The 59,070-nt window shown below is 45.8% G+C and overlaps 1 protein-coding gene across 3 annotated transcripts; it reads left to right on the top strand.

Moving 5' to 3' along the window:
• Positions 1 to 3,796: 3,796 nt before the first annotated feature.
• CCDC186 (coiled-coil domain containing 186) lies at positions 3,797 to 36,548 on the top strand. 3 transcript variants are annotated; one of them, XM_084290511.1, is made up of 18 exons: positions 3,797 to 3,861; positions 11,083 to 11,236; positions 12,887 to 12,937; positions 15,060 to 15,749; positions 18,095 to 18,221; positions 20,150 to 20,278; positions 21,020 to 21,232; positions 22,475 to 22,594; positions 23,116 to 23,220; positions 23,566 to 23,664; positions 24,454 to 24,540; positions 25,305 to 25,447; positions 27,435 to 27,690; positions 28,291 to 28,480; positions 29,570 to 29,650; positions 30,698 to 30,908; positions 31,890 to 32,109; positions 32,839 to 36,548. In XM_084290511.1, exons 4-18 carry the CDS (start codon positions 15,064 to 15,066, stop codon positions 32,920 to 32,922), a joined length of 2,751 nt encoding a protein of 916 aa, XP_084146637.1. In that variant the 5' UTR covers positions 3,797 to 3,861; positions 11,083 to 11,236; positions 12,887 to 12,937; positions 15,060 to 15,063; the 3' UTR covers positions 32,923 to 36,548. The 3 variants fall into 3 exon arrangements, 2 of the variants coding, with proteins under 2 accessions (XP_084146637.1, XP_084146638.1); XR_014618628.1 differs by lacking the exon at positions 32,839 to 36,548 and having other exon boundaries at positions 30,720 to 30,908; positions 31,890 to 32,030; XM_084290512.1 differs by lacking the exons at positions 11,083 to 11,236; positions 12,887 to 12,937 and having other exon boundaries at positions 3,800 to 3,861.
• The last annotated feature ends 22,522 nt before the right edge of the window (positions 36,549 to 59,070 follow it).

The following is a 59,070-nucleotide window of genomic DNA, read 5'->3' as shown; positions in this document are numbered from 1 at the left end:
GAGCCCTGAGGAGTGCCAGCTTCTGGACCAGCACCATCAGGCTACAGGATGTTGCCAAAAGGAATTTCTAACATCTGCTTCCCAAACATTAACACACCATACACCTATTTTAGCTATAAAGAGATCCTCCTACTACATTATACTGAGGAAATTAAGTTACAATGTACTTGCAAATAAAGCAGAGCTGCCTTTGTGCATACCCATTTACATGGCAATCAAGCAAACCACTAACTCTCATAACTGAAGCCACATGGAACCAGCAGGCGCTACTTTAACTAACTGGGGACAGAATTTAACCTTTTTAGCCCCAGGACACCCGTCTGGGGCCGGGCGAGGACACCGGCTCTCACCCCGACCCCCGGAGCGCTGCGAGGGGCCGGGGCTGCCCTGCGCCCCCCGGGCTGTGCCACGCAGCTGCTGGGCCTCGCTCGATGGCCACGGGCAAACGAGGACGCCCCGGCTGCTTCTCCCTCCTCTTCCTCTTTCTCCTCCTCTTCCTTCTCCTCCTCCTCCTCAGATCCGGCGCTCCTCCCCCGGAAGGGTCCGGCCCGGCCCTACAGGACACATGGCTGTAGGGGGGGCTGAAGCTGGTGATGACTGGGGAAGCCCTGTGGGGGCGGGCGCCCTCCCTCTGAGAGCTGTGAAGCTCAATAATCAATAAACTTCTGGTTTAAAGTGTTGGGATTTTCCCCTGTGGCCTAGAAGATGTGGTGCTTCATCCATCTCCCCTTTCCTCGTGTCCCAGACGAGGTGCTCCCTGATGTCCTGACCCTGCAGAGCACGCCAGTGATCCCAGTGCCGTACGGTTAAATATTCACCAAGAATAAGTGAACCGTGGCTCTGCTGGTGCTTAGGCTGCTGTGCCCACTGCTAAGATGTGTAAGATCAGGTACAGAGTTTATTCTTACAAGTTGTGTGGGCTGCGACCTACCCAAGTCAGAGAAGCAACTCTCCTGGCTCCTGTGAACTTCAGCCCACTGTGGCAAGCAGCAGAAGCTGGCTACGGTGGAGTGGCTGATGATAAATTTGGCAGGAGAATGTGATATTTCAGGAAAATGGCCAAATTGGCCACCATTTTGCAGCAGAGCATGCACAGCAGGGTTGCAGAGAGTTGGGGCAATCACAATGGGGCCTCCATTACCTCCCCACACCATGTTCCTCTGTCCCTAAGGTTAGCCCAGAAATTAGTGCCTAAGAAGCACTAATAACTGAGGCATTAAGAAATGCTTCCTTGGCATTCAAATCTCTCTCTCAAAAAAAGTTTATACTATCTTTGTATTTAACATATCCAGATATTTTTAGTACCTTTAGCAGGCTTACCATTTCCACCCCCAAGGATGAATCAAAGCAACGCTGCTAGTCTGAACAGTCTTTTGGAATGACACTAATTAACATTATAGACTGAGCTGGAAGAATACCAAGGGGGTGCAATGAAAAGGAGAATCAACTATCCCACTGGGGACAGAACTTTATCAGCACGTGAACTGGCATGAAGTTTTCTTGCAGTTAAAAGTGTCAAAGAATGACTGAGCCACAACGAATGTTCATTTCATTGTTTTTGTTTCTTAAATGTTACTCGGTCATTTGGGACGTTCCATGCCTTAGGATACTGCAACCAGAAAGGGCACAAAATGACAGCAGTGAAAACTAATTCTGAAAAGAAAAAGAACAGGTCTGGCTTCAACAATGGAAAAAGATAAATGCAAAGGAGTGCTAGAGGTAGCTGGGGGGAGTGCTGTTAGCACAGAGACTCAACAGGAGCAACATCGCAATAGCTGCTGGAGGTCTATGTGCTTTGCCTGCAAATATTAGTCAGAGCTTTGGGCTTGCCTGCATGCAGGTTTTGTAATACTGTACCAGTGTGTCATTAGCTCTAATTTGTAGGATCCAAGTGCTTAGGAACTAGCTGGGACACCACTGTGCTACATGCTCAACAAAGGGCAGTCTGAGCAGCATACAATGAAAATAGTCTTTTCCAGGTATGACTTACTCAGAGCGCTTGTGTAATTACAGTCATGCTTAGGATTGAACGATTCCGTGCATAAATTAGACACAACAATGGTGGGCAGGCCTTGGCACCAGGACTGCAGCTTCAGCTGCAATGCTGTACTTACCTGACGCGGGGAGAGAAGGCAGGCTTCCTGGGGCTTCATGGGTGGTGCTCCCGAAGACCCATGGCAAGCCATGCTTACTTAGAGTAAAATAGGTAGTTAATGAAAGCAATTCTTAATGAAGAAAATAATAACTCTTTAGGTCATCTTGCCATTATATGAAAGGCATGATGTGAAATTAAATCAGCTTGCAGTAATTACATTACAACAGAGCAGCCTGCTAATGACTGCAGAGGATGGGGCCCTCCTCCCGGCTCCTCCTCAATGTTGCCAGCCACGGCTCTCCAGTGCCAGTGGTCTGGAGAAGTGAGGAGGAGTACAGGGTGTTCGGCACTTCTGCTGCTTCAGCCACCTCCTTGTTTATTTACCCCTACAGTGGGGATGCTGACACTTCTACAGCTGAAGGGAAAAACGGAGGATCATAAGCCCCTGCAGTAGGCAGAGCTATAAAAAGCTATATAATTAAAAAACATGAGCTAGAAATTGAGCAGTTACATGAATATATATATTTTTTTTCTTAGAAGACAACAAAACAAGAGGCAAAAGCTCCAACTGTGACTTTCTGAAAAAAACAGGCCAAATTCTGCTTCTGCCTCTGCAATGCAGAGCTTATGTCCGCAGCAGAAGGGGAGTCTGTGCATATGACTGTCTTTTAGAAGGTAAGTTCTCTCGCTCAGAAATTGTCATCCACACCATTTGTGGTGCCGAATGAGAGCTGTTGCTGGCTACCTAAAAGCTGCAGTCATTTGGTTGTTCTTATTTAATTTGAGTGCAGACAGTTTGGGTAAGGGGCTTGACCTGTGGTCTTGACATTATCATTCACAAAGTATCTGTAGCTGCCTGCTGGGGAGAAGATGGTGTTTAGGTGAAAATTTGGCTTCAGCATTGGTATTAAAAGAGAGTCAGAAGTACCTGAGCCTATGTGCTGTGGAGAGTCCAGCTGCCTACAAAAGTCCTTTTTGCCTGCCTCCCTGGGAGAGCAGAGCCTCAATTTTCTTAACCTGATTTCATCACTGCTGGAAAAAAAAAAAAAAAAGTATGTGTAAGGTGGCAAAGTCAGCCCTGCCAAGGGGCGGGTGTTGGACCACATGCTCCTGAGGTCCCTCCTGACCCAGTTGCTCCAAGTGGCTCGTTACGTTTAAGTTCCTAGGACACAGATGCCATGGCTTGGGGCAGCCAAGCTGCTACAGTAAATGCAGCTGATATCACTTACAGTGTCTGCTAACGTACTTCTATCAATTTATTTTTTATTAGATAAAAAAAGGCATTTATATTGTCCTCTGGATTCCAAACTGTGTTCCGCGGAGCACTTGCTTCTCTCACCACTAGATGCAATCAAGGCTTTTGCTGCGGGGCAAATTTCATTTTATTTTTTATTTTTTTAACCCCCTCAGCAAAGAAGCGATGAAGTTCTGACAGACGCTCGCCGGCGCCAGACCCCGGAACACCCTAACCCGTCCTATTGCACCGCGACAGAAAAGCGAGGCACCATTCCCTTCATGATGAAGGGGTGAGGATTACTTCGTGCCACACAACCACCTTGGTAGACAGGAGAGGCATTCCCCATTGCTGTGGGAATGCCACAACACCTCAGGCTCGGCCCCTCAGGGGCCGTCCCCGCGTCCCCCCTTGCGCGTCTCCCGCCCACTGCGGGCCGGCTCCGCCATGGCTCCGCCCGCGCCGCCATCTTGGCTGATGTGTCAGGCCGCGGCCATGGGGGAGCTGCCGCCCTGCCCGCCGGCCCCGCACGGTGAGGCGGCCGGGAGCGGGGAAGGGGGAAAAGGGGAAAGGGGCGGGTGGGTGTCCGCTCGCTGCCGGCCCTTTTAGCCCTAAGGGAGCCCGAGGGGGCCGGGGCTGGGCTCGGGGGGGTGTCCCCGTGGTGGTGGGGCTCGGTGCGAGGCGACCCTAAAGCGGGGTGTGGGAGCGCCCCGTTGAGGTCTCCATGCCGTGAGGCGGCTCGTTCCCGTGTCTGGGGGTGCTGGGGGGCTCGCTACGCCCCTAAATAATCCCCTGACAAAAAATAGCGTTGTGGTGGATCAGTGCGAAGGTTGTTTTCCAGCATTAGGGTGTCCTCGTTCCTGCGGGGGGGTGGTTGAAGCCCCTGCTGGGTGGGTGAGCAGGGAGCTGCTATGGGTTGGGTTTTGGGGTGTGGGTGTGGGTTTGAGGCTCCTGGCCTGCCAAATCGGCTGCCCAGGTGGGTCTGGTGTGAGGGTGCTTCCAGCCAGACCGTGCACGCCGCGGGAGGGTCTCCTGTGGGGCTGAAAGCTGCGTGTAGGGTTAGGGGTAGGGTCCTCCAGCTTTGTTGTTGGCTTGGTTTATGGTGTAAACTTTCCAGAAGTTAAAATGTGACAGGCAGAATGTGCTAAAAAAGCCACATGTGACCGGCGTCCTGCTGTGTTTTGCTGTACAAGGAAATTGTCGAAACAGCATGGAAAACAGCTGCTCTTTCATATTGAGAAGGAAATGCAATCAGCGACTGCAATGAATGCTTGCGGTGCCATTGGCTTTAGGAGGGGGTGGCTGAGCTCTAAAAGCAGGAGAAATTAAAATTCTGAAGAGGCATCAGGAGAGAAGGCAGTCCCCTTGAAACGTCATCCAGTTTAGAGGGGGGTGAAATGTAAACTTGATCCTTATTGCCTCTGAGCCCTTCTCGTCTTTTTCTGGAATTCTTTAATCGTCCTTTCTTGCCTTGGCTTTAAAACAATATTCGCTGTTGTTTTAAAAGACTTACTTGATTTGGTATGGTTGACAGATGTTTATTAGGATTGCAAAGTTCAGTATTTCAAAGTGTTGAGAAGAGGACTGAGGAACCAAACAGAGAGAATGGTTTCTGTGGTCCTAATTAATAGGTATGTTGCTTATCGTTTCCCTAGGCTAATATTGAATTTCCTGAAGCTGGCTTTTTAAAGAGGTATGGAGAAAAGCAAGTTCTTTTCTGGCTAGGCTCTGTTGTTATTAGGTAAAAGGCAGTGTGTTAAATCAGTAGTCCTTATGGATAGCTTACCTTCAGACTATAGACTGAGACCCTGCTGCCTCCAGCTGAAACAAAAATCTCATCAGAAACAAAACAGTCTCAGAAGAGTAGAGGTGTAGAAGAAAATGATCCTGTCTTCAAGAAGCACACGGAACACTGATGTTTTTAATGTGCAAATGTTACATAATACCTCTTATTAATTAACAGAAGTCCGTCTTCTTTAGAGCTCTCAGTTGACTCATTCAGGTCTGCAAAAGATCAACTTTTTTTTTCCCTGTTTGTTTTTTTGCCCTCAGGGGTTCTGGAGAAGCTCTGTAGGAGGATCAGGTTAGAGAACAGCAGTGCCTCACCGTCCTCGTGAATGGGGTTCTTCAGTATACAGAGGTCAGGCAGACAGAAACGCCTTGGTTGGAGTTTCACAACCCTGGTGTATGTTCTGGAAAGAATATTTGAAAACAGCCTTTGATTGCCAATATGCTGGTATCTTCGATGCCAAATAAGCCAAGACCAGTAGCTTACTAATTTGATTGCATGACACTACAGCTTTGTAAGAAGGGCTGCCCGTGCTCTAATTTTTATCGTATGGATGAAACTTCTAACTGGTTAACGATGGAGACCTGTCATAGAATATATGCTTTGTCCAGGCTGTGATCTCAGTCATCAGTGGGATTTCTTCTCCTCCCTTAAAGCATTCTGCTCTGCACAGGTGAGAAAGTGAATGCAAATGAGGCGGTAGTGGTGACTAAACTGGCTGCTATTCGCCTTTTTGAGCAGAATTGAACACACGATGCTAAAATCCTGAATGGCTATGCTGGTGCTGTTGATGGTATTGCAGCAGTTGCTGAGCAGTGTAGGTGAGACCAGCTTTCCTTACTTAGAAGAGTAGGAGTTGTGTGCTGAAGAGGCTTGCCCACAGATGATTGTGGGTCTGTGCATAATCCCGTATGTCTCACTTGAAGCTCAAGGTAAAAGGGACGCTTTGCTCCTATGTGGTTTTCCCTGAGACACAGGCTTCTGACCTTGGGCCTAGAATGACAAAAAAAAGCAATACTCTGAGTACCTGATGCCTTGTGTTATGGGGAACAAGTCCAGTCCTACTTGTTAAACCTTAACTGATAAACTTTATTTTGGAGTTGTGCCGTTACTTGGCTCTGTGTGCGGAGTTAATGTGATCGTGATACTAACTGCTTGCAAGACACGGGTAGGAAACCTGGTGATGCCGTGAAGGAATTCATACGGTGTTGCTCAACTGTTTGACTTGTGACATAAGCAAAGAAAAAGCAACGTTAAAGTATGAGTAAGCCTCGTCTTCTACAGCACTTGACTCACGTTGAAGAAATTGATAGCGATGATGAGCTTTGCACCTTAGCGCTGCTCTGGGGCTATGCAATCAGTGCGTGTGTATAAAGTAAGATTAAAAAAAAGAGAAAAGCAAGCTAAAGTATTAAACCGAGACAAGCAAGGAAATCTAGAGAGGATCTGTGTATGTGCACGCTTCCACGCCCTGCTCTCCCAGCACTTGCATCAATGCAGGTCTTTGTGTGAGCTGAATCGGGAACTGTGTCGAGTTATGGCTGGGCTGGAGAGCTCGGCGTCCCAGCACGCAGCCAGCTTTACCTCTTGTGCGTGTCCTGTCTGCGCTGGTACCCCTGTAAGCCCTTTGTTTCGGCTAGCGTAGAGCTATATCCAGTCCTTGGTCTAGGGTGAAAATGAATTAATGTTGGGAGAGCTGGTGTAGGTGGTGCTCGGGTGGTTTTCTTCTGCTTCCTACATCTGCCATCTACATACAAGGCCATCATTGTACGAGGCCTCTTGGCCTTCCTCTCTGTTCTGTATGGCATGCAGGCAGTAGTTAGGAACTGAATCTCCTCTGAAGCTGTTCTTGGCTGGAATCTTTGATCTGCCCCTCTACATAACAGCGATACGGTAGAGATACTTCTCATGTCTGGTTTTGTAAACCAGAATTTATTTCAGTGAATCATCTTTTCCTTAGAATTTCCAGTTGAAAACATAATTATCTCTTGGAGTTGAATTTCCCTCTTTTGCAGTGTTACCTGGAGACGCACTGTTTAGACTGGGAAAATGATTGTAGATGGAGTTGTTGTGAAAGATGCTGTGCCCAGTACAGGTACGCTGGCTGCTAACTGGAAACAACAGGGAAGTTGGCTTTGCTAATCAGTGTGATGAGCAGTAGACAATAGCTGAAGATATTTGCTTTTGGGAAATAATTAAAACAAACAAAAAACCTCATACGTGACTTGGACAAAGATAGGTTTGGTCTGTTCAGATTAGTCTAGGTGAAAGTATTACTAGGATTACACTGCAGCTGTCTGCTAACACAAGCTGTAAAATTTTTCTTCCGTTTTATTTTTAGTCATACTGTCACATAAAACTTTTAACGAGAGTTCTTGTGATGACAGGTTGGCACTCAATTAGTGCTGACTAATTATCCAAATTAAATGATTGTTGTCTAGTAAAGATGTGAAAAGTTCTTGAAGAGCTGCATTGGAGCTTTTAAAATGAGCAGCGCTACTATATGAAGGGAAAAAATTGTCTTGCCCCAGCATCAGTTATTTCCTTAGCAGTCTGCTTGGAGATTCATTCTGTGTATGAGAGCACACGAGCTGTCCTACGGCTTCATTTCTTAACCAAGTGTAATAGATTGGAAATTAAACCAAAACTAAAAAGAAATAGCAATTTCTGGGATTCTGAGAGTTGTCTGGTTGCTCATGGTGACTTTAATGTCTTTGTTTTAGGGTTATCTGGTTAAAGGAAGTAGCACTTATTATTCTGTTGGGATACAGTAATAGGGAGGTGTCCCTGCCCACGGCAAAAGATTTTCTGTGGGTATTACTTTGGGATGGTGCCGTCTTGAAAAACAAACTAAATAATAACAGCAGCTATTCTGTAAGCTCTTGGTCCAGTGCAGAGTTTAAGGACGGATCATGAAGCAAGGATCTCTAATCCCAGGGCAGAGAGCTGCTCTGGAAGAGTTCGAAGGGGCCTGTCCTGTAGGTAGGGGTTTTCTCTCCACATCCTGTGTGGAGGTGAGCAGTGTTTCTGTATCTAGATACAGCGCAGGCTGCAGTTTCAGCGTGACTGTATGAATCCCTCTGGAATGTGGGCTGCTGGTGGTGGTGTCACCGGGTGTTTCTGCTCTCTGTTTGCCTGGTCATGGTGCTGAGGACCCCGCTGCCTGGTGGTGTCATCTGCTGATGAGCCACAGAGTGCTTCATCTTTTCTTTCCTTGTCCCACGCCTACTCCGAAACGCATCGTGCCGCTACTGCAGCTTTAGTCATTGGACTTCAGTCCACTGCTTGCAGGAAATTTGAGTGCTCTCTGTGACAGATAAGTGAGAGGGAAGAGGATGGCTTTGTAGGTTACATTGTACTTTAAAAATAAGCTTGTCTCGGATACTATAAAGCCTATCTGGATGCTTTTCACATTTCCAGAGGTGAAGAGCACGTGTGGTGGTAGCTGCTGATCTGAGAGCTGTGGTTGCCTGGGTTTGTGGATTGTATCCCTGCCTCCTTGGTGGAAAGGAGTTGCTGCTCTCTTTGCCAGAGGTGTGCCTCCAAGGTCTCATAATACAGCTATGAGGGGAGAACATCTATGCAAAGCTATTGCAAACCCCTCATTGTTGGAAGGAACAAACGTAATTGGCTGCAACTGATCTCTACGTTGTTTAACACACGGCTGAATATGTCTGGTGTTCGGTGAGCTGCATTTATGGTGTTAACTTCTTGCTAACAGGACGGTTACTTCTCTTTCACTCTGAGGCATGTATCTCAATGCTCTTCACTGCTTCTCAAAATCCCCTCTGGTTTGAGCAAGTCTTTGTTATTATGTACACACTCCTGAAGCGTTACTTCCTTTCTTCCCTTCCTTGTCCTGCTTCTCTACTGTATAGATAAGCTCTGCAGCTTAAATACATTCTTTTTCTATTACAGCAGCAATTTTTGTCTCCTGGGACTGCCCTGAACAGCCAGCCCATGTCCTGGCAGTGCCACGCTTCTGTCACTTCACTCTGTCTCTGGTAAAAGCCCAAATGTGATAGTTACTGGGTGACAAGATGCACATTTTCTTTTTTTTCCCGTATTGCCAGTGATTTTTTCTCAACAGTCCAGCTTCAGGAAATGCTTCCCGTACTTCTGTCATCTAATGAGTCGTCAGATGTGTTTTGAAATTGCCTGAAGCCTCTTTGTTCTTCTCCGCTGTTTACAGCGTACGTGAGGCATGGTTCAAACTCCCTGCTTCGTGAAATTGAATGCTGGCATTAACGGTGCATCTGCTTAGGAAGTCTTTGTAGTCCAGGGTCTAAAAGGATCGTGTTTGTGTTCCATAAGATTGAAAAGGCAGGCGGTTTGAAATGGCATGATATTGAATTAAAATGCACCAGATTCTGAAGGCATGCCTGTAATAACAGGGGAGGGGAGGGTTTTGTGGTCCTGCTGAGAGCTGTGCAGGCAGTGGGAAGCACACAGGGAATTGCTTGCATCATGAATTAACTTCTGGTGGCTGGAAAGTAGTGGTGTTGGAACGGGGCTGAAGATTCCTGAGTGGGTAACCGGATGGACAGCTAAATGTGTCAAGAGCATCTTAAAAAGTAGGGTGTACGGTCTTTTCAGCAGTTTTTTTGAAAAGGGAGGATCGAGTGTTGGAGAACCTGCTTTCCTTGTGCTCAGTGACTGGCCTCTGAAGTGAGAATTTATTGTTAAAGCACGTATGGGAATGAAGGACTGCTGCTGGTTTTCCTCCCTCTGCCTTCCCACCTGTATTGCTGCATCTTCTTGCGCTTTTGAATTGGCAATAGGCAGAAAGGCGAAAGAAAAGCAGAGAGCAGGAGGGAGAAAAGCTGCAAGTTTGAGATGAACGTGATAGGTCTTAGCTCTCTGCGCATACAGAAAAATTCCTAAATCTTCAGAGTTCTTCTAGTGAAGGTGAACAGAGGAGTTAGACTGGTGGTTCAGTGTAGCTATTGTTTGAAATACTTTTATTTGTACTCTGTTTTCTCGAGCTCTGCTTATAGAAGCAGTCCCTTGCTGGCTTGTGTTCTGACACCTGTGCGTTCATCATCATCTTGCAGTATATTTGGAAGCGTGATCCTTAAACAACAGTAATTACATTTATTTTTGTTACTGCATATGAAAATTAATTCTCAACCTAACTTTTTGGAATGTATATCAGTATGAAAATCAGAATTTGAGTTGGAAGATGTATTAAAAGAGGTGACATCTTCTAACTGCTCATTGGCTTCTTATTGCCGCAGGTGATTGCTATGGCTGTAGATCAGGAACTAAATATTAATGGCTGATTACCTGCTTCCTTAAACAGTTATTTAATGTGGACTAGTAAATCTTGGATTAATAAACAGTCAAAGTACTGTTCAGAGATGATACTGCTGGCTTTTCTGGGAATTCCTTTTTCAGTTCCCTGTAAAAATAACATAATAAACAGGTACTGTGCTACCCTAATATATCATCACAGCAAGGGTATAGTACCATAATTAGACCTTTTTATTCCAGAAATCCAGCTAACATGCTGCAGTGTGGTGTTTACTCGTCTTGCGAGAACGAGAGCAAATCTTGCGTGATAAAGAGTTGCTCGACTCGTCCACTCAGCAGCTGGATCTCATAGGACAAGTTAAGACCTTGATCTTACTGGCTGGTACTTTACAGATCAGGTCTGTACTGTTAGGGTAGCTAAATATTAAACATTATTTGACTTAATTTTTAAGTCACTTTAAACCTTGAGATAGGCAACTAGCAGACAGTAGAACATAAAGGGATGTAATCCAAATAAATTCCAGCAACCTGTAAGTTTTTTCCTTTGTAAGTTTTACCATTACAAGCCTTAATTCTGCAAGTGTTTCCTTGTGCTCTCACCTCTTATCTACAGATAGCTGCCGAGGCCAGGGCTTAACAACGTGTTAGAGTGCCTGCTGCTGAAGGTAGCTACAAGGAATATTTTTTTCTTTTTCTTTTGGTATTTTACAGGATCGTGTAGCAAGGCTTTTGATGTTCCTCCTGGATCAATACCTGTCTTGTATCAGTGCTTAGCCGAAGAGCTCGAGTGACTGTCACCTCTGTTCGTGTTTCTGCCGTTTGATTAGCAGTTTAGAGAGGATGCTTCTGTTCTGGTCCAAACACAGTGAGTGAAGAAACACTGCTGGTTTCCTGAGTCTTTGCTTTCTTTCATGTATGTGTCTGAGAGACACTCCCATAGAAAGTTGTGCTGGCCATTTGCTGTACCTGCAGGCCCCCAAAATCTTCCAGAGTTTGATTCCCATCAGCTTTGCTGCAGCAATTTGGCAGACAAGCACGTTTAAGTTACAGCAGTAGGAGAAAAGGCTGCAAACTGGCCCTGCCACAGCAGCAGAAGTCTTACGGCCTGGCTGCAGGAAGCCCTCCCTGCACTATGCCAGTGCCCAGCAGGCTCCTGAGGTACCTGGGGGTGCGAGGCAGGCACGCTGGGGCCGAGCTCCCTTCCCTGTGCTCACCTGACAGTTCCTACCCAGGAAGGTGCAGGCCTGCCCTGGTGGTTGGGCTGGGGCATAAGGAAGTGGTACCGCAACTTAATTATTTCCCTGACCTTTGGAAGAGTCGTTTAGGGTAGGTAGGGTGATAGAAGGTGTAGATGGAACCTGGAAAAAGATTGAGAAAATCCTGGAAAAACCTGAGAGCTGCTGTCAAGTATGTGTCAGGTGTATTTGGGACCTGCTGTATTCGTATGCTTGATGTGAAACAAGGGAATATTATCATATTTTGTTTCAGCTGGCTGGGGTCAGGCTGGCAGTGTCAATCTTTTTAAGCTACTTTCACACACACAGTTCTGCTTACCAAGCAGGAGCCTTTTCTTTGCTGTTGTTACTGCAGTTTTCTGTCTGTGGCCTTACAAATGAGGTATCTGCTCTATTTACTTGCCTGGGGTGGACGTGACAAACTTTGGATATGCAAGAGACACGTTTGAATATTAAGGTGAATTTGCATTGACAGCTACTCCACCTGATTTCTGTGGCTGGATATTTCTGAAGATAAAATTCTGATCCTAGGATAAGATTTTATTTCTATTTTAAAACTAGTATGGTGCAGTGGCAGCAGGAGGAAAGAAAACATCTGTTCAGGGCAGGAACAGGTTGGGATCGATTTGGGCAGAGAGATGTAGAATCCAGGATATTGGAATCGGGCTGGGAACATTCTTAATGTAGGAAATTACATTCTGGGCACCACTGAGATGTAGAGCAAGTCTGCAGGGAACACTGAATCCTCAGAATTTACTCTTCAAGCTTTAACAGATTTGTACAGACACTTCAAACTCCCTATGTGCCTCCAATATTAATTCAGTCTTATTTACAGAAGGAAGTAACGCAGCAACGTGAAAAATCAGTGTTCTTCCCAAAGAACAGCCTAACAGACCTTTATTTTTCACTTGTTGCTCTTGCGTGAGGAAAAATACCATCCACTTTGCTGACTGGCCTTGAGGTTTAGGTGTGGTGACCAATGTGGAAGCTCCCAGATCTGCTTTTACCACTTGTTCTCCTGTGGGAGTTAACTGCAGCCTCTGGGCTGCGATGGGCAGCTCTGAGGCAGCAATACATCAAACAGCTTCACATCTTGGGGGGGGTTATAACACTTTCTAAAGTACTTTAGAAAAGGCTTAAATTGAGCCAAAATTTCCCTCTGATCATTCCAGAGAAAGTCTCAGCAAGGACTTAAGCTGCAGGAACTGCTATGGAAAAAGTTGCACCTCAGCTTTATCCTAACAGCCTTTTTTTTCTTTTTTTTTTTTTTTTTTTAACAGGCGTCTGCTGAGCGTGTGGATTGTAAGCTGCCCGCGACAAGATACTAGGAGGTGAATTCCTGCCTTCCCTCTGAACAGCAGCATTGTTTGCAGATCTGACGGTTATTGACTGTGTTAAATGCACCAGTCTCAATCATTATTTTTAACAGCTTTTTAATTAAGTAGAAGCTGGCGTTCTGCTACTGTCGAGCTCAATGCTTTTTTTTTGCAGCTGTATTCATTTTCTTTGCTTGCCAATTTAGATCTTAAGTAGGGGTTGTTCCATTTATTTTTTTAGACTAACATAAGAACATCTTGAACTTTGATTACTAGCAGTTATCAAAATGTAGATAGCTACCAAAAGAGCAGTTGTTTTGGCTGGACAAACTAAGCGGATGGATTCATTGGCTCTGGTATTGACCTAAACATAAATATTTGAAGCCAAGGGGGGTCAGGAATTTTATTCATGTCAGAGAAGATTTGCTTGTAAACTGGGAATCCTTGTTAAAGTTTCACAGTGTATGTTGTGTAACAAGTCTGCCATTCACCACCTCTTTCTCATTTGTAGCTTTAGTTACCGTTTGTCTTCTGGTTCCTATTGACTTGTACTGTTTTAGAGACTGTGGTGTTTAGTTTTTTGTTTTGAAACCAAAAAGGAAAAGAGGTCTGTTTGTTACTTAAAGAGATAGAATTGTCATTGGCTGATTTGTTACTGTTGCCATAGCATGTTCTCTTTCATACACAGCCTTAGGTTTAGTTTCCCTTTCTATTTTCCTCTAGAGATTACCTGGCAGTGTTTTCAGGTGGGTCTTTTTTGATAGTATTTTCTGATAGAAACAGCTGAGCTGAGGCGACCTTTTTTTTTCCTTCTCTGTTGTTTTTTTTTAATACCTATTGGTGCGTAGTGGTAGCAATTAGTCACAGACATAATGGGATTCGTGTATCCCTCTGTTTTAACAGGGTAAGCCATGGGACTAAGTGTTGGTTAATAAGGCAGGGACTTTGGAGGAGTTGAGCCAAGTGGCACAGAGGGCTTCCTCTCAGTCTGAGTTCAAGTGCGTAGTCTGGAACGTGTAGCTGAACAACTCCAATTGTGTGAAATGGGTGAGAAAAAGCTAAACAAATGAGAAGGCTGAATGAAATGAGAAGTATGAAAACATGCCTGATATTGCAAGATGGCAGAGTTACTGCTTCCTTCGAGATAATTGTTGGAAAAGCAAAGCTGAATTCCTAAATGAAAAAATTGACTTCTGTTTATAAATAGTCTAATTTATCCAGTATGGGCGGCAGGGTTACATCCAAAAGTTATGACTGCTGTAATGAATTTCCCCTAATGGACAGGGTATGATAAGAGCTTCTTGTGCTCGATAAAAATGCCAGCAGGCTTTGCAGACACCTGACCATCTGGGAGTCCTGAAAAAGAAAATCCAACTTCATATCCAGGCTGTTCCATAAATGTTCTAGCTATTTGGATCACAGTACGGTGTCCTTCTAGAAGAACACTTTCTGCATAGCTTTTCAACTCCTCAAATGTTTGCTCTGCAAGCTACTTTGGGAGAGCAAATCTGCCTCAGACCATCTGTGCTCATCCAGCAAGAGATTTCTGCTGCTTGCTAGCAGATGGGAGAAGAGAATCTCACCCTCAGCACCCTTTTCTTTTGGGTTGCTGGGTACGGATACGTTTTGTTGTATGGGTAATGGGTGAGGACGTGACAGTAAGGAAGTATTTTCTCCCTGGCTGGGTGAGGGAGTTGCCCTGTGTTATAAAAAGGAGTGAGTGAAGGCACATTGTTACTTTCAAATCGTGTGTGGGACAATGAAAGCTAAAAAGCACATGATTCTTAGGTGTTTTTGTTATATCTGAAATGTTTTTCAGAGGTGATTACTTGAACTTTTTCTGGTTTAAAATCAGAATTTTTAATCCAAAAAAAAATCTCTTTTTTTGATTGCGTTGGCATTTACTGTCCCACTCCTTCGTGTTTGCTTTCCTTGATTTATCACCCTCCTTCAGAAAAACTCGGAGAATTGATGTAAAAGGCTGGAAAAACAACAAACTCTGCATAGCTTCTGTATCTAGATATTTTTGCCCTTTGAATTTTACTTTCCAGTAGGCTTTCTTTCCTCTTTCTTTATCTTTAATTTTGATTTTGAATATAATACGTTGTCTAATATGAATTCTTTTACCTTTCTGAAGGAAAATGATGGAGGAATATGTCCCAGAAACGCAAGGCACTCCGGAGCCAGTCAATCTGTCGGGCAATGCCTCTTCCACGTGCCCAGAAAACAGGAGGACAGATGAAACACCTGGAGCAAAGGACTGCTCGAGTGGTGCTTGTGCTGGAGCTGGCGTCCTGGACATGGAATCGAGGTTGTTGCCCTCAGCCCAGGATCCATCAGCCACTGACCTGAGCAGCGGTGGGGACCTGGCAGAAAGACGGGAGCAGCAGCCAGCGCTTGACGACAGCGGAGGGGTGGACTGCGCTGCCAGTACCTGCTCTGAAAGTAAGGTCGAGGGCTCCACGAAGCCAGGGCGTTTATCTAGCGAAGAATTTGAACAAGATCCAAAAACTAATCAGGCCGAACAATCATTAATGGAAATACTGAAGGAGCTAAGGGAGGAATCTGACTTTGTGAAAAAATCCAGTGATAAAATCTACTCGGAAAGCCCTTACGACACAGACTGCACAAAGAAGCTTATTTCCACGATGCATCAGACTTCCTCACAGGACGATTTGCTGAAGGAAATAGAGTCTGAACTCCTATCTACAGATTTTTCCAAAGAACACAAATGTCCAAACGGTGTGAGGAAAGGTGAACATGCCTTGGCTGTGTTTGAAAAATGCGTGCAAGATAAATACCTGGAGCAGGAGCAAACTATAAAAAAGTGAGTATTTTAGTATTCTCATTACGGCTATGGAGGTGTGTACTGAAAAGTTTCAGATGTGTATTACGTGAACACAACATTGTGGTATGAAACAAATAATGTCTTGTGAGTTGTTTTAAGGACAGATGAAGAACTTCCTTAAAAAAAAAAAAGGTCAGTAAATGAGGAATTATTATTACGTGTGGAATGCACTTTTAAATAAAAATGTGTGCTCAGATCTCTGAATTCTTGTGGGATTTGGCAGGAACTGAATGGCCAACTGTTCAGTCGAATAGCTTGCCAGTACCTAGAATTACTTATATCACCATCGCTTTTACAGTATTTAAAAATAGACCAAGATTCATTCTGTCCCTGTATGTCTTTGAAGAAATGAACCATTGTAATTACAAACTCTCACTAGTTGTGTTTGATTTGAGTTTGAAGTTGCTTCTTTTTCGTGCAATATCATAATTCAGTCTTTTCTCATAATCCAGAAAGTTCTAGTTGGTTGAGAGCTGTTCTTTGTGTTTGAAATGGTACAGGAGGGCTTTTGAAATGCTTAAACTTTGCTGTATTCAGCTGGGCTTAGTAGTTCTACCATCTTCTACATGAAGCATGCTTGTCAAAAGCCAGTTCATTGATTGATTTTTATTTTTTTTTTTGATTCTCCACTTGGCCTTTACTGTTCTGTTACCTCTTCAAAAAGGTTTTTTATTAACTAAACATGGTTTGTAACTTTAATTTTATTCCTGCTTGCAGAGATGGAAACGAGTGCCCTGTTCTTCAGGACATCACAGGGAGGGAGAAACTCCCAAAAAGTAGAGTAGGGAAAGCATTCTGTTGCACCTCAGTAGGTAACCTCTGACAAAATATAAACGTGAGGAAAGTGAGCTGATGACAGGAAGGCTTGGGTATGTGTGATTAGGCGTTTAGTAATGGTGGAGGAGGAATGAGAATCTGAAGGGAGCGGTGTGTAGATGGTTCTAACTCCAGAAAGTGGTAAGTGAACAAGTCAGTTGGGTTTTACATGTTTGTTTACAGTAAATTCAAAGGCAGATCAGTATTTTCAGCAGTGGACCAATTACTTAGAGACAAATGTGCGTGTAGATATATGTGTTTATTACATATACACGCAGATTTGTTTTTATATAAACATACCTTCAGTCTCTTTCTTTGCCAGCTGCACCCCTTTGAATTTTGGGTGCTCACCTCAAGAGTGCAAAGCTGCTGTGGAATACTTTGTTTAGTCCAAAGGGCGTTCTGGGTTGGGCTGATTTTTGTCCCTTTGTTTATGATCAAAAGAATTTCCTGTAACGTTGCTCTGGAAGTAATCCAGCTGTCTTCTATGAGCATATCTGTGCTAGGTAAGTGAGCAGCGATTGTGTGAATCTCAACTCCCTTTGAGCATTTGTAATCTTGGAATATTCCTTGCTTCAGAACTGTTCTTTAACCCAAGCTTGCTTTCACTGGTGGTATTGAAGTTTTTGTAATTTGGAAGCCTTGTTTATTTAGGAAATACTTTTTGAAGGAGGGAAGCTAAAGATGAAAGTACATATCTAAAAGGGTATTTAAATATCTTGTTCAGGTAAATACATACCGCATGCAAATTCGTGCGGTTGGTGGCCTAACTTGCGTAGGTGCTTTTGGAAATACCCGCTACCTAACTGTGTCTTTAACCATTTAAGTACATTTGAGACTCAGCAACTCTGACAATATGACTTCTGAGTTTCACATATTGCACTGCTAGAAGGTCAGGCTAAATCTAGTATTGTCAAGGTGTCAGCTTCAACTCAGGCTTCAAACAGCTGCAAAGGAACAGACCATAGCTAAACATTTTAACTTACAAGGGCTACGAGCACGGATGCTGTTGTAGTTACGCGGAACCCAGATTTTCTAAGTCCTATTTCTTAGCAGGTTGTGGACTTCAAAGGCTGCTGTGAGAGTTTGTGCCAATCCAGGAAATGAACACACTGTCTGTGCTTTCAGAGCTTAGACTGGGGAGCTCTGTGATTGGAAGTTTCTGTGTACAAAAGTAACTTAAAATTGTTAACCTTTACAGAGCCCGCTGCTAGTTCTGGAGTGGCTTAGAGGCATGAAATATCTCACATCATCAGGCAGAGTAGAAACCCCAAAATGCTGGAAGTAAGCAGTGTTCTCATCAGAAAGTTGCTGCTGGCTGGTTTAGAGTTAAGCTTCACAGGCACAATGTACTTTTTTTTGGTAAGGCTTTGGTGGAGTTCAGTAGTGTTCCTGGCTCTAATTGCAATAGGATTTGCAGTCAAGAAGGAAGAAACATGTATCTCAAAATAAATAAATCAAAAATACAGTACTGAAGTACCTTACAGCTTGTTTCTTTTTCTTTACAGATTGATTAAAGAAAATAAAAAACATCAAGAACTGATTTTGGACATTTGCTCAGAAAAGGACAGCTTAAAAGATGAACTGAAAAAGCGAACAGAAACAGAAAAGCAGCACCTCAACATCATCAAACAGGTACAGACAACGAAACAGAAGTGGCAGCTGGTATCTCACCTGTACATGATGTCCCTGTTTAACAGAATGTGTGGTAGCGTCGGGGAGAAGGCAGGATTGCCCATGCTTGTGTATGCTGAGTATTTTGTGAGGATAAATCCATTCTTCCATGCCAAGAAATGTTAACTGGCTGGAAGTGCTTAATGTCCATGGTTAAGTGATCTGAATTCAGAAATTCATTTTAGGTGTTCGAGCAGTTCCAGTTTGAGTTGCCTTGATAGGTGGGTTGGTTGTGTGTGCCAAGGTTGTCTTCCTGCCGGAGGCTGCGTATGTTAAAGGCCTTGTAGGCCTTTTTGCAAAATGGCAAGTTCAGTCTCTTAGGATGATTTATTTCTTGTATGTAGGTAGAAGGGGAATCTTAGGAAAGTGTTTTATCATGACTCATTTTTTAAAAGTAATATTTATCTTCTGTTAACTACTGCATCTGGCAGTGAATGGCTGTAGTTGGACTTGTAAGTGCTAATGGTTATGTGGAACACATATAAAGGTTAGAGCATGTTAACTGTGGCCTTACACGCTATTCTGGTATTAGCAGTTCCTATATGCAGGCATTTGGCCAGTGAATGGTTCAGGACCATGACAGGCCAAAGAGGAGCATGGAGTTCGCAGTTGTGCAGGCTGGCTTTAGTGTGGGAGGGAAAGGTATCGCTTCGGGTGTCACTGCTGCTCTGTTACAACATTTTGTGAGGGAGGCACACGTTGGTTTCTAGTCCCACAAGTAAGACTGCAGATAAGGATGTTTGGAGGTGGTTTCAGAAATACTGCTGTGGTGTAACACTTGCAGTTTGGTAGCAGCTGGACTTGTGGGATACAATGAAGTGTGAAACACCTGAGTTGTTGGGTTTCGTTTTCTCAGTTTTGAAGTGAGTGTTTTTAACGTGATGATTTCTGAATTAATGTGTCCTGGTAGCTTTCAAGGAAATGAAAGCTTGGTAGCACTCACAGCTGCAAGTAAAATGTTTATATGCATGCTTGCACGTTTAAAAATAAATAAAAACAAATGTTTTGCATGCTAGGCAATGATTCAGCTTGCAAAACTGAAGAGGGTGTGATCAAATTCACTGTGTGGCAACAAGTGTTTTAGCTTGTTCTTGCTTTGTGTTGTGGCTTGGATTGCACAGAAGTGAGGTACTGACACCAGCGTCTTTACACTTTTACACCCTTCTTCCCCACAAAGAAAGGCAGGCATTGGTGAAATGGCTTTGCCCTGTAATGAGAGCGTTGTCCTTAAGGCACAGTGTGAGGAGCCTTTGGGCAGCATCACAGCTTGTTGTCCTTGTGCGAGTGCTGCTTCCTCTTGGACTGCACCTGTGTGGCTGCGCAGTGAGCCTGCCCGGGGAGGTGTTCCAGCTGGTGGTTATTCTTCAGCTGGATCAGGTCTCACCTAGTTCACTGGGTGCCTAAGGAAACGTGCCAGCACGGTGACTAAGCACCACCTTTGTATTTGCTGAGTTGTTTTTCAGCGAATTAATTCCCAGTCCAGTTCAGCACGGATGCGTGACGACTTTGCCAGCGCAGTGCAGGCTGGAGGTGGTGGCACAGGGGTAGCAGCAAAGAAAAGGGTAAAAGAAGCAACTTCAGCCAGCAGCCAGCTCTGCTCTGGCATCTCAGCATTTGCTGTCAATTTAATTTTTTTCTGTAATAAACTACTGTGCCTCCTGTTCTACTCCATTTGATGCAGTTGTCTCACTGAAGATGAAAATTGACATCTTTCATGCTTGTACTTGAGTACAAAGCTAGATGTTGATATGGATAGTTGCAGCTTGACAAGTGTAAAGTACAGGTAAAGATCTGTTGAAGCATATAATTTGTGTGAAATGTTCCTGCCTGTACAAAACATGATCAAAGTCTTATTTTTCCTATAATTATATCATAATGTTGTCTTCTAGCTAGAAGCAAGAATAGAAGAGCTTATTAAAGAAGTGAAAGCTGGTAAAGACAAACTTTTAACCCAAGATGCAGCAGCCAAAAATGCTATTCAACAGTTGCATAAAGAGATGGCCTATCGAATGGAACAGGTAAGACAGAAAACCTTTAATTACAGAACATTTCATGAATTAACTTGATCCCTGTAGGAAACATGCAGCCTGGTTTTGGCTCAGAAGCAGGGTAAAAGCTAGCAGCGGCTCTTACATACCCTAATTTATCAGATGAAATATTTTTCTCAAATACAGCACAAAGCTTTTATTTTTCTCTCGTATTACTGAGAGTTGAGATTTTTTTTTTTTTCCTTCCTAATACATTATGCCAAGTATTTTCTCTATGTGAACTCTAAAGCTCAGTTTCTGATTCTTTTTATTTTCTTAGATGAAACAAAATGTATTAATGCTGGGGTGGGGGGGAAGCCCATTGGAAAAATAAGCCACCGAATGGTGCTGAGGTTGGCACGTGGACAAAGGGAAGACAGACGATTGGTACTGGGTTTTTGAAAAAGTATTTTGTGACCAAACCTTATCAAATACAACTCTTTCCTTCTGAAATAATCTGTATTCAGAATTACTTGCGGGGTGGTAATTCTCGTGAGAGGTTTAGCTGTGAAGCTGCAGCTGCATAGATGCATTTACTGTTACAAGTAATTCCAGTTCAATCAGTTGGGCTCTGGTGACACTTATGTGGGGATCTAATGCTAGGGTTTGCAGAACTGGTGCTATTGAGCCCTGCTTTGATATGCTTCTATATTGGATGTCTTTGGAGTAGTGTCTTACAAAAGCAAACCAGAATGAATCACCCTTGTATTTCATATTTAAATATTTTTCAAGGCAAATAAGAAATGTGAAGAAGCACGCCATGAAAAGGAAACAATGGTGATGAAATATGTCCGAGGGGAGAAAGAGTCACTTGACCTCCGAAAGGAAAAGGAGATACTTGAGAGAAGAGTGCGAGATGCAAACAAAGAAATTGAAAAGCATACTAATAAAATCAAACAGCTTTCTCAGGAAAAAGGAAGATTACACCAGCTCTATGAAACTAAGGTGCTCTGAGGATTGTTGTGTGACTTGAGTGAATGATGAAAAGTGCTATCAGAACAAACTTATCAACACTTGTTTGCTAATGTACTTGGGGAAAGAAGAATGTTTTTGTTTTGTTTTGATGTATATCTGTGGAAAAAACCCTTTCCTCTGAGGGAAGGGGAAGTATTAACTGAGTTCTCATTATCTTTTTCAAGTTCCGTTTAATATTTCCCTAATTTATTTTCTGTAATAAAAAAGAAAAGAGCACTTATTGCAGGTCCATGTTTTTTTGAGGGAGTTTCTAACTTTTTTTTTTTGAATTTTTAAAAGGCTGTAATGGCATTAAGTTATTGCAGTCTTTATTGCAATTTTCCTGTCTTCATTCTCTTGTACTTATGAAAATTGGTAGTATGGTAGTAGGATTTTTCAGGCCTGATTCAAATAAATAAGTAAATTGCCATTCAGTTTTAGAAGCCAGTAAAATTCCCATCAGGCTCCTAAATTACCCAGGTGTTTCTGTACTGTTTTGCAACTACTTCATGTGGAAGACCTGAAAATTGATGAAGTAGTAGGGTTCTTGCTGATTTGGGTCTCTTCTGATGAATTTTACTGTGCACAGTTGACAAAAGAAGCAGAAAAATACGATTTAAAGTCAGAAAAAATATGCTGCTGAAGCAAAAAATCACTTCAGTGTTTCTCACGTGAGCAGGAAGTGGGAACGTGGCTTCAGGTTTGCTAAACAAAAGTTAACCTACTAAAAAACCTCAGAACACCTCATGATTACACTAGAGCCTTGCAGGAACCTTACTGCCCTCACACGGTGCTTCAGTAAACCTGTATTTAGCAGTTGATTCTATCATTTCAGAAGCAGTTTGGAGGTGTGGGTTGATGCCCTATCTGTGGATGCTGGTACAGAAGTTTGGGCCAGCAGTGTCCTTTTCTTAACGTCCTGACTTGATGCTGACTTACAGGCTGGTGGTTTGACCTACGTATGTTGCTGCCAGTGCTCACCCTGCACGTTTATAGCTGGTATTACCGTTCTGTCAGTGTCAGGACTTCTCTCTGTAGCCTTGTGTAATATATAACTACTGCTTTGTGCCTGCATTTCCTCATCCTGTTGCCAAAAAAAAAAAAATAAAAAAGGGGCCTATGCAGCTTACTCAGGAGATTTTTATTGTAGACCAGAGCTCTATTTTGTGTGTTGCAAGAAGCACTGGATGATTTATATCCATAAAATAAAATTTATGATTTTTTTTTTTTTAGGATGCTGAAGCCACTCGACTCAACAAAGAAATAGAAAAACTGAAAGAAGAAATCAATTCTCATGTTATCAAAGTGAAATGGGCTCAGAACAAATTGAAAACTGAAATGGATTCGCACAGGGTTAGTAAAACGCTACCATGACATTAGACTACAGTCAGAGGAATGTAGTTGCGATACTGTTCTCTCTTTAAATAGTACTAAAATCTATTCTTAAAGTGTTCTGAATTTGAACACCTGCAGCAGAAGTTGGAATAGTGCTTTTAGATACTGTTACTGAGGTGGTAATGATGAAAGGATGCGAGGAGGGAAATGCAGAGGGTTCTGTTTAATCTGATCGTCAACTTTTATTTGGATTTTGTATGATAGATTTAACTGTCTTTTTAATTCAGTTTTTCTGTGATAGATTTAATGTGATCTATCATCTACGGCACATAACCAAGGAGTCCTTTTTTGTGATTTTGGAACAAACAAAATTACATAAAGTAATAGCTGAAGGGAAGTAAGAAAGGAAAAAATACCGGACATTTTTGTTGTTGGTTCTTTTCAAACTGAAGTAGGAAACTTCTGTCATAAGAATTGTTTTTTTTCTAAATGATGTTATGTAAGTAGGCTTAACCCGTTATTCATTCCTGTTTCTGTAGGAATCAAAAGAGCGCCTCAAAGATGCAACAACAAAATTAACTCAAGCAAAAGAAGAAACAGACCAGATAAGGAAAAACTGTCAAGAAATGATAAAAACCTATCAGGTAAACGCTTTCTCAGGAGGTGGAATTAGTGTCTAGGATCTTATTTTACACCTCTCGCCCCCCCCATTTCTATCTTAAGCCATAACAGGGAAGAATTATCCTGTGTGAGCTACAATGTTGAGATGATCAATCACTGATTGCTTTGCTTGGAAAGTTGATAATCAGAAAGGAAAAAGTTTGTCTTGATTAGCATCTGGTGTGCAACTGTGTCTTCACCTTTTCAGAATTATTGGATACATGCCTATAGGAAAGTTCTTCAGTGATGTGAAAAGCTGTATAGGTGCTCATAAAACGGGAAAGGGGGATCTAAAACTAAAACTCTCCTTGTATCTTCTATCCTTTTAGGAGTCGGAAGAAATTAAATCAAATGAATTGGATGCAAAGCTCAGAGTAACTAAAGGAGAACTAGAAAAACAAATGCAGGAGAAGTCTGATCATCTGGAGGTAAGTATTTGGTGTATGGAGGCAGCACAGTTGCCTGGCTACCAGTTAACCTGGTAGTTATGAATGCTACGAGTTTCTAACTTGAGATTTTTTTTAATCTGCTTATAGTTCTTGCCAAACATTTTTCTTCTTGCCCTAATACTCCATTCCAGGTGTCTGCCTCCAACTCTGCTTATGGGAGGATGTTTTTAGATACTACCCTGGACTGATTTCTTAAAAACAGAATTGTTCTCATTGTATCATGCTTTTCCCATAATTGCTCTTTCATTTATCAATGTGAATGTTGCCATAATTTAGAGTGCAAATTCTAAGGCAAGGCTGTCTTTCTTTGACCAGTATTTCGCTAAGCTATGAGTCGGGGATAGCTTCCATTCTCTGTAGAAATTTGCTATCCCAAAAACTAGATTCTCTGATGAGTACCTGCTCACGTGTGCATGTTTCATCTTCAGTTAAGCAAGTGTCAGAACGTAGAACTTTCCCCAGGGGCTGTTGTGATGTCAATTTGTACAACTAAAACTGAAATGTGCAATCCTATTTCTGTCCTTGCTTCTTAAAAAAAAAAAAAAAAAAAAAATCTAGCTTTTTTCCCCCTAGGCTTTTGCTTTTGTTTGTGGTGGCTGTTTACCAATCTCTATATAAGCGAAACAAACCTTTAAAGTACCTGTTTTATTTTAAGCCCAGCTCTCTCAGCTGTTGTGTTGGCCTGCATTTGCCTAGATTTTGTTTGACACTGGCATTCCCTAGGATATCAATGTAGATTTCTTAATGAACTTCTCGCTCTTTAAAAAGGTGCATCATGCAAAAATAAAAGAACTGGAAGACTTGAAGAGAACATTTAAAGAAGGCATGGATGAACTTCGAACACTGAGGACAAAGGTAACGTGTTGGATTGTAGGAGAGCACAGTGTTTAGCATTGGCTTTTTGAATAAGACTGTATTCAATTTTTTGTTTGTAATTTTAGTTCTTCGAATAAATACGGTGATTAGAGACTGGCTTGCATGAGATCAGAAGGAGCATGTAACTGACTCTGGGTAACCTTTCTTAGTGAATCAGTTGGTCCATAGTACAATGTTTTGTTTTATGGTATGCAACTCATTTGACTGAAAAGTTAGGAGAAACATTTAGTAAAGATCTCCTGAGTTTAGTAACTTTGGAAAATGAAAAATATCTGTAAACTTTTCCTATTTGTGAAGCTAGGTTTTTAGACATCACACATTTGATGTCTGTTAAGGAGGTTATGCTATCTATAACTTCTGAACTGTCTGTAAATTAGCCTGCGGTTCCTTCAACCCAGATCTCAATAGGGCCTTCGAAAAACGGATGAAGACATGACTGTATTTGGTTTTGTAATTGGAAAAAAGATGTCTTTGAAGTCTTTGAATCCTGGTGCATTAGTTTGAGTCTTTGGACAAGACTACTGTTAATCACACTTGCATAATTTGGTATTTTTTGCATGTACTATTTTATCTATTTTTTCTGACTGTGTTTTGTGTGAAAAACAGGATATTACCACTCTGAGCTAAAATCATCAAAAAGTAATAAAAATGTTTTGTACAAAACGTTAGACATCTGATCAGAAGATCAGAATAATTCATCTCCGAAGCTTGGGGAAATAAATAGTTTGATTTTTCCGATTCAGGTGAAGTGTCTAGAGGATGAGCGCTTAAGAACAGAAGATGAGTTATCCAAGTATAAAGAGATCATTAACAGACAGAAGACTGAAATTCAGAGTTTGCTGGACAAAGTCAAAACTGTCGATCGTCTGCAGGATCAACATCAGAGGTACAGCTATGCACTTTGAGGAATGATGTGACAGATTTTCTGGTATTTGGAAAGTTTTTCTTTATTGAAATTACAAAATGTTTTAAAACATCAATAACATGCAGAATCCTTGTCCTAATTTAAGTGTTTATTTCTATGGTGAATCAATCTCACTAGTAATAGAGATGACCTTAATAGCTTTTAATAAAATTAATGGATTTAGTCTCGTAAATCTAACCAAAGTGTTCACTTTTAAGTGTACCCTATAAGAAGTTATGTCTTGTAGAAGCCTGCCCGCTGTTTGCTTTATTGAAAGATCCATCACTTCAAAAGTGTGATGGATGGATTAAAGTATTTAACAGAAAAGGTTTTATATCTTTGATAGGTGCCATATGCAGATAGTTGGGAGCACTTGTATTTCTGATGGATTAGTACTCCTTCTGCTGTCCAAAGTTTCCTCATTTAAGAACGTGAGGGATATAAAATCTTGGAAAGGAGTTGGGTTCGTGGACAGTTCAGGAGTTGCTGAGCATATTTCTGTTTTTGCATGGTGCATATGAAGTAGAATACAGAAATGCCATCCACTTCACTGATTCTAAGCAAATACAATGGAGGTAGACAACTTTTGGATAAAAAGAACCACTCACATGTCCCTCCTGTGCTTCTAAAGAATTCTTATTTCTCATTGAAAAATATTGCTGTGATTACATGCTCGGGGTTTAGAGAATGAAGCGTTTTCCATTTGCTGTATGCTGGTCAGCTGCATTGGCACTGTCTCATTAGCTTTCCTAGGGAAACTGAGATCTGCTAGAGACAACTGAAGCATAGACTTCAGTCAGCAACAGCTTTTTTTTTTTTTTTTTTTCTCTTGGGATCTTGTTAAATGAATTAAAATGAACTCTGTGATCACAGTGTGAAAACTACAAATGTGTTTTTCCAGTTATCTTTTCTTCTCAGTAGTTGAGATGTCCTTAAATGTCTCAATTCTTCCTATTAAACTTGGATTGAGGTGTTTTTTTTTTTAACATCTTCTCTGCACAGCGCTCACTACCACTGCATCAATTTTCGTATAGTCTTTTATTTCTCTCTTAGAATGACTGACGTGTTTTCAGTACTCCCTAGGATGTTTGACAGAGTTGTGGAATCTCAACAAGAGATTGAAAACTTGGATCAGTAAATTCCTGTTCTCTCTGAAACAAATTCTGGAAACTTGATCTGTTTTTCATACTGTTATTTAGAGTAAATAAACTTGCTGCCTTTCTTCGCTTGCTTCCAAGAAAATAAGAATTTTGTCTTAATTCATGCAAAATCTCAGCTATTTTCTTTTTATGAGAAAAGGGTTGAGGAAGCAGGTTTCTTCCTTCTAGAAGGAACCTAGAAGATTGAGGTGTAACATCTTTAAATATGTAAAAAGGTATTATAAAGGGAATGTTCAGCTAGTCTTTGTGTGCTGGAGCAAGGACAAAAATAAATGGAATTTTGCAGGAAAGATTATTTTAGGTTGGATGCTGGATAACACTGAGTTGCATACTGATTACCTCCAGTGTTGCAGGATTTGCTTTTTGGAGAAATGTAAGGATCAGTTGGAGATGTCTTTTCAGGATGGTCTACACATTTAACTTTGCTCGGTTTGACCTTGACTGTTAAGTAGAAATGGCTTCTCTCATAATGAAACAATGTATTTGGAAAAGGGAAATACAAGAATATTGCATTTGCAGGCTGTCCTCTTAATCTACAGTCTTGTTTCTGACACCCTGTACTGAAGCACGTGAAGTTGAGTACAGACAGCTGGTCACTTCATTTCTGTGTCATGTCAGCATTGCAGCTTGTCATGAAATGGAATCTGCAAGCTCCCTTAATTTTTAAAACAATCCAGTGGTGCACGAGGGTCACTAAGTGTTCCTGGGCATTGCCTGGTCTGGACCCAAACGCTTTTATTTCAGTAAGGTTTCGTATCTGATGTCTTCAAGTTCAGGTTATTCCTAATAATATGCAATTCTTTTGGCAGAGATGAACAAGATATCAGTGCTTTAAAGGAAGAAGTAGATGGTCTCAATTCTCTTATTGCTGATCTCCAGAAGGACATTGAAGGTAGTCGGAAAAGAGAATCTGAGCTATTGATATTCACTGAAAAATTAACCAGTAAGAATGCGCAGCTTCAGTCTGAAAACAATTCCTTACAGAGCCAGGTGGATAAGCTTTCTTACAGCGAAAGAGAGCTGCAGAATCAGGTGGAATGTGTTCGACAGGCTAAAGATGACCTGGTGAGTACAGCATGCAGCTTTGTTCATGCGTTACTAAAATGTTTGGGGAACGTGAATTCCACCATGTGTTCTTCCTCGCCTAACTGCAACTTCTTGTTGAGTTTGCCAGTCTGGAACACCTCTCTTTTTAAGAAGACAGAAATCCTAAGGCACATGGCACTGAAATGTGATGGGGGTGTCCCTGCGTTGTTCTTTCTGTGGTGCAGGACAGAGTTACTCTCCATGCAACTGACATTGAAACAACCAAAAGATTGTAATTTGTGAATTGTATTACTGTTTCTTAGGTAGTCTTTATAAATGTAAGATAAACATAATTTAATTTTCAATGATTGCTGTAAAAACAAAACAAAAATTAACATACCTGTACTGCACAGCCCTACGTGCTGTACTGCATTGTGTGGATGTTTTAGAATTCAGGAATCTTACTGCAGCATCGCGTTGTGCTGTGTATTCAGTTGCAATGCTAGTTTCTAGCTTAACAAATGTAAAATGCAAGAGATTCTCATGTAGAAAGCAAAGTACAGAGATAGAACTGAGTGTACAGTGTGGTTAGGCAGGAATTCTTGTGGTACATGACTTAAAACCAAACTATAATTTCAGGCCACCAAGTTGCAGAAGGAGGAGGATCAGCGAAAGCTAGAGGTTGAGACGCTGCAGGCTCAGCTGGCTTCAGAGCAGAAAGAACTAACAGCGCTGAAGACCCACGTGGATGAGCTGAAAGATGAACTGACTACCCAGAAGCGCAAGCATGCAGCAAACCTGAAAGATCTCACGAAACAGCTTCAGCTAGGTTGAAATTAATTTCAGATATAATAATAAGTCAGCCCAGTCTGTAAGCCCCTTCACAGAGTCTGGCAGAGACGAAGGTTTCTGTCAGTGTATGCGCGCTGTTTGAGCTTAGCCCTTCTCACTCTCCCTGTCCCAAAAGAGTGAGCGAGCAAGTTAAGACTTGAGAAAACTGCAGTGGCAACGAACAGGCCCTAGTCTCAATTGTCAGCCTTAAACAAAACTCTTGAAATGGGCTTAGTTATAAACTGAAAGTTTTATTTTGAGAGCTTTGCCTTTGTTGTCCTGTATGGGACTACCTAAATGTCACTGTGAGTAGGTACGGATCCTGGTCTGAGTATAGGCAAAAGCTGCCAGAAGTTTCCTAGCTCCTGACTGTATCAGGAGTTATTGGTGAGAGCTACTGCTTAGTATGTTAAACACAGCAGTTTAGTTATTAAGGATGGATGGATGTTGAGAGACTGATGATTAATTTTGTCAACAGATAGAAATCATTAAATACTCGATAGCACATATGTTCTGAATGCAGATAGATTTGAATGTATTCAGGCTTCTTTGAAATGTCAGTAAGAGTTCTTCTTTCAAATACATTGTGCAAGAGAAGTTATTTGTCTCTTTGTACATACATGAACAGCTGTGCATTTTCCCTTTTCATCCCTACTGAATGATTGGTGCTTCTGGCACAAGTAGTGCTCTCAGCTCCCACTAGTGATAGTCATGAGATCGCAGAACGGAGCTGCTGTTCTGTCATTCAGTGGTTATTTCCCCAGCAGTCCCAATCAAAGGCAAAGTCAAATTCAAGTCTTGTTGTTCCCAGATAATCCTGTGGATGACATTACTTCAGCTGGAAATTGTTGCAGGGTCTTAGCAGATGTTGCATCCAGGTACTTCATGGCTGAGTGCAGGGAGAGAAGGGAGCTATTTTGGTTCTTGTTTTGTCTTTTCCCCATCAGATTTTAGTTGCTACCATTGTCTTTAAGTAGTCAAGCCACGTTAAATTATCGGAGGTCAGAGGATTAGAGTGTTTGTTGTATCACACTGGGTCTTGGTTTTTAATCTCCTGTTGGTAACAATCACTTTATTATACTTTTAGCACGCAGGAAATTGGATCAGATGGAAAACGGTAATTATGACAAAGAAGTCAGCAGCATGGGGAGTCGTTCCAGTTCATCAGGTAATATAGCTAATAGCAGGGCTGCCAAAACAATCCTTCGATCTTAATAAGGTTGCCATGGTGTGCTGCTCTCAGTCTTGCTCTTTCTGTGGTTTGTGCGTATGCAGTGTGTGGGCAGTTTCCCATTCAGCCTGACAAAATAGCCTTTAAACACCAAAATGCACTTGGCTGAATGCAGTTAAAGGTGCTTATCCTTATTACAAGATTAAAGCTTGATGTTTACATGCTTTGGGTCTTCTTAAATGCAAGACTTTTTTTGCTGTTGTTGTTGCTTTTATGTTTGGAGGAAGCTCAGAGGACTGCAGTTTCCAGAGAACCCTCTTAAATGCAGCTGTGGCAAAACAAAAATTAGCAGCAGCTTCCAAGATTGTTTAATTGCCTTATTGACAGTTGCAACTGTTTAACTGACAAAAATCAATTAGCATGTTTAGAGGCATCAGTGTGTTTGTGTAGAATTCATTACTTTCTATCCAGTTAGAAGTAGAACGGTTATCTTTAATGCTGAAAACAACAGCTGTTTTCTTCCTCAGTATCATTGGGTTTTAAATTGGGTTAGGTATGCTGAAGTATTTTGCAATCTTTCTGTATAAGTAAGAGGTGAACAGAAAAAAAAAAAATAATACTTCAAGCTCTAAGTGAACAGCGCTGTAGGTGGTTTACAGTGTAGGGCTCCTGTCAGCCTGTACGCAGTTCTCATGGTTGTGATTTTAGCAGACTGTAGAATAGATTTGTTTGAAAATCAGCTCAGTCTTGTACAAAGTAATATTAATGAATATGACAGTACTTCTGCAGGGCTAAGTGTTACTGAAGTACATACAGTGATGCTAATGGCATTATGCCCATGACTAGGGGACTACACACTGTTCCAGCACGCATTTAAATGGTGTAAAAACTCCTTATTGTAGAAACCCACTCACGTGTAAGGGAAACTGACGTTCTGAAGAAAATATCCTAAGCTACTAAAATGTAATGAACGCGCTGCACTGGTGGAGACGTTTTATTTGTGGCAAAAGTAAAAAGAGCTTTAAAATCTGAATGTGTTGGCAGGGTCCCTGAATGCGCGCAGCAGCAATGAGGATCGGTCACCTGAGAACACTGGGTCTTCAGTGGCTGTGGACAGCTTCCCAGAGGTGGACAAGTCTATCCTGGTTGAAAGAATCCTGAGGCTACAGAAAGCACATGCTCGAAAAAATGAAAAGATGGAGTTTATGGAGGATCACATTAAACACCTTGTGGAGGAAATCAGGAAAAAAACTAAGTATGTTCTGAGTTTGGTTGGTACAGTTTTTGATGTTGGGTTTACACATACTGAAGTATGCACGAGGCTCTATTTCTTTATAAATGCTTAGTGTAGTTCTACTGCTATTCTCAACTTAATGTTGAAATGATTTGTTGAAGTTATGACTTAAATGAACAGTGTTGCTTCAATGACCATTCAAAAACAGATGAATTCAACTGTGGGTGCTGGTTTTAAAAAGGCAGAATATTGCTCCCCAATTGTCTCACACTTGGTGTTCTCATGGGTTGATATCACTTGATCCTCAGTTGCTACTGAGAACTGTCAGCAGTGCTACAAATCGAACCCCGGGGTCTTGAGTCAGACAGATCATAAATAAAGCATGCAATGAGAGTTGCTCCTAGAAAAGCTGATTTAAACAACACTTCTTGCATGCGTGAGATCTCTGAGCAAGTTTGAGTGTAGTACCTACATGTACAGGTCATCGTCCTACTGTCTTCCAGTTTGAGCATATGCTACCACACTTCCGTAACAGATCTGTCCTGTGTGCTGAGACAGGTTCAGTGGGACACTGAGGTGATTTTAAATCTGAAGACTGCATCATACTTCATATGCCAAGCTGAGATTGCACAGTAGTTGAACTTGCCCAGTATTTCAGCTTTTGGGCTAAGTGGTATTGTCTAGTAGGTCTTTCTTTTAGCAAAGAAAAATAGAGGCATCTTTTTGTAACCTTTTTTGCTTCAGTAGCAATATTACTTTCTCAAAGTACTTTAAAGTATGTAAAACTTGTGCATTTTAGTGTCCCAGCTTTCTATCGCCTACTATAGCATCTGTGGTACCTTAGGTTTTCTGCTGTCACAGGCTTTGCAGGCATTTACTTTACTGCCTAATACAGTACTGCTTGGAATTAAAATTATTGTATGTCAGGAATGTGAAGTTATGTCAGTGTCTGCATTCTTAACTACCTTGTAACGCTGTGATGTCTTTTTAATTTTTGCCCAGAATTATTCAGAGTTACATTTTGCGGGAAGAAGCTGGCACGCTGTCCTCAGAGGCCTCTGACTTCAACAAAGTACACTTGAGTAGACGAGGTGGGATCATGGCATCTCTGTATACATCTCATCCTGCAGACAGCGGTCTCACGTTAGAACTCTCCTTAGAGATAAACAGAAAGCTGCAGGCTGTGTTAGAAGATACATTACTGAAAAATATTACACTGAAAGTGAGTATGCCTTTTGTTCTGCATGCTCTCCTAGTTCTGAGATACTCTCTTCAAAGAGATGCGTGCTATTAAAGGGAGGAGGCTTTTTGGAAGTCAGCTCCCTGTGAATTGGTGATACTGATAGCATTGGTTAATCAAAGAGTGCTGTAATGTGATCCACTCTGAATCTCTTTTGGGTCCCTGTGATGTGCTGAAGTAGAAGGCTGGTTCTCAGCAGTAAATGTAGGGCTGCCTGTTTGGCAGAGAAAAAGCCTTTGCACCTTTCCTCTGTCATGTGGGGGCTGCTTGGGCTCTGCGTGCCTGGTCCTGTGCCAGTTGCTGGGCACCGAATTGAGCCACTGGGGCAGCGTGTCTGCTGTGAGGAAATGACAGCCGGCTGGGAAGAGTTGTGCAGTCCGCCACCTGAACTGCTATGTTATGCAGGAGCTGGATATCTCTTCCTGGGATTATCGTTCCCCTTAAACACTGCACTTTGTAGAGACAGCCTGTAGAAGTAACTTAAGAAGTAACCATCTTAGTAACTGCAAAAAAGACTTGCTCAAAGGTTTGCATCCTTTACTGAAATGAGCTTGGTTTTCTCTACCTCAGTCTAACCATTTGCATTTGTTCGGGATACTTGAAAGTATCAATCTGCTGACATAAACACTAATTTTGACTTATTAGTGCATTTTGTGCTGATTTGGTTTGTTTTCTCTCTCTAACTTAACCCATCCTTTCTTTCTCCCAAAGGAAAACCTTCAGACTCTAGGAACAGAAATAGAACGACTTATTAAACACAAGCACGAACTGGAACAGAGAATAAAGCAGACATAACTAAAGCTTCTGTGGAATAACTGATACGAAGATGCAGAAAAGGCAGGTGCTACAGACCACTGTTTTTCTACATTTTTCCAGAAATTTGATTGCCTGCCAGCACAAGCATCCAGTATTTTGTATACACGGCCTGTAGTCATACAGGCTGCTCTTACTCACGAGAGAGATACAGGGTTTGGCATCAGTGTGGTTCTGTCTACCCAATACCAGCCTGAGGTGTTGCTGAACTTTCCTACACACTACATTTATCTAAAACTTTTATTTGAATTGACATAGAGATGCTTTGCAGTGCATACTATGTTTTCAGTGAGTTGCAGTGAGATTTTCATTTTTACACTGTATTATTAATCAGTCTTTTAATGACAGAGCTTGAAAAAATAAATTAATTATGTTTTAATTGCTGTTGAACATACCCAGTGCTACTGAGCTTTAAGGGCTTTCAGATACTATTTCCTTTCTTGCATATTACTTCTAATGATTAGGTTGATCGAGCATTTTTGACAAATGCATGGAAAAATGCTTTGTCACAAAATTTTTAAGTGATGACTATGACATTGCTTATTTCCTGCTTTGGATTAGCATTTATTGGGTCAATTTATTCAAAAGAAATGAAACAACAGTAAAACTAAGGGATTAAGGAACTTTCTGAATCAATTATTGAGTATGTGCAACAGAAACAAACATCAATTCAGCAAATCTTGTAAACCCCTGATCTCTAGGTGTATGGTCTAAAGAAGTCTGATCTTTGAAAATTGGTTAATAAAACTTTGTCTTTTTTTATAACTAACAACATTTAAAAAAAAAAATAAGAGTTAAACTGCCCGCTGTTACATAGGTACAGATAGACATTGTGCTTGCATCTGTTTTCAGATGAATGAAAAATTTTCAGAGACAAATAGAAGCTTACTAAGTTCTCTCGTTAGCTTTGAATAGACCAGCCCATGAAAGTGGTGGTAAGAAATGGAAAATATATCTAAATGGGATTTCATTCTGTTGGTTGGACTGTAAAAGTGGCATAGAAACATGTGTGACTCCTTAATTTTACTGTTGTGAAGAATTAAGATGGTTAAAATGGCATGAACTGAGAATTGTTGTTTAATCCCTCAGTGTCTGAGAGGGTGACAGCAGAAGAGGATCAAGGTGACAAGTTCTTAGTTTCACATCACGTTCACATTTTAATTCCAAGATAAGTAATTTCCAGGATCTGAAAAGTCTATTCCAGCAGTAAATGCATTATCAGTGTGTTTATTGCCTTCTGACCAAAATGTATTTACCAGTTCAGACTGTAAATACATATGTTGGGTTTTTCTTAAATACTTGAACTTCCTATCATCATGAAAGGAAGATTCAGTGTACATCTGTATGCTGGAGCATACAAGGAGGAGAGTTTATGAAAACGAGGAGAGTTTATGAAAGCATCCAGGTGACTTAGGGGTGTGTACTCCATTTTCATGTGCCACTGAGTCACTCGGGCATTGTGATAAACCAAACTGAGCAGAAGGGCCCGATCTGGTTTGTTTGAATAGTTGGGTGCAAGACAGTGGGATAGGCACTTCTGAAAGTACTTTACAGGATCAAGACCTGGTTTGTGGTCCAGAGAGCTGCAGGGGGTCTTTGGATAGCCTTCAGTGTCAGTGAAGTGTTTGGAAAAGGAGGGTGAAAACGAGTGATGAAAACCCTGATGAGCGTCGTAGAAGCTGTGAGCCTTTAATCTGGGTGGGTTTTATACATATATGTATATTTTTTTTAAACTCCTGAGAACAATGTTTATTCAAAACGTTAGGGAATTTTGACCAGCGCAGTCGTGGGACTACCTCTGCTTTGTTGTTGCTTAAGTGATGTGGAGAGGGAAATTCCTGCCTCTGCTGAAACAGATGGTCCCCAACTTCTGGGAAGCTGAGATTTAACCCCGAGCAAACAGGCAGTTGGTCATGACTGAGCTAGACCTTCTGCTGAAGGAAAGTATTGAGAAAGACCAATTTGCATGTCGAGACATAGCTTAGCTTTTGTATGTTGGCGTTTTCATGCTTTAACGTACCAGATCTCTGGATATTTTCAGGTGTTCAGCTGAATGACTCCAGTATTTTAGATACGATGTTAATATTGTAATCATTTAATATATGTTCTCCGGGTGTACAATGTGAATGAAGGAGAGGCATGGTGCAGATGGAATAAGTGCAATGACATTGTGGAAATTCTTATTTCTTTTTGGCATGGTTGTTTCTCCATTTAAGTTATTTGAGAAACCTAGTTAGTTGCCCTCCTGCCCTGCTGGAAATGCTGCTTTCCTCTCTGTAGCACTAAAAACTTCCCAGACTTTCCCCCCCCCGGTTATGGAGACACACAAAGCTGTTGAAATTCCACTTTGCTTATTGTGCATGGTATTCACGTAGACTAAAGTCATCAGGAGGCTTTATTTTAAGCATACCTGTTAGAGATAGAACTTAACAACACATTAGATAGAACACATTAACAAGAACTCCTGTGGAAAGGTGCTCCTGTGGGATGGTTCCCACCATTGAACACCAGTGGGTGCAAGGCTTGGTTTATTACATTTCACTTACCCTTGTTCTGAAGACTTTTTATGTTATCAGCAAGAGATTGAAAACTGTCCCCAGATAAAATAAATTTTGCTGATGAACTGACAAACTAATTTTGAAGACAGCCTGGAGCAGTGAGCTCACGTACCTGTCACTGAATCTCAGTGTCCATTAGATGTGTGATTGCCACAGGCTCTTCCGCAAGTTCCTAGCTGGTAGCTAGTTGTATCCCACAGGCTAAAACATCTGATTCCTGAACACTCAGGGTGCTCTTTTAATCCAAACATCTCACATCCAGATGTTCTCAGAGACCCTACAGGAAGGCTGCCGGTGCTTTTCTACCCTCTGTAAAATCCTGTGCTGTCATTGTCTAAAGCTAGATCCTCTGAAATAAAGAATTATTTTTTTTCTGTAGAAATCACTGGCTTTCTGCTTCATAGGCTTGTGCAATATTTTTAATTTCAGTCTCCAGAATGCAGTGGAGGTCAGTTTGTTCTCAGATACCCTCTCATCTTCTTAACTTGTTGCTGGCAACACCTACAGTCTCTCCACCTGCTAAAACTGAAGTTAGTCTTTTGAAATAGCTTTCATTACAATAGTTTAGTTCATAACTAAACCAGACAATAACAGATCAGATCTCTGGCTTCCACTGAACTGAGTGTAAAGCTGCCTGCGTGCTGCAGGGACCCTGCAGGAACCTAGGAGGTGGTTCAGAGCGCAGGGCCTGACAGCCCTCTAGGAATGGGCTTTGCCCCTTCCAGCTGCCGATGTGATGGGAAATACCAACGGTAGGTGGCACTAGAAATCAGACTGATCGCGTCTCCCCAGCCACCTGAAACCCTTCAGAAGGCAGACAGCTGAGCTGCAGAGGGAGTTGGGTGGCATTTACAGCTTTTCCAAGACGGATGGCATTTCCTTCCTGTTTCCATGTTCAAACTGAAGCTATGTTAAATCTTCCAATATATGTATGTACGGTGTCCGAATATACAGAGTGTCTATTGATTTAATTTTGTAGATACTTGTTTCTGTATAAAGTTTTTGAAGATATCGCTATACATTATGTATATATTGTACTTTGAAATAATAAACCCACAAATGAGTGAAAGTCTGCTGCGGGTCTGTGCTTTGTGCCTACGTGCTGCTGCCTGACGCCGGGTCGCACAGGTACCTGCGTGGCTGAGTTTTTCTGCTGCACCATCCGAGCACGAGGTAGGTGGCAGTGGTGTCCTTGCTGCGTACCGCAGGTGCTGGCAGCCAGACTAACAGCAAAGCCAGGGAAAAGCAGAGCTGGGCATGTCTGTACTTCATCTCTGGGAGACTGGGCTGAGACTGCTCCATCCTGAAGACAGGCAATAGGTGTGCTGCAATTAAATGCTGCTGTGAGCTCTTAGCAGTTCCAGTAAGTGGCCTGAATGCCTGAGTCCTCTTTTTCCTTGTGCAATGTGAATTTGACAATCCCAGTAGCAAAGGCCCCGTTCCCTTGCTCACACTGTGCATCCGTTTGCTGCTCTGGTTTATTTATTCAGCTATACAGGTGCATAACAGCAGTATGACTGACATACAAGCTGTGGTGTTTTTGTTTTGTTTGGTTGGTTTTTAAGTGATGCTGTCAGATTGCAAGCTGACCACTGAGCATTGTGGCTACTCTTTTTTAATAAAAGTCCAGGAATCAGGTCTGCAGAGGCTGTGCTGCCCTTTCAAACTGGTTGCACGGAGACTGAGAAAGGGGAAGAAGACAAGAATAGGATAACTTAAGGAGTTTATTCTAGTATCTTCCAGGGAATGCTAAGTGAAAGAAGGGAGGGTGCTATTTTCTGTTGGAATTTTAATGGCAAACTAGCCCTGGCTTTCTGGGAGTAGGGTGAGGGTTCCCAGTGTGGTTTCTGGTTGCTGTTATCTGCATTGCCCTTTGCTGGAGTTGTTTGCAGTCCACTGTCTTTCTTCCAGCCTTTTCCACTGGGAGCAGATGCAGCTTTTGCTGACAGATGAAGCAAAAAGCCAGGATTTATTTGTGCTCCTAAATGCTTAGCGGCACTACTTGGAAACATCAGCTTGAAGCAAAACTTCCTCAAATAGAAATCGTAGTTTGGGTGGTAGTTGCAAGTAGCCACTTGGCAAACTTCTCACCCCTGTTTTGCAGATCTGTGTTTTGGACGGGCACAACTACCAGAGGAAAGGTTCCTGCAGCACTGTTAAGCACTCAGCCCTGCAGCAAGCCAGTCTGGTACCGGAGCCATTGGGCAATAAATACACACCCCAGAGCTAGCAGTCTGCTGCTCTAGCTGACTGTGAAAGAGGAAATCCGCGCTGCTATTTTTCTCTCCCTGCCCTATTTTAAGGGTTTTTAATAGAGAGACAGGGTTGGGGTTTGTTGTTGCGGTTGTTTTTAGGCTATTTTACATTAAACCACAGTGGGTCTGTGCCAGATTTTGCAAGAGTTTTGCATGCATACAGTAACTTCTTGTAGAAGAGTGAGTGCTGATGAACAAGTTGTTCTCGTACCCTGTACAAATATGCTGTTAGATATGTTTATGACTGTTCTGCTCTGATGGATGCCCTACATGCAGGAAATCTCCAGCCTTCAGGTGTTGCAGGGCTCTTCACTGTGTGCAGCTGATCTCAGGGCTGCTGTAATGCCCCAAGTGGAGCACCTCACTGACTAAAAGCCTCAACTAATTCTGGTCTTGAATGCCAATGGGCTACTTACCGGAGTTTCTATTTAGAAAATAATCCAGAGTGTAGGAAAGCAGCACACAAAATCCCTGAGAAGTCTGCTCTCTAACAAGATGCTGGTGTGTTTGACATTAGGTAGGTGAGCACAGCCTTGCAGGCATGGCCTTCCCTTTTGGGGTCACTGGCATGTCCTTAAATGCTGTCCTGGGGTGTCCAACCTGCAGGCATTCAGGAACAGGTGCTGCCTTTGAAGACAGATGTCTTGAAGCAAGGTGTGAATTTAGGGCACTGTTTTTCAAGCTGTGGTCGGTCAGAGGTAAATGTGCCTGTGGTTTCAGAGTGGCTTTGTGCCTTGCTGCCGACTGTTCTTGCCTCACTGCTGGAAGGAGCGGCCCACGCAATCTGACAGCAGTGTTTGTGAGGCTGCACTATAGAAGCAGCCAGTTAAAAATGCCTTGAAAGGAGCATTTTTTACTAAATCTGAAATTAACTCCAGTCAGTGCATGGCACAGGGGGGAGGAAGGAGGTAAGAATCCCTTACATCGGTGCTGCAGGTAAAAGCAGCGTATGGTTACGGCTTGTGGTTATGGTAAGGTCACAGGCTGAGAAGAACAAGCTTAGTACTGGTCAGCCTAAACCTGTTTTGTGGCTCTGCAAATGGCCCCCTGGAAACTTTGGCAAGCCAGAGACAAAAACATTTGAGTTTGACCTTAGAGCTGTAACCTATTAAAGGTGTAAGTGGCTTGTCCTACGCTGGTCTGAAGTCGTGTAGCTTGGGCCGCACAATCCCAATAACAAATGCATCAAGATGGGTGGATGCTGGCAGTGAATAACTTCTGCATTGGCACTTCAGAAGCGTAGGTGCATCTCTGAACCAGGACCTGGCAAACCACCGCTTGCATCAAGTTGCTCTTGCTCCTAAGGTAGGTGAAGCCCTTGGAATAGGGATGTGATGGATTTGGCAGTAAGCCCGTAGCACGAGGCTCCTAGATTACTTTTTGTTGTTGTTACTTGAATTACGTCAAACAACTTCCCTCGCTTAGACTTTCCTTGCAGTCTTCCAAGGCTGCTTGTTGACAATGAAAGACCATTCAACTGTTTCAAACGGATTTGACCTTGCTTGGGTTAGCGACAGAGCCAGTACCTGGCTGGCAGTGGTCACCTTGTTATGCCAAACCGGCTGTGATGTGTCCCTCACTAAATCCAAAGTTTGGGCAACTGCAAGCCCTGCTGAGGCACATTGGCAGGCGAGCTCCCTCCCATCACACTGAAGGCGAGCGTGATTTATTTTTCCTTGGCTTTGGCAGTAGCTGAAACAATAGAATTGTCCCCAAAGACTGGGGCACGTGAGCCAGCGCCGTTCCTCCAGAGAGCAGTAAATGGAGGGACTCCTGTTTAATTGTGTACTGGAGCAAACACTGGAAGCAAAACACAAAACAACCCTCCCACCCCAATCGGGGAGTTCAGCACCAAGTGCCGAGGGAGGTTTCTGGCAGGGAAGGCAGGCTTGGACGGGCGAGCGAGGAAGCGAGGCACTTCCACCGGCTCTGAGTCACCAGCCCCACAGGCTGGAAAAACCCCGGTCTTCCAGCTACATGGCTTTGGTGATGGTTTCTCTGGGGGGAGACTGGCTTTGCGTGCCCAGGCCGTGAAGATCTGCTCCTTGGGAAGTGCAAAACCCCATGTTGTGGTGCCAGGACAGAGCAGGGACGGAGGCTTCTGTCTGTGGGGCCTTCCTGCTTGTGAATGCAGGACCCAGGCATGGCACGGGGAGGCTAGGCCCTTAGAGAACCTTCATTTCTGAAACCATCCTACTTCCAAAAAGCAATTCACGATTTCAGTGTGGTTTTGTGCCCTTAAAAGGTTTCAGAAGGCAGGCAGCGAGCTCGGATTAGGCCCCGTTGCTTCTGGTTTCTGGAAAAGCAGCAGGACAGAAGCTGAGCAGAAGTGGTGCGGGCAGGGCCAGACCTAGCTTCCTGACCGGCTCTGGGCAAGGGGAACTGCTCCAGATAAGCAGGGAAGCAGGGGGAGAGAAAAAGGGGCAGGGATGAGGCTAGCTGGTGAAAAGCTAAGAGATAGGGGAAAAGGAGCTGTGTTATAAGGAAGGCAGGCCCAGAGCAGCAGCCAGGGGCCTCGCCTGCCCGGGCCTGGCATGCAGCCGGCAGCACCATCGGAGTGAGCTTCTCCTTGCTGAACCCCGGGCATCCCAAACATCCACTTCGAAGTGGAGATATGTGAAAAAGAAACAGAAGGGACTGACTGTTTTTGGCAATGCAGCTCAGCAATCACTTTTGTGGGGAAGTGCTTCCAGCAGCGCTTTCTCTCAGAGAAATGGCCAGGCTGATTTTTTCCTGTTTCATCCTAGATCCTATGACACCACCTCCAGCCATCCTCCTGCCCCGTGTCCTTCTGGTCCTGAAGGCATCGTTCGCTGTCTGTCCCTCGAAAGCAGAGGCAAGGCTGGCACCATCTTGGCACCCACAGCCCAGCTCCATCCCCGTGGTGCTGGGACAAGGACAAGGCCCCCAGCACGGGAAAGAGGGGACGGGGACACATGCAGCCCCCTGCAGAGCTGGGAAATGCAAATGGAAATATGTAGGTAGGGAAGGAGAAAAAAAGGATACAGATATCACGATAAAGGTCTTTATAGGATTTCTAATGGGTTTAAAGGAGAAAAAGATTGTTGCTGGGGGTGAGGAGGGAGGGGATGGGGGGGAGGGGATGTTTTGGTTTTGTTTTACCAAAAGCGATGGTAAGAAATATAATTTGTAATATAAGAAAATAGCCAACACTGTACTGATGATTTGACTGTCAGCTCTTACAAGAAAAGGCAAGTAGTGTTCTAATATTGAGGATGAAAAATGGGAGGACCCAGCAAGAGCCCGTACTAATGCTGTAGGAAGGTGGAGGCAGAACTGCCAGGGGCAAAGAATGGGCTTTGCTAAATCACCAAAGGAAAAATGCAATCCCAAATTCCTCTGTTGGAAAGGTGTATATACAGAGCAGGACAAGCAAAACGGCACACTAAATTGGTGGATGCAGTGAAGAAAAACACAAGAGAAATAACGCCTCAAAATTATCTAGTTATAGTTCTTCTGAAATCCCGTTGCACTGCTGCTGACAAAGGTCTGAAAGCAGTTCATATGCCAGGCACGTACATCTATCATGCTGGGTAATGCTGCATCATCGTTTCCTGGTGCTCCTGTTTGCCTGTCTGTATCCATCTGTTGTCCTGTGTGAAGGTTAGATCACAAGCACTTGGGGGCTGGGAGGGATGGGCATTGCCTGTGCAGAACCAGCATAAATTGTTCCCGATCCTCGCCTGGATCTGCAAGGCACCGCTATCAAAAAGGAAAGTTTAAAGATTTCTTGTACAGAGTATGAGGACAACTTTAATCCAAGATAAGTAGTGACGTGCGAAAATTAAAGGGGAAGAGAAATTGCATTAGCCTTTGTGAACAAGCAAGGAAAGAATTGCAAAATAACTGCTTTGCAAAGCTTGGATTTGCAGAGGCAAGCGCAAGGTGCACGAAAGGGGAAACGGAGTGTGCAGCTAGCAAGTGTGCATGGCTGCAAAGATTCCCTGATTGCAGTGCCAAGAAAATCAGAACTGCAGCCAAGAAAAACATGGTTAAAATGATGCGATGTCATAACCCAAATGCTGCTAATAGTGGCAATGGCATGCTGAACAATCAAGAAGGAAAATACCGGCAGCATTAGTTAGTGTAACAGGGATACCTGCAATTTGCAAGCAAAAGGGGTGAGTCTGTGGACCTGCTAACACAGGAGCAGACACAAGTCATGGCAATGCACCCCGATGGACCTTGACCTTACCAAAAGCACCAGCCAGCCTTTCTCCAAGGGGTGATACTGAAGTAAGCATGAGGGCTGCATGCTCAGGTTTGTGAATTTTTAACTCATTGTTTAAAATCCACTGCACCTAAAACTCCCACCAGAGCAGACCCATCTGGTGAGCAAGGGAAGCCAAAAAAGCTGCAGTTCAGCACCAGGATGCTGCGTCTTGCTTGGACAAAAAGCTGCATGGGCTGATAGCATCCTTCCCTTTTGAAACACTTGCAAGGGCTTTGAGATCTCCAAAAGGGGAGGTCCCGCCTGTAAGGTAAGTGCTGGTGGCTGCAGTGCATTTGGGAGACAGATGCAGTTTATGTTCTCCAGACATCTGCTCCATGCCTTCTAAAGGCTGTGATAATTTAGTGGTGCCAGCTCTACTTACACTTGCAATTCAGTCAGGTAATAGAACTAGACATGAGAAAATGCAAATGTAGATCCACACCAAGATATGAACATCCTGGCTTAGACCCAACCTTATATTTTGCTAAAAAGCAAGGAATGAAAATTTCTTATTCAGAGAATAAAAGGCATTTTATTCACCCAACTCCTTTTATTAGTAGGATGTGGTTTTGGGGTGTCTATTGATGAGCAGCCTTTATTACTCATGCTTCACAGCTTTATCTGTACCCTGGACTTCAATACAAGCTGCCTGATGCAACCCCTGATAAGTGGGAGAGGGGAAAAGCATGCACAATACAAGACGTTCCCATCAAAATCTCAGTTCCTCTTAATGCAAAGAAGTCCTACAGGATGCAGCGTGACTAGGGCTTGAATGCAAATCTCTTTATAGAGCACCCCTCAGATGGGGAAGGGCAGCTCGTCTGGTGGCTTAACCACAGCCCGCAGTGGCCACTTCCTCAGAGATGCCTGGGAGGCGCCCACTGGGACAGCAGAGCATGGAGATGGCCTCATCCGAGGTCACTTTGTGGTGACCCCAGGCCCAGGGCCATGATCTGGAGCCACAAAAATGTCCTCACCCCATGGGCAGGGGGAGGCCCAGGTGGCATCTCAACGGAGCCTGGCAAGGAGATCTCCACACGAGCCTCCAGGCAGGCTCAGCCCCACAGATGAACCTCTTTGCTCCCTACCTGCCCTGCTATGTCCATCTCATCCCGTCCCCTTTGCCCGCTGCTTCAGGACCTACAGGTCTGTGGGTAAAAAGGGAGAGCTGACACCTAGAGTAATCAGGCCGCAGAAAGTGCCCAAGAACAAAAGATTGATTTTAATGGCCCAGCTTTGAGCAAGTTTGGCCGTTAGCTTCAGGAAGTCTTCATCATTTGTGTTGAGGAGGAAGCAGATGGAAATCGCAGAATTAATTTGATCTGAAGAGATTGTGCTCTGGAAAAACACACGTGTCAGGCCCCATTACTCAAGGCTACAGACCTGGGGACAGGACAAGCCACGTGTGGCCTGTAGGCGGGAGCAGTCTGGGTGCCACTCGGCAGCACTTCTGCACGGTGCCTTTCCTCCAGCAAAGGGACAGGGCAGTTCTGGGGAGAACTGACAGAGCAAACCCTGCGGGAGCTCGCCTGTCTTCTGTCCTTTGAGCAAGGCGAACAGCAGCAGGAACGTCCCCTGGGAAAGCACAGAAATCAGAGGACTGATAACGCTGTCCCTTGTCGTTGGGTGGATCGGTTTCAGTCAAGGCAGACTGTGGTTTTGTCAGGCCATGACACCAAGCTGTGCTGTCCCCAAGGCAGAGGCACACCACAGCACCTCCCTGAGCCCCATGGAGCTGCAGGCCTCTTTCCAAGGGCCCACAGACCCCAACAGTGAGCTGGGCAGCATATGCTCTGTAGAAGTCATTCATTCCCTTTATTCTATTTATTTTTCTTAGAAAAGGGCGGTCTAGTTGCAGAGCAGCTCCCCACCTGTTGCTGTGAACAAACCTCTTATGATCTGAATAGCTGCACTTTGTGTTTTAGGCATGTAATGGGATGCGAAGGGGGGTTAGTGAGCTCAGGCAGCCCCTCATGCTGCTCTAACTTGATCACCCACCTCTCTCACGAAGCACAAGCGTTGTGTAAAAGGCAGCCACAACTGAAGGTGACCCCCTAGGTGCTGTGTCTTGGAGATAGTCGTCATCATGTAACCAAAGTAGCTCAACTGTTGCTGGAAGAAGAGTATGATAGAAGCATTCCCACCCCCTCCTATCAGCACCACTTTTGGATCCTATGATTTCTTCCTTGTTTAAAATGATTCAGCAGTAGACTCTCAGATAGTCTCTGTCTGGTTAAAAATAGTTGCTTGCCTCATATGGGTTTAGCGTGGTGCTGTCAACTGTAAAATGTTCCACCTTCCAAAAAAGAAGAGTGAAAAATGAAAGGGAGCACTCACACGCCATTACTCCGCAGTCAAGAGCTCGCTCCAAACCCATGGAAGGAGGAGAGGCCAGCTGGGCGGTGGGCAAGATGCTTGAGTTGCTGCCTGATGCCTGGTCTTTGGGGAGCAGTGTCCCGTACACAAAAACTCCCAGACTGATGGTTTGCTCATTTCTGAAGACAAAACACTTGTTTATGTTCAAGAAGTATTTGTTAGCTGCATTTTCGAAATATAAGAGCTTAGTCATTGCAGCTGGATGTCTCCTGATGTCATCTAGGAGAACACGCTCCAGCAGGAAACCAGTATAGCCCAGTTTGGTGAGCCACATTCCACTGCCAACCCATAATAGTGGGGCAGCAGAGCCTGAGGGCTGCCAGTCCTCACTGCTGCCATGCTCCATGGGTGTGTGGAGCCTGCACAGTGCCATCGGCTCACCCAAGCCTCGTTTGTGTCAGTGAGGTGAACATGGCGTGAGGGAAAATGGGGTAATTTGATTGCAGTAGAAGGCAGGTGGTGCAGGAAGGTTCTGTCACAAATGTGCTTGTGTTCAGGCCCAGCTTCTGGGGAGTGTGGTGGGACCACTCTGCCACAGTGGGGGTGGTGGTGAGAGGCACAGAGGAGAGAGAAATGGAGAGTGCTTCAGGCCCAGCCCACCGAGAGGTGGCTGTGAGGGGACAGACCATGCTTCTGCAGAGCCCCCAGCCAGCTCCTTGCACCCCAGTCTGTGAGGGCTCCTGGCTGGGGAGGGAAGCACTGGGCAGAGAGCTACTTGGAGTGAGAAGCTGAAGCATTCATCGTGGTTTATCCAGTATGCTGAGCAGCAAACAGCCTGGGTGGTGTTCACCTGCTTCCAGTGCTGAAGAACCTCAGAAAAGCCAAAGGGAAAAGCTATCCATCACTTTTCACTGCACGCTTGACAGCATCACAAGCTGGCTTTAGAAGCTGTATGACAAATTGCTGGTTAATGCCTGGATTAATTTTTTTATTTTTATTTTTATCCCTAAGAATTGCATCTGCTGTGCATGCTGAACCAGCCAAGAGCCCACGGGTTGGGTGCTCCGAGACCCCATCTCTGCAGCACCCTGGCACTGCCACAGCCCTGGGGAGGTCCCGCAGCATACCTGCACATCGCTGCAGCTCCAGCCTCAGCCCTTGTTCTGTGTCATGCTCGACAAGACAAGGGATGAGCCCAGGGATGAACTATTGCTACGGGGAAATGACTGCCTTGAAGGAGTGCAGGCAGGCCCCAAGTTTTCCAGCTTCAGGCGCCTGCATGTGCGCCAGACCCCAGGACACAGCTGTGTTTATGGGAAGGGACGTTCTCACAGGCCAACAATTTTAACACACGCCAGGCCTTATGCAATTTTCCTTTCCATTTATAACATTATGTATTTTATACGATAAAGTTTGAAGTGTGGCTTTTGTGCATGAACGATACAGTTTCCATAATATTTTTTTAATATGCAGAGGCATTTTGTTTTGAGCTCCTGGGGCATGAGTCAACTCCTATTTGAGGCCACTGGAGTCCTTCCAGTGACCTTCCTGGGACCTGGCTCATGGGGCAGCCAGGGCTGATGTGCCGCAGGTGCGAGCTAGTGTGACCTGCCGAGGCTCGGGCCACCTCAGAAGAGCAGGTCCATCAAAAAATAGAAATTACAATCAGGAAATTATGCCTACAGCACTGTGAGCCTTCACTGGGCAAGCCGGCAGCAGTTGGGTTCAGCCCTGCAGGATCGCTGCATTTGCCCATTGGAAGCAGATGCCAAATCCCTTAATCTCGAGGCTGCAGGAGGCAGGGTGGGCTGCAGGAACTCCTTGAGTGGGACAAACATGGCCCTGGGTTGTCTGAAGCACATGGGCCATGTCCTGCACCCTCAGACAAGCAGCGGCCCCACGGGGCTGCCCAGCCTGTTGGGAGCACTGCCTGCAGCAGGCCGTGGGGGTGTCCAGGATGCCAGGGGGGATCCATGCCAACTCAGGTGCCCACCCACGAACAAATTTTATCCCCACTTCTTAAGGACGCTTGGAAGAGTCATTTCTTTTTTTGGTAGAAGCACGATCCAGCAGGGAAATGTAAGGGGCCCTGGTTCAGCAAAACCCTGGCAATCTAGCTCTGCTCAGAAGCGCAGCCCTGCTCTGTGGCTCCCCGGACAGCCTCTGGTGTGGTCAGCACATGGAGGTGGAAGTCCTCGGAGCAGCAAGTCCATCAGAAAGCTCCAGCAGGTGGTAGCCTCAGCCTGGCTCTGGTGCCATCCCGTACAGCAAGGCTCTGAAGACACCCGGGATCGTCCCTTGGGACGCAGCGCAGGGCCACCAAGCCGATGGTGTGTGGCTTGGAAATTAGGCAAGGATTTGGTGTTTATAAAACAACCGCTAAGAGTTTTAAAAAGGGACCAGGAGTGTTTACATACAAGCTGGATGGACTCTAAAGCGCTGCATGCTTTGTTGTGTCAACTCGCACACCTGCACGAGGTATTTTTAAAAATCCCCACAAAACCAGGGAGCCAAAGAACGGGGCGAGTCGAAGTGCCAAGCCCCACCTTCAGGGATGACCGAGGGCTCCTGACAGGACCTTGCAAAGGGCTCCAGGCCCGGCTGCGTGGCAGCCAAATGTGGGCAGGGAGGAGCTCAGTACCCTCCTCCATCCCCTGGCAGAGCAGGCACCTGGATGAAGAGGAGTGGAGCCACACCACGCCTTATCTTGCACTTCTTAACCTACCAGAATTGCCAGTTTCTACACCAGCAAGTATCTGGACCCTTTTGTAGCAACACGGGTTCCCTTTCCTCTGGTATCTCTCACAGAAAGCCCTGCCTTGACAGTGTTTGCTCGTAGGATGACAGCAGGACTCGGCCCATACAAGGTTATTGACCTGGGAAGAGAGAGTTTCTAGAAGTGAAGGGCTGGGCAGTTTCTCGGAAACTGCCTTATCAGCATGGCTACAAGCTGGGGCTTTAACAGCCTGGCTGGTCTGCATGTGGCTTGTTCCTTTTCCTACAGCTCTGGACACATTTGCTTATTTTGCAACACGTTATTTCAAACAGCTTCAGGCCAAGATTGCCTCAAAGCCATGAAGCCAGGCTCAGTCGCTTTGCTATTTCTGAAGTGAGGTGTCAACTGAGTCCTGAAGCACAGCAGTGAGGGGAGCACACGGGAAGCGCAGAAAGGCTGATGCTGCAAGCCTCGTGCTTCCCCTTTCGCCGGTGGAGAAGGGAATGGCAGGGGAGCCAGGGGTTATCAGTAGACGCAAGAGGGCAAAACAGGAACCCAGGGGTCTTGGCTTTGAATAGCGAGCAGTGTCACCAGGGCGCAGGCTGGTCACTGGGAGAGGTGGAGGAGGAGGGGGGGGAGTGGCTGAGTGCAGCACCCTGGGGATTCACAGCCAAGCCTGGCAGTGCCTTGAGGTCTACTCAGGGTCACCATACACCAGCAGCCCCTGTCCCACTCCTAAAGCCCCACAGGAGAGCAGGGGCCATGGGAGGCCTTTTTCCACAAGGACAGGGCTTTGCAGCTGGGGTCCAGCACCGGGGTGCTGGGCAGGAGCTGGCTGGAGAAGCCTTTTGGTGCAGACAGCTCGGCCAAGCTTTTGGAGCAGCGCCCACAGGGCCATGGACACGCAGTTCCAGTAACCTCACCTCCCCGCTCGCTGTTGTAATAATCCTGTTTGCTCAGTCTTGATGGCAGAAGCCAACCATAACCAAGAAAAAACAGAAGGTTGCCCTCCAGCACCTCTTCCCACTGACAGGCTGATGGTAGCTGGCCGCACTGGATGCCGTCCTCTAGGTGTCCCCATGAAAGCAGCCTGAGCAACCTCCATGGTAACTCTGTTTTGCTGCAATTACACCTGCAACCAATAGAAGCTGATGTAAAAAGATGACATTTTACTGGAAATGAATATGTCTGACTCCAAAAAAAAAAAAGAGATCTTCCTCACAGCTGTTTACGTGGGAAAGCAGGAAAACCGGAGAAGGTCCAGAGACATTTTGGAGAGACTCAAAACTTGGGTGGGGAGCTCAGGCAACAGAAATGCAATGCTCCTGTAGATGAGGTCTTCTGTTTGACCTCACCTTCGAGACGTGGAATCTGTCCCGCTGTTCCCACTCCTTTGGCTTTCTTTTGGGATCCTCTCTGTAGCTCTTCTCAAGAGCATCCTCCCATTGCCTAAGCAGCCTTTGGCCAACAGATCACTGCAGTCACAGATGGTTTTTGGAATGTAGCGTTAAACTAATCACTGGGGGATGGAGACAAGCAAAGCAAAAAAAGTATAAAAAAAACCAAAACAAAACAGGAATAATCCTTAGCTCACGATGAATTTTGCAGAACATTGTTGAAATTAGGTTTTATTGGAACAAAAATGTATTTATCATATCTGTCAACACTGAAAAATTAAGTTTAAATTAAGACTTTATTTTAGACCCTGAAAATGACCCAGAAGTGATGTAATATTTATAAATAGCTTATCATACACCACAGTATAAAAATGCATTTATCCTCTTACTATTCAGTCAATATCGAGTCACCAATAGTCTGGCTATTGTTATATACGAGATGGGCATTACTTTTACCTTCCTTGCCATCAAAACAGAAGCAAAATAAAACCATGCAGAGGAGAGCAGAATACACTGGGACAGATTATCCCGTGAAAAGGGGCACAGAAACCGGTGTCTGTCAGGAAAGGGCACCTCACCTTGATGCCAAAGCTCCTGTAGAACCAAGCCCAAATGACACCAAGCAGCAGAGACTTCTGCCCCCTGTCCTTGTGCGCAGGCTTTGAGGCTGTAGCCTGCTTAAAGCTGCTCTCCACCCAGTGCCAGCCCCGTTTAGCTCCCGGTGCTGCGGGCGGGCAGCCCTTCCCAACGTCTTCGCCCTGTTGTTCTTGGCCAGGGCTTTGCCAGGGCTGTGGGACTGCAGAGCGTTTCTTGTGCCAGCTCAACTTGAAAGCAAGAAATGCTCCATGACCCCAGTACAACGCACCGTGAAGGCTCCCCTGAGCAGGGGAGCAAAGCAGTGTATAAATTCAGCCCGACACCGTCTGTGCAGCTGTTTCACATGGCCGGGAACCCACGGGACTGCTCACGCTGGCATCTGCCCCTAAGCACTCACAGGGGCTCAGGCACTGAGCTCAGCTACTGTGCGGTCCCAAGACATTTTGGGGTGTGATTTGAGACTTTATGCCAGCAGCGGTGAGGCTGCAAGGGGACGTGCATGGGGGACAGAGGTGACGGGCAGCAGTAGAGAACCACAGATGAGGCTGCAGAGGTTGTCGCTGGAGTGACAGGAGCTAAGGAGGAGACTGTGGGTAATGCTGTGAAGCCCCCCAGAGAGGAGAGATGGTGGGGAGAGGGGAGTTTTGGGGAGCAGGAGGCTCTCAGCAGCTGGGAGCCATGCAGCGACACGGGGAGATAAGGTTGGTGATGGATGGACCTCGGAAGGTTTGAAGGTTTTTGTTCTGTTTGGATAAGCAGTCAGCTATTCGCGCAGATAAGCCTCAGAAACAAAACAACACATCTGATCTGAAACCCTTTGTATCTAAAAGGCTGGGCTGGAAATAGCATGAGATAATTCCTCCAGGGCTTTAGTGCTTCCTGGGCTTTTCCTTCAGCAGCACCGGGATGTCCAGACCCACCGACCCGAGGACCCGGGAGTTGGGGCACGCTGACAGCCAGACCCCCCCGGGGCTCGGGCACTCGGCTTGCCCTGCTCACAGCCTGGGGCAGGGGCAGGCGGGCACGTGGCGTCGGCGTGGTCCCCACAGCGGACGTGGGTGGTTTAAAATACAGCAGAGGAAACGCCCTTGCTAACATTTGTGTGTATCTTAACGTATCCGTTGGCAGGGGGCTTGTGTAACGCTGCCCGGCGCCTGATCACCAGCCCAGCTACACCTCGCCGAGCATCCCGCTGTGTGCAGAGATCTGCCCTGACTCCGGATGGGTCCAGCACGAGGCTTTGTCACCTGCTGGTGGTGCTGGCACAGTCCTGCTCCCTTCGTGTGCCATGCCCAGACCTGGATGAGGGCTGCGGGCGGCACTGGAGGGGATCTGTGGGTATCCTGCAACTTGAACTGCAGGGCTCGAGAGGAGCGCCTTTGGAAAGTGCATCATTTCCTTGGGAACAAGCTCCAACGCAGTGCTCTACCCCAGCGAGTTTCCTTGTACCACGAGTTGTTTAAACAGTTTCTCATTATGCGTTTCCCATTCGGACGAAAAACAAACCTGAAAGCCCGCGGCACCGAGGCTGGTAGGAAAAAGGAAATCCTGCTCTGACCATCCGAGCGGGCAGGGAGCAGCTCCCGGCTCGGGCAGGCGCTGCTGGACCTGGGGAAGGTTTGGGGCAGGAAGGGGCAGGTGGGAGCTGCAGAGGTTCGTGGGCCCCTAGAAAGCCTTTGGGTGACCTGAGCACGTTTTGGGCTTGCCTTTGAACAGCTGGCTGGTTATGTGGGGTTCCTGTGGGGTACCCCCTGCTTTGGGATGCTGCAGGGAGGACACAGGTCTGGACCCAGAGGGCAGCAGAGCAGAGGGCTTTCATCAAGCTCAGGGCGCCTGCCCCGTCTGGGTTCAGCCCTGCATCCCTTCCCGGGCTGCTATTTATGTCTGTGCCCTAATGAGTCCCCCGTCCTTCCCCCAGTGTTAACCTCTGCCTTGCCGAGCAGTGTTTGGAGCTCACAGGAGAAAGCTGTTTATATTCTATGGCTTTGTGATAGTTTCCTCCTCCACCACCTCCCTTCCTTCCCCAATAAAATCACTACGGCGCGCTCGGCAAGGCCCAGAAACAAAGCGGGGTGGGCTGCACACCCAACTGCTTTTTGGTGAACCCGGCAGGGAAATCATGTCTCTCCTGAAGGACGTCAAAGGCTGAGCTCATAATACAAGGAAACTAGCGTCCACCCTAAGCGAGGAATTGCCCACTTGCAGCGCCCGAGTGTCAAATACAGATGGCCATGGCCATGCAGCAGGCCACGAGTCGTCTCTGGAGGCAGGGGTGTCTTCCTCACCGGTCAGGATGCTGCTGATGGTGGCAAACCCATCTGCTGTGAGGCTCCGTACACTGGAAGTTGCACCAAGCGAGCAGAGAAACAAGAGCAAAAAATTAAAACCCAAACCTGCAGCAGTGTTTTGGACTCACCTAAACGGAAGAACAGCAGCAGAAGGCAATGCAAATCCATCACCCTGGCTGCTCCCTGCAGAGGGAAAACAGGCACGCCAAATCCCATTCATTATTCTCTTTCTTATTTAATGCTAAGTTAAGTCATTGAACTTTCCTACTTGATCTATCCATTTTCTTTAATAGCAGGGCTGCAGGAAATCTTTTGCTCCTCAAAGGGGGTTTCAAGTTTCTCACTGATATCACACACAAAATACTTGGAACGTCTGAGTAAAAAATAACCGCGTTTCAAAGGGAGGTTGAGCCATGCCGACAATGATAATTTTTCTCTTTGGAGGCGCAGCACCAAAGAGTGGAGGTCACAGGGAATTCGCAGCGCCACTGTTCTCCTTCCAGGGGCTTTATCTGGAGACAGGCGCTGGGACAGACCCCGCGGGGGCCACGGAGCGCGTTATCTGCTCCCCGTGTTAATGGCATGTATTTGACAACACCAACCGGTGCATTTACGGGGTGCCTCATCACGCAAAGTCAAAGAGATCCAGGCCATGCAGGAGCACGAGCACAGTTGGTGCAGCGAAAAAGTATCTGACCGACGCCCAGCCTGCTCCGCCGTGCTCCTCGCTCAATTACGGTGATGTACGAGCGTTCCTGAAAGGCACCTGAGATGTTGGGGCGTGATGGCAGCGTTATATAACGTGAAATGTATTAATGGAAACCATCCAGCGCTGCAATTACCCCGGCCTTTTTATCGTTGCGTTCCTTGCTCCTGCATGAGCAGCATGCACAGGACAACGGGGAGTTACGTACCCGCTGCCCGTGGCTTGGTGCCGTGCCACCCCCTTGCAGCTGGGGACAGCGTGGTGCTGCCACCAGGTTCTCCTCCAACTCCCCTGCTCCAGGGCTCTGCCAGCACCTGATGAGCTCTTCTGTGCCGTGTAACTGCACCTGCACCCCGGGCAGGCAGAAGAAGAGGCTGTGGGTGCTGCTCTGCATCCCAGCTCCTGCAGCAGCACCAGAGACGCGGCCTGTGATCCCACCCAGCAGATGGAAATCTGGGCCGCCACCAAAACAGATGATCTCAGCCCCGTCACTCCGCACCTTCCTATTTCCTTCGTGCCATCGCCCGTGCTCATGCAACCCACGTGGCCCAGCTGAAATAAATCTTTCCCGGAAAGGCTGCTTCGCCCCCAGACGAGCCCGTTGTCCCGGCTGCTGCAGAGGCAGCAGGGCCCGGCCAGGCAGGGACTTGCCACGGGGGCCGGGCACCAGCTCCCCTTGGATGGGCCGGTGCCGAAAACCGCAGACATGTGCTCACCCTCCTCCCAGCTCGTTGGCAACCAGCAGGCAGCGAAAGAGGAACAAAAGCTCTCCCTAGACACTCTGGAGGGGTTTTGAAGCACTGTCACAGTACCTGGTGTGGCCGGCAGTTACCGCAGGTGCCTTGCGCCCAATGTTATTACATCAAAGCTCCAAAAACCTGAATATTTTGCGCAATCCTATTGATTCCTGCCGGTGCTGGGAGCGCTTTGATGCACTTTTTTATCCTACCTCCTGTGGGCTAGGTAGTGCTGCTGTCACCCCGGCTGGGGTGGCCATGGACAAGAGCGAGGTGCTGCCGGTCCTGCCAGCAGGGTGGCCGTGGAGGGACCCTCAGGGGGGGGCCACCTGAGCTCCACTTCTGCAGCCACCTTCCCGAAGCCAGGTGGGACTGATTTGCAAGCAGATGGGATCAGCGGGGTTTTTGGCTGCCCCAGACTGGGGACAGGAGCCTGCAGTGGTGCCCGTGGAGCTTGGTCCGGGCCGTGATGAGGGCTCCTCATCGCTCTGCTCGGCGAGGGCACTGCCCTCAGTGGCGTAAGCGAGCTGACGGAGACCTCATTTGAAGGCTCCCAAGCGAGTCGTTAGGGGAAGAGCAGACAAACAACACATCCCTCCTTGAAAGCCGGGCTCGGACAGCGGCTGGGCGGCTAAACAATGGGAGCTTTGTGGGACGTCTCCCAATTTACCTGCTGCCGTCCAAGAGGAAGCGCCCCTCCCTCGCGAGCACAATGCCTGGTTCGGTGACGCCGCGCGGGGACGTAGGCTGGCACACACCTTCGTGTCACCGCGCTCGCCCTCCCACCCCGGCAGGAACACCTCCGAGGTGCCACCTCCCACCACGGCTTCGCCTCCCCACCGGCCGCAGCGGCGAGGAGAGCCGGGAAGGAGCGGGAATCCCTTCTGCTCGAGAAGCACTCGAGAAGTTTTGACCACAAAGCGCTTTAAAGAAATCTGACCACATTGCAAATTGTTTGTTTTCTCTGGTCCCGGCTGGAGGAAGCACGGCTGACAGCCCCGAGGGGTCTCCAGCACTCTCCCTGCCCTCAACATTTGGCTTGTTTCTAGCTGTAGGATTTATTCACCCAGCAGCCACTGAGATTTTGAGCCCCTTAGCAGCTCTGCCCGCCTCCCTGCTGTATTCACATACATCTACCTCTCGAAGCATCGTGCCGACGAGCTTAGGACCAATCATCAAACTAATTTTGGTAAGGAGACTAAACAGCAGGGCTCTGAGAGAGACACAGGGCTGGGCACGCAGAGGTACATCGCTGCCTGGAGGCGCAGAAGAGCGGCTGATGGCAGGAGCACCGAGCCGGGAGGAAATCCCAATTTAATCTCATTAAGGGTGACGGGATTTGGAGCTTACACGGGCTCGGGGAGGAGAGGCACACCACTACGCCCACAACACGCTGCTCCCCGTGGCGATGGCAGAAGCCTGTAGGGATTCTCCCTCAGGTTGAACCTCAAGGCCGGGACATTTCCCGTGGGGCAGCCGGGCCCTGGAGCGCCGAGCATCCCACGGCCAGGGCCAGGCACGGCCACACCAGGGCTGTGCCCTGGGCTCCTGCCTGGGCAGGGCTCCAGGCAGCTGCTGCAGGGCACTGGGGCAGGGCAGACACACGGCAACGTGAAGGGGCCTGCAGCGAGCTGCTGGGATGAGGAGATGGCAGGGAGAGTGCCTCGGAGTGCCGGCAGAGCCGTGGGTGCTTTCCGTAACGAGCACCAACGCTCTGCTTTTCGGCAAGCCCAACCTGCCGAGGTGCCACCATCACGGTGCCATGGGGCTGTCCCTCTGTGGGACCAAGGCTGTGGCTCCAGATGCCAGCCTGGGCTGTGGGAGGTCTCCAGGTCCTGTAAAGCTGGAGGCAAAGCTGGAGCCTCCTGGGGAGGAGACGTGGTCCCCAGGAGCAGGTCCCCCCAGTGCCACGGGCTGCCAGGGAGCTGCACGGCTGCCGAGAAGCTGCTCAGGTTCGGTCTGGTTTCCTGCTGCTGCCCAAAAAGAGTCAAAAACTTTCAGGAATGTCTGGGGCATGTTTCAGCTGCCAGTCCCTCGGTGGCACAGGCCTGTAGGGAAAGAGTCTTTGCTCCTCCACTCCTTACCCCGCGTTTCTGCGGTGTGCCCACCTGGTGCACCCTACCCAGAGCGGCCAGCCTTCCCCACAAAACTATATTACAGTGTTGCTGTCTCTGTTTTTACTGTTTGCAAATGACAGCTCCAGGTTTGATGCCAGCATCGCCTTTCTCACCATTTCTTCATCCCAGTCACTTTTTCCAGCCCCGGCTGACAGCCCCCGGCCGGAGGGCAAACCACGGTGGCTCCTCTTGGGCGGGCAGGCAAATAAAGGGGCACGGCAGCCCCAGAAACAAAAAGCAGATCGATTTCTTCGGCGAGGCCGTTATTGCAAACGGTGTTGATCTTACACTCTGCCCGATTGTTTACACGCAGAGGAGGACTCCTCGCTTCCTCCTTGGGCGTTTCGGAATTTGGCAGGCCCTGAAAGCGAGTCAGTGGTGCATGGGGTAATGCTCCTCTGGGAGCGCACGCTGAGCGCGATCCCGGGAGGTCGCATTAGTGCCTCTGCCACGATCAAACAGAAAGTTCCCGCTGAACAAAGAGTTTTGAGGACTCCGAGTGAAATATGCAGAAGGTGTGTATGTCTCTGCGCATTTGCTTCATTTCACCCATTGATGTGGCTGTAGCAGAACTATTTTTAGGCATAATCCTTCAAACAGAACACGGCTTCTTTCTGATTAGCACAAAGCTGGCTGCTAGTCAAAGGATAATTATTTCCCAACACATCACCTAACGCACACCAGCAAACAAAACACTTATTATTCCTGCTATCCAGTGGTAACTGTTGTTCAGCAGTTCACATTTTCTTGACATCCTCGGGTAGGACTAATTGCTCCGGCTTCATTAACAGAGGTCATTTGCTGCTGGTAACAATACTTTGCTGGAAATACTCTCTCAGAAAAGATTAGATTATCAGGTCAAGTTCTGCTGCCAGTGGCAATGATGCCTGACCGCATTTGGCCTCAAGAAAGCGCTCCTTTAGTTCCTAGCTGCGCGATTTCCAGCCCTGCAATTGATACGTTACATAAAGGAAGTGAGTGCACTCCGCTGGGCAGGAAATTACAATAAATGAGGAAAGCGTGCAGCACGGGGAAGGTTTGCAAAATAAATAGCCACTTAAGAGTTATTAATAAAACGTGAACTTCAGACAGGGTTTAGCAAAAAAAAAAATAGTAATAAAAAAAAATAACAAGAAAGAAAAAGCTGATGAAGAAGTAGTCCCGATACTTGGAAACAGAGGGGTGCCCCGAAGGGAGAGCAGCTGCCTGCAGAAGCAGCAGAGCGTGCTGTATCACCAACCGATGGCTGATGCTGTCAAATCCTGTGTGAGCTGTGGGCACCGCTAAGATCCTAATTTTAAGCCGCATTTTTCACGCTTAGTTTCATTGGTTCATCAGTTACAGCTCGGTGCGAGCCTGCAGGCAGCTACCAGCCAGGGTCCCAGGCTTTAAGAGCAGTGAATTTTCGAGAGGCGCTCCTGCAGCCCCAGCGCTGTTGTGCCGGGCGCCCGTCAGTGCATCCAGACCTCGGGAACATCCATCTCCCCTCTTCCTCAGCTCCCCCGAAGACACCATGAAACGAAGGCAGGCGTCCCACCTGCTATTTCCATTTAGGCACCCGGAGGGCTGCAGCTTACTTCTCAGCCGTGCTGCGCAAACACTGCCAAGAGAGCGACCGGCGCCTTTGAGGATCCGGCCGCCGACACACGCACGTCTCAGGCACCCTGCTCGAATGATTTTTGGTCCCGACAGGCTCTGGCTGTTTCCTCAGATGTACGTATGTTCACTGCAAGCCTCCAGAGCATGTCGGCTGCCCCGTAGCACTCTGCAGGTTTGCCTCTTGCCTGGCAGCGGAGGACAGCCTGTCCCAAGGGGGATCCACACCGCTGGCTTTCCAGCAGCTGCCCATGCTTCACTGCCTGCTGTGGCTTCCATGTGTGGGCTCCAGGCGCTCCCAGGTCACCGAGTGGGCCCTGCTGGGGTCAACGGGCAGCACTCATCCTGCCTTCAACACCTGTAAATCCGTGGTGCTCAGCCAGGGGAAGCGTGACCCCATGCAGCTCTTCGGCAGGATGAGCAGAGCAAATCCCAGCCCTAAATTTCCCACCTGAAGTCCCGGTTGAGCCAAAACTCTCATCACCTGCTAAAGCCTAAGGACAGGAGGGCTGGCTGCTGGGGCCAGATCCTGCCCTGCCCTACCCAGCAACGTGCATGGGGAGGAAGGGCCGGGGCTGCTGCTGGTGCTGGGCATGCTGCCGTTGTGTCCCGTCCCGTCCTGTCCCCGATGCAGGCAGCTGCCGCCTCCCTGCTGTCACCAGCATCAGGTGCCACGGTCCCTGCACGTGGAGTCCCGGTGACTTTGCTGGAATCACAGACAAAAAGCAGGTCCGTGGGGTCCAAAACCAACAAAACCTGCAGTGGCAGAGCAAACTGAGCACCCAACCTGCCAGCCTGGTGGCATTTTGAGGAGCCCACCTGACACGGGAGAAACTCCTGCCTGCCTGCAGCTCGCAGCCAAAGCCCTGCTAATTCAACTCTAAAGGATTATTCACCTCCCCAGTTCCTTTATTTTTTCCTTGCATAAAGAGCACAACTTATCTTTTTTTTTTTTTTTTCCTTAAAATACATTATTAGAAGTTACTAAAGACAAATCACTTTATTTAAAAAAAAAACACACACAGTAACCAAATCAGCCTCTCTCTCTGCCCTACAGATCTCACCTTGGGAAGCACTCTTCCTGGGAGCTGACTTGTGATTTAACTGTGCTTCTGAGTCTAATAAAGCTAAAAATGGCTCACTTTCATTCTACGCTGACATCGGGAGGTGTTTTACACTGCCTTTTGATTGCTCGAGCTGCCGAGTATTCATTGCAGTAATGAAAACACTACGGACCCACGAGGGCACGGCGTGCCTGCACAGAGCAGTAGGGGAAGGCAACCTTCTGCACCAGGGACCCCAAAGCTCAGCCCTACACCAGCGGTCACAGCACGAGCACCACGAGACCCCTTCCCACTCAAGGCCCCGTTTAACTTTCAAAGCAAGAATTCGCTGTAGTCTTAACTATTCTGGTCCCCCAAATCCCAGCTCGTACCCCAACAAAAAGGTGAGCACGACCCCGAACGGCGCGGTTGGGGAGAAGGAGCGCGTGCATTATCAGCCTGGAAACACCTTGTCACTTAGCCATTAATTTTAAGGGAAGTGGGCAGACCTCGGCGCAACAGGAATGCAACCTTATTGGGTTTCAAACACGCTTTTTTACAATCCTGTGTCAGGAAAAGCCATTAGATAGAGTTGTATTGGTAACCCGAGCCATCTTTGAAGAAAAACAAATGCTGGTCTTCCCATTATAGGCAGGTATTGTTTCAAAACCTATACAGACACGCTTGCTTGTGCTGCAATGGTATTTATTGCACATACACCAATTACTTACACAGTAGTAAATTGCACCAGAGTATAAATAGGTTATAAAACACACACACAGAGGAAAATGGAAATGTCACACAAGTGCTAAAATAACAGCAGGTTCACGTGGGCACTTGGAAATAAAAATAATAAAAGTCCCTTAAGATATCTTAATTTATAATACGGATCTATGTACAGTACCTTCATAAAATAATATAAAAAGTCACTCTCTCGATAAAACTATAACAGATCAGACCAAAACAGAAATCAGTTTCAGGTTTGGTGTTATTTAAACCTCCGTTTCATTTTCAATTTGCATGTGTGTATGTGTGTGCAAGGAACATCTTCAAAAAACTTTACAATTCTTAATACTGTGCAAAAAACAGCTTGGTTGCCATTTTCCAAAATTGTGCAGTAATTTTTTGTTGCTGCCAGGATTTTTTTTTTTCCCCCTGTCCATCTGTAATTACAACGAACAAGCTGCAGAAGGCTCATTAACCTCCCCCCCCCCCCGGCCCCCTTTTCCATAAAATACTACTAGTGGTAGATAAATACGCTGTTTAATATAAACACGGCCCGTTTATTCCCCTGTACAATATGCACAGTTTGAGGTAGAAGTTTCCCAGCCTGACTGCTATTGTCTGGCCACAGAGATAAGCACAACAACTCACTGGTTGCTGATGCACAGGGTGTGTGTGGGGGGGTGGAAATAAAAAAGCAGAAGAGTTTGGGGTTATTTTAATATTTTTTTTTCCCTTTCCAAAGAAAGAGACCTGTGCTCCCCGTTCTTAACTCTGTCGCCATCCCAGCTAGCAAAGGAGGGGAGCGCAGCCTCCCCGCGGCGAGCGGGGCTGGCCGGCAGGTCGG

This window comes from Netta rufina (genome assembly GCF_964035555.1).
Source record: "Netta rufina genome assembly, chromosome: 7".
Taxonomy (NCBI): Eukaryota; Metazoa; Chordata; class Aves; order Anseriformes; family Anatidae; genus Netta; species Netta rufina.
Note: the sequence above shows the minus strand (reverse complement) of the source record. Positions and strands in the feature narration are given on the sequence as shown.

Coding starts and splice junctions, on each gene's coding strand:
- CCDC186 (XM_084290511.1), top strand. CDS start 15,064: ATGATGGAGGAATATGTCCCAGAAACGCAAGGCACTCCGGAGCCAGTC. Junction 22,595..23,115: donor CTGAAATGGATTCGCACAGG/GTTAGTAAAACG, acceptor CTGTTTCTGTAG/GAATCAAAAGAGCGCCTCAA. Junction 27,691..28,290: donor GACAGGCTAAAGATGACCTG/GTGAGTACAGCA, acceptor CTATAATTTCAG/GCCACCAAGTTGCAGAAGGA.